Source organism: Melopsittacus undulatus, chromosome 14 (genome assembly GCF_012275295.1).
Source record: "Melopsittacus undulatus isolate bMelUnd1 chromosome 14, bMelUnd1.mat.Z, whole genome shotgun sequence".
NCBI classification, from domain to species: domain Eukaryota; kingdom Metazoa; phylum Chordata; class Aves; order Psittaciformes; family Psittaculidae; genus Melopsittacus; species Melopsittacus undulatus.
In genome coordinates this window covers 6,670,998-6,739,956 of record NC_047540.1, presented here as the reverse complement: position 1 = coordinate 6,739,956, position 68,959 = coordinate 6,670,998, and the positions used below count along the sequence as shown (strand labels likewise).

Here is a 68,959-nt window from a genome sequence, read left to right as displayed (position 1 = left end):
AAACTCATTCATCACGTGAAAGCTCTGAGAGCCTTACATGAAATGTGACATAAGAAAGTCAGTGGCTCATGGCCAGAGGTTGTACTTTACCTTTTGGTGTGTCCTTTGGTTGAATATTGTTAAGTGATATTCCACAGCACCAAATTTGCTACAGACTTCCTCTACGGTTAGCTGGCGCTCATCCTCGTCTCTCAGTGGAGTGTAGGGGGGCTGGATAAGGAACTTTATGGAGCGTACATAAGGAATATACTCCACTGCTGGTGCCCCAATAACAGCTAGAGAAGATAGAACAGGCAGCTGAAGTTAAAGCTGATATGTTACCAGATCATCTTGTGTGCATCTTAGACACCTCCTTGAGCTCACTGCCCATACCAGCCTCCCTTCCTAGCCAGCAGGGAGTCCTGCACTACCGAAAGGAGAGGAGATGCTGTTCTGACCATCAGCAAGACTTGGAATGTGCCCCTCCCAAGCAGGATAACAGTTGTCGGCAGTGGTACGTACTCTCTTTCCTGGGTTCAAATCTTTCTGAGCGTACCCAGTTGGAGGAGCAGTGGTTCTGGGCAGTGGCCCTCACCCTGGCATAGTAGTGCTCGGTGAAGTTTTCTGTTTCACGAGTGAGATTGCAGAAGGGCTGTGTGATGCTCTGGCACTCGGGCTTGTTCAGCCAGGATTTTTCTCCATACCTTAGGACAAACAAAGCTGTTGGTCAGTTTTGTACAACAGAAGCAATCCATCCCTCCTCTAGAATGACCCAAACAGGCTGTTTTGCCAACTCTTAGTGGTTCTTAGATTCATTATTGCAATCAGCAAGTGGCAGGGGATGGGCAGGCAAAGGAGCAGGGGAACATCCCCTGAACTTCAGCCTGTTCTGGCTGCTGGCTTGTGCGTGGCCATCACCTCGAGGAAGTGCAGCTTGTTGCAAGGTATGTATGCACGGGAGTGTCCTGCGAGTCAGTGGCTCTGGGGCTCTCTGCCTGTCTCTGACACTGGATGCTCATATGTGGATTTGCTGCAGGGTCTGCAGACTGCCCCAAAGGACAAGGCTATTGCGTAGCACTGGTCTGGTTTCTCTTAATTTTAGGGACTGAACCCGAGGAAGACATTTGCTATCACTGTATTTACAGGAAATGACAGGAGAGAGAGAAGGAAGTTGCTGAAGGCAAAGAACAGCTCAGAAATGGAGTTGGCAACCCAAGATGTGAAACTATTTGCTTAACTGGGCACCATCTACCAGTATAAATAACCCTATCTTGTACTGAGTTCTTGTCTGAGAAGAACCATTTCCATAACAGTAAAACACATGGCAGGAACAGCGAAATCTGCTTTTCTTTCTCAGCCCTTCTCTCTCTGAGAACAGTGTCCCCAGGAACAGCAGCACTTCAGAGCAAAGCAAACTTCACATACTGCTTATATTGGACATCAAATGTGGTGCCAGGGGGAATATCTGCTTCCGTTTCCCATGTCAGGATGTTCTCAAAGTTTGTAGAAGAAAATGCTACACGTTTCAGACATGATGACCTCTCTGTAGTCACAGTGCCTACGGAGCAAAGAAACTAGTGTTAAAATGCATATTGTGGCATCTCAGCCCTCAGCTGAATGTGGGCCTGCTGCTGCTCAGCCTCTTAGCCAGCAGAAGAACCAGGCACAGCACCTCCAGTTTGGTAAAGGTGGGCTGCAGAGCAGAAGCTTGAACAGGACAGGACTTGAGACCCTGCACACAGCACTGTAGATACCTTGCAGATTGTTGAATCGTCACAGAGAAATGGAAGTTAGGAATTGTTACAGAACCGCAAAACCTCTGGAGTCAGAAAGAGAATCCTTGAGTCCCTTATCAGCTTTCTTTTAAAGCGATTAAAGAGCTGGAAACAACAGTAACCTGTTTTCAGGGCCAGATTCATGTCTGTGAATGTCTCTGCTTTTTGCCCATACTCAAGGGAGTAACATGTTGTGATGAGTCTCACGTCACTGAAGAGGTGACTGCCACTGACCTCCAGTGCTCCGTGTTTGCTTGGATGGAGCCTGCCTGCACACAGTGATATGCTAAGACCCAACGCTTGGACTCTGATCTGGGTGTGCTGGCGTGAAGGCAAACAACTCGCTGAGCTCCCAGCACATGGAGCCCTGTGCCTCTTCCCTACGGAGGATGGGCCCTGGCTCTGGTAAGCAGAGATGTCGCTTCCCCCTGACAAACACACCCCTGCTCTGTGCTGCCTCTCTAGAGCAGAATACCCCACCATCCACCTGCAGCAAACTGGCTCTGAGCAGGCACTGCAGACAAGTGTCCTGGAGAATTATGGCTCTCTCCTGTCAGGAGAATGCACAGTGCAGAAGTGTCTCAAGGCTCATTCTCAAGACCATCTAACACGCAGAGTAACCTTCAGAATCGTTAGCTGTTTAAATTCTAATTGCAGATGCATCTTCAAAGGGAAATACTTTAGACATTACTCAGCTCTTGGTTTGCAGTATCAATAAGCACCTTGAACACGCCTGGGCTTCAGCCTGCCCTGGCTGAAGACAAGCAGTACCATTGTGGTGCTGGTAAATGGACACTCTGAATCAGTGAGTCCCCCCGTGTAAAAGTGGTGTGGTAAGTAAGTAAAAGCAGCACCATTTTACATGGGAGAACTGAGGACCTGAATGGGGGTGACTTGGACAAGATCACATGGAGCAGTTGTAGTAGAGCAGGGACTAAAGCTCATCAGTTCCTGGACCCTCACTCCAAGCATTCCCTCCAGCTGCCTCTCTAAAGGTGGAGAGAATTAGGCAGAGCAGCATAAACCCAGTTCTCAGTCCTGTGTCTGGCATTTGGGAAGGGAAGCAACACTGAAATTGATTGCAGTCTGCTCTGGCTTTTGTCCTGAGCTCATCTGCAGTTCAGCCCTTGCCACTGCTCATGGAAGACAGCACAGGATTCCTGGCAAGGCTGAAATGCAGCAGTCCGTCCAAAGGAGGTGGATTTCCCTGTCTGAGCTCCATGAAAACTGAGTCACCAGTGCCCTCATTGTTTTCCCACATTTATTCATACTAAAACACAGTTATGCAAAGCAGTTAACACAAGTACAGTCAAGTGTGGGCAGGGAAAACCCGGGATGTTCCCCAGCGTTAAAGTCCCTCTGGTTTAGAAGTTTTGGAAGGCGCCTTCCCTCCAGTGCAAGATCACCAGCACAAGAGCAGATGATGGTAAGGTTTCGTGCTGTAAAGGTGGCATTTGAAAACATAACATGTTTATATCTGATTCACCTGGGGTCAGTTTGCCGCATGTGGGGTAGGATTAAACGGCTTTTAGGGATACGTTGTTTGTATCTCTTTTGGAATTTGGCCTGTTCATTTGTGTCTCTGCTTAAGACTCATGGGGACTGATCCAAACCTCCCCAGGTCAGTGAATATCCTTTACTCCTGCAGCATTTGGGTTGTAACATCAGTGGCAAATGCTTTGAAGTTAAGGAATCTTTTCTTCTCCCTATTAAACCTTGGAACACGGAGCACACCACCAGTACCTTGAAGATATTAAAAGGAGAGGAAGACAGAAGAGAGCTTTTCAGGCAACAGCTTGTTCTCCAGGTCTTGTTTCAGGAAGCACTACTGGGCTACTTCCCATGCTACAGGATCAAACTGAAACAACCACCATCAGTGACAGAAAAGAGAAGTCAGGACTTACCGACCACTGAAAGTGCAGCTAAGACGATCAGGAACTTCTTCATGAATAGCTGTGTGAGCTGGGCTGGGGAGCAGGAGCTGATCCTGTGTGCAGGTGAATCACCTTTTACAGGAGCTGCTCCTGTGAGGCTGTGCTGGATTTGTTGCTCAGTAACAGGCTGCGGAGCTGTCCTGCCTGCACGCACACCTGAGATCACCAGCTACAGATAGATCTGTGCGCATGTGTGAGAGCCAGCCCAGAGTGACAAGGGGAGCAGCTCTCCCTCCTGGGCGCACACACCTCTCCGTACAAAGGTGCACAGGCCAGAGGCTCAGAAAATCCCCAGTTGTTGAAAGAGAGCCAAGTGCCATTCTGCTGATAGCTTCCTGCCCCAGCGCCCTCACGGAAGTTTCTCAGGTTTGGGGCTTGCTTTTCTGAGCAGGTAACTTCGACTCACAAAACTCCAGAAGCTCAGCCTTAGTGCTGTGCTCCTCTTGGTTGTAAACTGCTGGGAGCAAACCCCTGTTTACTTAAGAAACACCCTCCAATAACTTCCTAGAAGGAAGGTCAGAGGACCACTGGCTTTAAACTCTCCCATTGTCCTCGTCACTCTCCTCAAGCCCGGAGGTTCCCTCACTTGGCATGGGAAAATGTCACCTTCCTGCAGGAAGAGCCCGTTCTGTCCGTGGCTTTTCTCAGAGGCCAGTGTAGATCTACAGTCCATTCTTATGGCTGCTTACAAGACAAAGCTCCACTGAGTGTCATGAATGCTATATGATAAGAACCGGAGGGTTGTATAAAATCTAAACAAGAGATGCCATTCCTTTTCCATAGCAGGCTTAGTTTTACAGGTGATACGTTAAATTTTCAGGCTTTTCTCAGAAGAGGGAGAGATGTTTCCTTCTTTGGTGAGAAGTGGAAGCTCACTGCCTGTCCCCAGATCTGGATCTGGAACCACCAGATGTGTGTAACCTCCGAACAGCTGCTTCTGCTTCCCGGGATGGCTGAAGGGGAGAAAGCCTCACATGTGCAGCCTGCATTTGAGGCTTGGGAAACTCCTGTCACCACTGCTTCTCCATTTTTATGGTATAGCTGTTCTTGTGCCACAAACTGGGTTACCTCCTCCCTGGCTTACTTCTCTGGTTTACTCTTACCCCATGGTCATAACTGCTCCCTAAATGGGGAGGTCCTGTCCACAGTCCTCTGTTTTGCCTAGGATTAACTGGCCCACTGCATAAAGATGAGGTTCCACCAAAGCAAATCCAAGTGGATTGTCTTCTGGAGCACTGAGAATGTTCATATTGGGATTGCTTCAGCCCTAGAAGAGCTTTAACAGGAATACCCACCCTAAACCACAGAGGCCAGATGTGCACTGAGCAAATTCTGCTGTCCCTGTTCCAGCCTTATGGCCAAACATGATAGAAATTGCAACCTCTTCTGCTTGACTCTTCATCTCATGGATTTTCTGTCCCTGAAGTTCCCTGCCTGCTACGGGATTAATAGGGCTGCGCTCTTCCAGCCATGCCACTGGTGCATAGCTGTCAGTTTGTCTTTCTCCTCTCACTTGGACAAATGCAGAGGCCTCACAGATTTATTAAACAGGACACATCTACCCACCAGCAGGGCCAACATCTCCTTAGGCACAATGCTTCATCAGGATGTTCCTACTTGCTAAAAGGAGGTCCATTCTTTCCTTCCCTCATGCCACTGCCTCATGCTTCTGCTGTAAAGGAGCCAGGAGAGGGCAGAGGTGCTGTGCACCTGAGACTTCAGTTTGAAGACTGTGACTTAAAACTTTATTTCTGCCCGCCCTTCTCTACTTACTTTTCAAATAGATCAGGATCCACCTCTCTGAATCTTTTGGTACCTGAACATCTCCAAAAGATCCCAGTGAAAGAAGGCATGGAGCAGCAGGATGCAGCTCATCTGGCCCCAGCCTTTCCTGCAGCTCCTTCCTGACAAAACCTGGACAAGACAAAGAGCTGATCCAGGCCCTGTTTGCAGACCTGTGACATGCCAAAATAATTTTGTAGAGGTTGCACAACTTCAGAGCTTCCTGTAACTCAAAGCCTGGAGGTTTTTCCTTGATTGCACAAGATGGGTGGTAACTATGGATGATCTGCATCTTTCTAAAGGAGCTGGAGGGATTGCAGTGCAGGATGTACTCAGGATACTTTGTGGAGGACAACAGATAAGAAAGAAAAGCAAAATTCTAGGTGATAAATCTTTTCTCCCTCCTTCTCTTTTTACTTTACTTCAGGTCCTTCCTTTGTACCTCTCCTTTCCTAACCCCTCCTACCACCCCTGCCTCCCTCTGCTTGTTCTCTGGATTCCCTGAGGATGTCAGCTTCAATACCCACCCTCAGCACCCTTCCCTGATCCAACTCAGAGAATGGCTGTTGTGTGCCCTCCTCTTGCTTTTCTGCCTGTCCTTTTCCTGGAATGAAATGAGAGAGTTTGTTTCTGTGAGATGTGAAATACACTGAAAAGGTTGGTACTGCTCGTGCAGGGGAGGCCTTGCCTCCCCTGTGCCTTTTGCTTGGGAACTTCTGACCAGATTCTTTGCTCAGAGAGCTGCTCACAGTCCTGGGTTTCCAGGGACCCAGTGATCTGGCCAAGAAGCTCCTGGGATTCCACTTCCATTAGGAAGCCCATAATGGGGTCCTGATTTGAAGTGGAATGTTTTTCAGGTGAGATGCCCTCACCCTCTGTAGTTCTGGGCAACAGAAAACCACACACACATGGAGTTATGTACCAAAATATTATTGCCTCTGCCTCAAGCAGCTCAGCCTTTCCACACGGCAGGGGAATTCCACCTTCGGTAAGGGTGTTGGTGTAAACCCCACATAAATAAACACACACACACACACACACACACACACACGTGTGTATGCTGCTCACTGTGACTTCACTCTCTTGAAACAGAGAGCACCCTGGGGAGCTGTCAGTGCGTGCTGCACCGCTGGCGGGTTCAGAGCCATCACACCTTACCACGGCTGAGCGGTACAGAGGGATGGTGAACATCACTCGTGACCTAGCACCAAAAAGAGCCCTTTTGTCTCCCTAAAGCCATATGCCTCGATAGGCCAGACATAAGTAGAAACTGGGTGAATAAATACAAAAAGCACCTCTGTCTGTCCTTGCTCTCCTTTGGGTATCCCTGCCTGGATACCTGAAGCTCTCCAGCATCTGCCTTACCACAGAGCTGCTGGCACTCTAGCTCCTTCCCATGTAGTGTGTGTGCTCGTAGCCTTTGAATTTAGACTTGTGATCGTATTTTTCCTCCATATTTGAAGTTTCAGATGCATCCCTGAGCACTGTGGGTGTGGGGGGTGTCCCCTCCATAAAGCTCTCGCTGTCACAGTCACTTGCAATGCCTTCATCTTCTGCCACCTGTAGTGTCTGGAGGGAAAGGAGCAGCTCCATGCTGGGATCCACACTGAGCCAGGAGATCTCCCCAAGCTGGGCCTGCAGATCAGCTGCTGGTTGCTGGTAACACCCAGGGGAATGATGACCCTGCCTGTGCAGGCAGTGCTCACTGCCTGGGAGGCTGAAACAAGTGCTCTTCATCAGTGTTTGCAGAGGAACCATTCCCAGGCATTCATCCCTGGCTGTATCCTGCTGTCCCTGTTTGCTGGGACGTGGGAATCTCGCATCAGTGAGTGATATTCTTCCCAAAGAGGAGCTGTGAGAAAGGGACACCCTCTCATTCCCTTGGGATCCTGAGGTGTCCACCTCATTCTTTCTTATTGGAAAGAAAGAGAAACCCAAGGTACTTAGGTCAAGCAGAGATTCATTGTCCATGGAAAGGCCTCTAGATCTGGAGTCCAAGCTGGATTCCTCCTGAGCTGTTCTGGATGCTTGACAGCTGAGATGTCTGTTTGGAAACTGCATTTCAGTGTATGGGGTGAAAGTACTGCTGTCTTCTTCCTCCTCCTCTTTCTCCAGTGATGATGATGATGATGATGAGAGGAAAGAAGCCACCCATGGTAGGTTGTTTCTTGCTAAAGTGTTGTTTGTCTTCCTTTGTGATCTTGGCTTCTCGGTGCAGATTGGACAGTCCCTGAGGATTTCCTCTTTACTAAGCTCACAGTGGAAGGCTGCTCCAGCAGCTTTTAACTGAGAGAAATCCTGCCAGGGAAAAGAAACAAGACACATGGATAGTGAGTTACTGATGCCTCTCACAGAAAAGTTTGGATGGAGGAAAGCTTTCTTACAATGGGACTAATGAACACAAACTGGGAAGTGCAGAACTCCCAGTTGCCCTCTGACAATCAGTGAGACCTGGAGTCAGGAGGGGACCTGCCAGTTGGGCCATACCAGAGCATGAGGCATCTTCTTTCCCTTAACGTCTTGTGTCAACAAGCAGGTGATGAACGCACTTGTCAGAAAGATGGGGAGGACAAACACAGGGATCATGACAGAAAATGGGAACTTCCATTCCACTGCTGAAAAAGAGAAAAATGACGTCCTGCTGATGGTGTATTTTATAGTAACAGTGGGCTCTATCCTCAGCTTTGCTTTCCAAAATCTCAGTGATTTTGTCTTTCCAAAATCTCAATGATTTTTAGGCTCAAGGTCCGTGTTCTACAGATGCAGAAGGGGGAAAACAGAGTTGTCTAAGATGAAATTTAAGTGAGAGTCACAGCCACAAAGGAATGTTGATCCCACCTTACTTGGCACAGTGAAAAATGAGGCTTTATTCACATATATTTCAGGATAAATTTGAGTTTTCCTGAGATTTCAGTGTAAGCCTCACTCAAGGGCAATATTTCGGGATTATCAGAAGATATTTCAGGGTTTGATTACTTTAATGCAAATGTTTCTACCGAAAGCAGGATTTTTACACTAGAAGCTGTGGTCAGTCAGCTGCACAGGAAACCCATTTTTTTTCTGCTGAAAGGCTAATTTGGGTGGAAATCTTTGCCTTCAATGTGCCATTTGATGTCTCACCACCTCCTGTCCTCAGCAGGGCCGTACCTTTGTGGTTCAGCAGCACACACACTGGTCGGGAGAATTCACTGTGCTTGAAGCCGATGTTCTGGAAGGAAGATCTGGCACTTAAGCAGTAGTTGCCTCTAAGGGCAGTGGCATCAATGCTCACTGTGTGCTTCCTAAAGATGCCTTCATACAGCTTCTGCTCAGAAACACAAAAACCAGAGGCTTGGATAATTGATTCTTTCATCATTTGGGTGGTGGTTTTCTACCTTTTAATCCCTCACCATGTGTGTGGCTCAGTGGTTGGAAAGTGCATGGAGAGGCACTTATAACTTGATTGCTGTTTGTAGCAAGCATCTCCCTAGGGCATAGGGATTCCAGGGTGGGATTTCCAGCTGGTGCTGGGCTGTTCTGCCATGGCATGCTGTTAGTGGTACCCAAACTCTGCTATTGCCCTGTTATACTGACTGTAGTGTGACCTCCACATCACATCTTCCTGACAAAAACAGGAACTACCAATAAAATAAGGATGCTCACACACATCTGCTTTTCTCTGGCTTTGGTTTCATTTTGTTTTGGCCATTTCATTTTCTTCAGTCCCTCCCTGCCCAGAAATGTGAAGCTGTTTCAGTTCAAGCTGGGCATCATTGCTCTCTTTCATCTACGTGCAACTTTTACTGACCTTGTCATCGGATCCAGCTTCCCAGAGGTTCAGGTCATACATCCAAGGGATGCTCTCCACACAGGTGGCCAAAGGGAAGGAGGCATTCACATGGATTTTGTTCTCCTTGACATTCACGTGTAGTGCCGGGGGAGCCAGTTCCACTGTAATGGAGTGACCAGATGTAAGAAGAGTGTTTGCTTGTGCCCTGCTTCACAGAAGTAACACTTTGCCGTGACAGATCTGCATTTCTTACTCCTATCTTGTGACAGACATGAACAATGGAGGAAGGCAAGGGAATACCTCTGTTTTATCTAACATATCCCCTCTGCTCTGAAGAGCTGGAAGCCTCTTTGTTCACCTGGGGCACTGATGAACAAGTCCTGCCACTTGCTACAAGACTGATTTTCAAATGATCCTGGCTTGTTGTCTGTGCTTACTCAAATCTCTGCTATTCCTAAGGCAGCTTGTTACTGTTTCTGTGGTGTGGGATCTCCTCATCTGCTCACACCAGCACCGGTTTTGGGATCCAACTTCATCCAGGCTGTAGCCTGGCAGACACTCACCATCCAAATAATATTCCTTGAACTGTGATTCTGCCCATGGTGACTGCAGTTGTCCAGAAACAGCTTTTACTCGAGCCCGGACTTTAACAAACAAGCTTGGCAGCACACAGGTCAGATTGCAAGAGGTTCTGTGAGTATTTTTGCAATGAGGAACCTTCATCCATTTGCCCAGGCGTTCCTGGCTAAAGGAAGAGAGAAGCATACCATAATATTAGACATGTTGGTTTGTTGTAGAGCAAGAGAAAGGAGAGGGTTGGAGGATGGGTGCCAAATCTCGCTCACAGCTTGGAGCACTTTCCAGATGGGTAAGGATTGGGTTTAGTGAAAGGATGCAGCCAGGTCAGTGGTCATCACGACAGGGATAATCCACATGTGAGGTGTTGGCTGGTGCTGTGCCTGCCCTCGGACAGCCTCTGTAAGCACTTACCTTTCATACCGCACAGTGTATGTCACGTTGGGTGGAGAGCCCTCCTCTGGAGCCCAGCTTAAAATCATGTCAAAATCCTTGGACAGCAGCGTAACGTTTTGAGGAGGGGGGAGTTGACCAAGACCTGAACGAAAGGGAGAATTACATGAAGGATTTATAATATCCTTGGGGATGGGAACTATCACCTGGGTTGGACCAAGGGGGTTTCACAGTTCATTCATGACTGGAAGTTGTGGGAACAGGTATGTGTTTCATGTAGTCCCATCTTCCTCATCTCTTCTCAGACATCTGCAGCTCAACAGCTTTTAGAATTAGCGTCCATGTTTGTGTGAACCATCCTGCTCTGTCATTTGGATTGGCTTCCCCAGTGTCTCCCTGGATTTCACTGTGAGCTGTTTTCAACCCCCAGGTGTCAACCTGCCTCCCAGCCCCAGGTGAGGCAGACACAGGGGCTCTGCTCCTTCAATCCCAGTTCCTTGAAGGCAGATCCTACCCTGAACACCTGGGATGCAGCATTGCACACTTCCCACTTGGGCTTCCCTAGCAGCTTTTGTTTCCAGTAGATCATAGAACCATAGAATGGTTTGGGTTGGAAAGGACCTTATGATCATCCAGTTCCAACCACCTGCCATGGACAGGGACACCTCACACTAGACCATATTGCTCAAGGCTCTGTCCATCCTGGCCTTGAACACTGCCAGGGATGGAGCATTTACCACTTCTCTGGACAGCCTGTGCCAGCACCTCAGCACCCTCACAGTAAAGATCAGTACATACGTCGCTCACCTTCAAAAGACACATTCCATAGACAGATATTAAATTGCTGTTTCTTCACAGTGGAATATTTCACTTTATGTGAATCATTCCCATTTGAGCTGTTTAAAGTTTACCTGTAAGTGTCTTCCCTCCCATGAGCAGAGCCCCAGAGCACAGAGCAGTGACCATAACAGTGGTGGCTGTACTGTACCTCTCGCCTGGCACAGGAGGCACAGTGCCAGCAGCATTCCGACTCCCCAGGTGGACATGCCGAAGTAGAACTTTCCCACTTGTAATAGATTTCCTTTCTTGCTACGTTTTCATCATGTTGTTTCCTGTATCAAGTTGTATGGGTTACGGAGGAGCAGCGGTGAATGCAGTGCACAGGCATGGGCATCCTCACTTCCTGGTCCAGCCCAGAGGCAGCACCCCACCGGAACCGGGAGAGGAGTGATGTGAGACGTGGGAGTGCTGTCGGTGAGAGCGAAACGTAAAGATCGGAGCACTACGCCCTCCAGTGTACCCAGACAACCCTGGTCACAAAGTTGCGTGTAGAAGGAGCACTTGCAATAGCGTGAGCCTTATCTAGTGAGGCACCTCATTAGAAAATGGACCTTTGGAATGTACCTGTGCGGCTGTGAAATATTAATACAAATCAAATAAGGTTTTACTGCATGAGGTATCTAATAATAGCCTGGCAGTAATAAAAGCAATCATCCATCAGTAGCATGCGAGATTATCATAGTATTGTGTTTACAAGAGATCAAGGATTTTCTCTTCATTTATGTTACCAGGTTAAGAATGTTTCTCAGGAGTTAGGGAATTACTTTACTTTACAGATGGAGAAGTGAAGTGCATGGGGACAGGGATCTGCGCCTAAAGTGTGGGCAAAAGAAAGGACTTGGGTCCTTCTGAGAAACCCTGGGGCTCTGTGAGTGCTGGTGCTGCAATTCCTTTATCCCTTGTTCGTCACTCATCAGTTATTAGCCATGAACCCCAAAACCCCAGCCAAGAACAGGACTGGTAACCAAGACTGTAGCAACACATGGATTGTTCTTGGTCCCTGTGTAGCCTCATTGGTGAGCATGTTGGCTGCTGGCCTTGGCATTGGCAGCTGTGAAACCTGGAGGTGATTGTGGGTGCAGCACATGGTACCTTCAGCTCCCGAGCTCTCCTGGGGCAAAGCTCAGTTTTGAAGTTGGCAGGGTGTGTTACAGTCTGACTGACGTCCTGGGGTACCGGTTGTGTCTGCCCTGAGCACAGGGAGAGGACAAACAGCCTTGTGGGCTCTTTGGTTGGCACATCGGCTCCTGCTGTGCCCCTCACAGTCACCTCTGGGCCTGTGCCAATAGGAAAGGGAATGGGAGAGTGACACAAGGTCACACCAGCACAGGGAAAAGGGGTGTCTTCCCAAGACAGAGCAAATGGCCCTTTGCTGCACTGGTGAATGTCAGGTTCTGGGTACTGAGTGGCAGGAGAGGTGATGGAGCTGGGTCGTGCTGGCAAAAGCTGGAATCTATCACAGTGGTATCAGACGAGCATGGTGTGACTCAATGGGAGAAGACATGGTGACAAATTTCTTCAGTCACAGCTTTCTCTCCAAATTTCACTTTCGTCTTACCATAGGCACCTGTGCCCAGCACATTTCTTGCTCCTGGGGTGGTTTGCTGCCTCTCTTTCATTTCTGTGAAGTTTCTCGTTCTCATGCAAATAGAACTAATAATTCCTTGTGAAGAAAAACCAGTGCTGAGGGTCTGAGGGCTGTAGGTCTGTTCCCTTCAGCATCCAAACTGCAGAGCTGGTGCCAGCACAGGGCTCTTCACACTTCCTGAACCAAGCAGGAAGCAAGCCAAGGGCAGACCTCATGGGGTCAATCTCACCGTCACTGTTGTTTCCTGTGGAACATCTGCCCTGAAATCTGGGCTGCACCGGCGTCTGTGCCAAAACTCCTCTGCTTGAGCCTGACCAAGGACCTGCCCGGGACACTCGAGTGTCGGGGGAGAGGCCACGAGGTGTCGCTGCCTGTCAGACAAAGCACGGGTTCCTCCAGCGATGGGATCCTGCTTAAACCTTGGCAAGCGCCATCCCAGCTCCTGCGCTCTCTGCATCGCCTCCTGCCCTCCTGGGCAGTGCTTCTGCCTGCGGGAGCGCTTCCAGCGGCATCCTCCCATGGCAGGCATAGCGTTCCTGCTGTACGCACCGTCTGCTCTGCAGCCCGAGCAGCGCGGGTGCGCAGCGGTCATTGCGTGTGATGGGCTGGGAGCGGGGCTGCCCCCGGGCGTGGATGCTCGGTGCTGCAGAGGGCTGGGCTCGGGGTCACTGCCCACCGCTGCCGCTGTGCCCGTGTGCTCCCCCTCTTTTACTCCTATGCAGCATGAATGCTTTGGGATGGGTTTGTCACATGGTTAGTGCGGTGCCTCATCTGTGGGTCCATCTGCCACAGTAGCGATGCACCTGGGGAACTCTCGACTTCCCACCTCTCCCCACGCGAGGGGTGATTCAGCCTGTCCTGAGGCAGACTGACTGACACCTTCCTTTCTCGAGGAGGGGCCTGCAGGAAATAGAGTCTTCCTCTTGGGAGGAAGGCACAGTTTGGGCTGGGGTGTGATTTTATGAAACCTTTGGAGGCAATAGGCAGCACCAGGTGTTGTCATCCCAGCTCCTTCCTTCTGCTCTCACCCACCCAGGCAGTTGCTCTGCAGATCTGTGTATGATGCATCCGGTGAGCCTTGGGGAGTAACTGATCCCACCGAGAACAAACCCACACATAAACCAATTGACCAGAGCATCCCTGCTGTGAATAGCACATTCCCCGTGTGCTTACACTGAGATCAGCACCAGGTTGTGTGAGGGGCTGGCTGAGTGTTTCCAGTTTCTTAAAACATGAAGCCACCTATTTTTGATTCTCTCTGAGATGTTGAGAGCTTTTTTATTCCTGAACAAGATGATGCAGTTGGATGAGGTTTCTATTGAAACAGGGGAAAGTTTCAGCTCAGCATGTTCTGGGAAGAACATTTTCAGTTCCTGTAGGACAAAGCTCATTCTCCTCCAGTGGCTCTCACAACTCTGTGCGGGTGGGATTGCTCAGCCTAAGGGAATGGGAATGCTGCAGGCAGGCACAGGAGGTGGCACTTGTCACGGACATTCTGGAAACTGAAAGTCTTTGGGAATGAGAGTGACATCTCCCAGTAGTTCTTACTGGATGATGGGAGAAACTTCTGAAAGGAACGTGATCCAGGTTGATGGTGCTCAGAAACCAGCCTGGCATCCAGGCCACTGAGTGTTTGGGCTTGGGGGAAGTTATTTTGGAAGGTTTAGGGAAGAAAGTGTGGGGAAAGGATGGGATGAGCCAAGACCAAAATGCTGTTTGGAATGAAGAGGCTAAAAGAGCTGCAGAGCTGGGTACCAGAGATGGTAAAATAAAATGCAGCAGTGTCCCCTTGACCCAGACAGGCACCTGGGCAGCCTGTCACCGGGAGGAGGAGAAGAGAATGGGCCTGATTTGTTTTTAAAACCGAGTCTGAAAAGACTTAACATGAAAAGCAAAAACAAACCCAGAAAATGTTCCCCATACAAGTGCTGTGAATCATTTTGTATCCTTTATTTTCTCTTCTGGGCAGGGTTTTTAAAGGAACTTGGACTTTGCCTGTACACAGCCACTGTAGCTGACACAGTTCTGATACAGGGGTTATGATTTGGGGGAGATATGCACAGGCTGCTCCTGATGGTAAGGAGTATGCAGCAATCCCGTACAGATGCTGTGCCCCATAGGTGGTTGTACCTGTGGCATGGTTTCATTAGATCATCATCCTCTAGCAGGTGTTAGGGGTGGTCAGACAAGGCTTGAGGAGCTGCCCAAGGAGAGCACAGCATTTCCCAGCCCTTTCAGACCTGCACAAGCAGCGTGTAGCACCAGGGAAAGGAAAGGACTCTCCTCCTCTGTGAGCCTCATTACTGTTAATATGGCATGCTGGTACCTAGAGGGGACAACCTTCCCCTTATCTCCTCCCCTATAGCAGTGATGCAGCCCATCCTGCACCATCCCTTGCTGCTTTAGTGCGAATCTGCAGAGATTTGGGGTTTTCCTCAGCAAGAGAAACCCCGGCTGAGCGAGACTCAAACCCAGCACACAGGGAATGAAATCCTTCCTGCCAGCAGGTTTCACTTCCCTCACAGCAAGTGCATGAGGAGAGGAATCTCCTATGGGATGTGCATGGGATGTGGGGAGGGCCTAACCCTTCTGCAGGTCACTCCAGCCGCAGCGCGGAGCTGACAACATTTTTCCCTTCCCTGTGACCTGTTTGTGTGCAGCTCTGCGTGCTCACACAGACCTCAGCTGAAGTCCAAACTGCAGCCAAGTGGGCATGGCCGGGATCCCCCTGAGCCATGGGGCAGGTGTGTGGGGTGGTTCTTCTGATCAACTGGTGGGCTCATTCCCATTGCCCGCTGCTTCTCTGGCTCTTCCTGACGCCTGTCCCTTCCCCTGCACGGTGCCTTGTATTCATGCTGAAAGCAGTTAGGAGCTTGCCTGGACATGCCGGAACGGCGAAACTGCGGAGCACACGGAGTAAAACATGTGCTAGCCCACAAGGTGCAGATACAACAACACGGGAATGTCCTGGGGGCACCGTGCCTCCCGAAACCCCCGGCTCTCACCGATCAGCGTGGGAAAAGCAGTGGGGACCCTGCATGTTCCGACAGAGAGAGCCACTCGATTCTATAACCTGTCTGTAGGACTCCCTGAGCCAAACTGTGCTCTCGGGGCTCATCCCCCAGGCTTCAGACTGTATCCCTCTTCCTTACTATGGGCCACGGTGTCACCCTGCCCTGGCTCAGGACGGCGGGATGCCGGTACACCGGCCCTGGCTGCGAAACTCCGCTGCATGGCAGAAGGATGCAGGGATCTCTATACACCACTTACAAGCAGGGAATAAAGTCTGTCTTGTGTGGATTTCACCCAATGGTATTGAGTATACCTGCTGGGAGGAGGAGAACAGCACAGGGAAGCCATGTGTGTTCTGTATCTGGGATTCTAACAGTGTCAGGAGAAGGTGGGGTGTCTGCGGCAGCGGGTGTGCAGGCACAGCCAGAGGTGGATTTCCTTGGCCAGGCTGCACCAAGCGATTCCCCCACAGCCACCCATGGCAGCAGGTTCCTGGTGGGCTGGGTTGTGGCTGTTTGAATGTTTGTGATGTTTTGCATCACAACATTTGGATGCCAAAGCTCTACAGTGCTGTAAAAGTTAATTAGCCAGATAACTAATTAAAGACTTCTCCCTTTTATTGTTGCCAGCTTGCAATTCAGAAAGGGGCTTGTGTCGAAGTAAATCCAGCAACACACCCCAGTGAAAGAAGTGATAAACCATTCAGGATCCAGTTAACCATTCCAGGGACTGGTGTGGGAAAATCCCATCCCTGTCTGGGGGGAAGGAAGGTCCCAGTGCCACCAGTAGCACCAGCACAGCTCACCCAGCTTTGGCTGCCTCTCGAGAGGGGCTCCTGCTGTGGAGGGGAGGGTCACAGCCTGGCACTGAGTGTGGGGGACAGGGTTTGTAGGTGCCAGGGGGAACCTGGTGCTCGCTATGGTGTTGGCAGAGTCCCCATCAGGGTGATGTGGCCTTGGGGACCTGGTTTGATCTCCCTGGAAAAGGAATTTACCAGCGTTTGTAGGGCTCTGAGCTGTGGGGGGATGCACGGGAGGCTGGGACACAGCCTGCTGAAACAAGCTCTCCTGTGCTCAGGGAGAGTCCCTGTCTGTCAATAGGTCTCACTGGAAGGGAGAAAGATCTCCCTGGACATGCAGACATTGGTGGTCTCCAAGGGGACCACTTTTCTGTGGGTCCCTGCATAGGAGATCTGTAACATTAAAGCTCTAACTCATCAGCAGAACATGTCCTCATTGACGTGCACCAGCAGGGCCAGGGGTGTCGGTGCCATCCCCTCGCCGCAGCAGCATCCTGGGGTCCTTGTGGCTCTCGGGAATCCTCAAGCAGAGGCAGAGTTGCGGTTCGGGCTCTGTGGCTCTGGTCCCAGCCAGCAGCTGTGCTGCACCGCGGTGGCAGCAGGCCCAGCGCTCCCACCCGGGCTCGGGAGAAGGGCCCATGCTGCACGTGCTGGCTGCGCTCTGGCTCCCGGCTCTTGTGCAATCCCAGTTGAGGGTTTGGAATTCCACCGAGCTGCCCGGCTCTCCCTCCCCACTGAAAAAGAGGGGACTTGAGCAATTCCAGGCAATGTCCCGGGCTGGGGAGCTCACACTGGGGGGTGATGCTGGTCTCACCCAGCAACCTGCAGGGCTAAGGCTTGTGGGTTTGATGCCATGGGTGCTGAGCTCAGGCCCCTGGCACTCATTTGCCCCAGATGAGGATCTGGCCACAGTCCCGATACTGGGAGCATGTGCTTCCCACCCCCGCTGCTATCAGGCCCAGCCCTCAGATGACAAGAATTTAATTTAAAGGCTCAATCTCTTGTCTAAACAGCTCCCTCCCTCCCCCTCTCTGATGAGAGGAAAAGCTTCGGAGAGGCATCCAGGCGAGTGGGAAAGCTTTGGAGAGAGCTGTCTCTTGCCCTTTAGCCATCCAGAGAGGAAGAGCTCATCTGAATGAAATGAGGATCAATCAGAGAGAGGCATGGGAAAAGCTGGGAAAAGGAGCCTCCAGTGATGTATATTCATGGGGGGGAAAACCTCCCCCAGACATGCAGGAGCTTTGATGAAAACCCTCCCAGCTGTACTGTGCCTTTGAAGTGACACAGCAGAAGTGTATTCGTGATTGCCCAAGAGATAGAGGCAGATGAGTTCTCAATCAGCTGAATCCTTATATTTAGGGTAGACTTTAAAGCTTACTTTATATAACTCCTTCCAAAATTAATGAGAATCATCTGCACAGCACCCCATCGCTCTGCCCTGCTCCCTCCCCACCCCAGATAACCTGCAAAGCCAGACTCAGGCTCCCAGAGGAGCAGGGGATGAAGTGGCCTCAGTGTTTCACGCTGCACAGGGGAGCTGGGAAGAGTCCTGAGCCATCAGCAGGAAATAAAAGGCTGATGGTTAGGGCTTTTTTTTACCAAAAAGGAGGTTTCTGAGGTGTCCCCACATGGCTTGTGACAAAGTGTTGTAGCATTTGATCAGTAGTGTGCGTCCTACCTAGCATTTGCCTCTATCTGCTCCCTGATCTAAGCTTTTAAAAGCCAAGTGTAAACCCTGAGCTTGGGTTCTTAAGCTGAGCAGTGTCAGAGCTGTTTTCACCTCGGAGGGCCTTGGTAGGCAGAGGGTGGGAGGGATGAACCCTGACATCACAGTGTCCAGTATGGCATCCAGATCAGCTTCCTGGGCTGGGAGCAGCTGCTCTTGATGGAGCTGAACCCAAAGCCATGAGAGCTGCTGGAGGCTTTCTCACTGCTGGAAGGTGTCTCCATCCATAACCACAGGGGAAAGGTCCGTTCTTGCCGAAAGGTGATTCAGAAATGCAAGTTCTGGCCTTTGCTTCCCTGAGCTGGGCAAAGGGCTGGAAGTCCCTCCTGGGAAGAACCTCAGGGAGCCCCTGGTCACCCAAACCCAGCTCACTTCTCCCTTCTCAGCGGGTGGCTCCCGTGCACTCCATGGGCATGGGCAGTGCAATCGGCCCAATCATGTCTGATGAACACACTTCAAGGTGTGTTGGCAGCTCCAGGTGATCAAAGCCTCTCTTGTGCTGCCGTGGCACTGCCAGGGTGTTCTCTTTTAAGTCTATCAGATAAGTCAGTAGTCACTTTTGATGGTGTAAGAGACCAAGTGGGGAATGGTCAGAACAAGACATTGCTCAAGAGCTCAGGGAGCTGAGAGCACGGCATTGCCAAGGCTCAGAGGGGACTTGCACAGATTTGTGGTTCTTTTGGTGCCAGGGTGCCCTGGTTTCACTTCCCTCAGTGATTTTACAAGTGTGCAGCCCAACGGGGAGTGTAAAGTGTCATGGATTTGAAATGGGAGTCCTTAATCCCTGCGAATCACCCTGAAAACTCTTCTGATGACCTGGCACGGAGATAAGCCTCCACCCAAGATGGGTCTTCCCAGGCTCTTGTTATGTCTCTTTGGTGCTAATGGCAGTTGGGCACATGCACCCAGCAATGAGGAAATGTCCTCACCAGATGCCTTTGTGCTCCCAGGAATGTGTTTGCATTAAAAATACACATTTCTTACACAGATTATTCTGTGCAGGATGGTGCAGGCTGGCTCGGGTGTTTAACTACCAGGTGAGGCAGGTGTGGGAGCACAGAATCTTCCCAGCCGGGCTGGAGGAGAACCAGTACAGCATTAGCTTGGTCCCGTGGAGCCCTGCTGTGGTTATGACAGAGCAGAGGAAGTGTACTGGGAGTGAAACGGGGCTGCTTCTGAACTGGAGCATCTGCAGGAGAGCTCCTTGCCATTTTACTGACCTGCCTGATGTTATTACCATCCATAAACTCAAATTGATTTCTTTGGATTTGCACCATGTGGAGTCTCAGCATCGGTCTGAGGTGACTCCATCAGACCTCCAGTGGTTTTCATAGCCTTCAGCTACTTGGGCAAGGGGTGAGGAAGCAAGGAGCGGAGGAGGCTGCTGGCATGGCTGTTAGGAAATACCTTAAAACAGCAAATCTGCCTTCTCCATGAAAGCAAAAGGCCGGCTCCCCGGGCCTCTGTGGGCAGTGGGGAGAGCAGAGCAGTAGCTGGGGAGGAGTCTTGCTCAGCCTGTTTGTAGGTGTGCATGAGCTGTTGTTTGCATCCTTCAGGAATGGAAGTCATAGTTCCTGGATCCTTCGGGCAAGCAGGGGTTTCCTGGACCCGTCCTTTATGAACTGCCTGTGTCCCAGCTGGCTCAAGTGGTGTATCAGTACATGGGGACCATCCCTGCCTCGTGCTCCTGGTTCTGAGCCATGGCAGCTGGCATTAAGCGGTGGCTTCACCCAGCTGTGGGATGACAGCATGGAAAATGAGGAAAAGGAAAGGAGCCCTAGCCCCTGAAGCAGTTTTCTCCTCCACTTTCCCACCTGAAATCCTGAGACCCCAGCCTGCAGAGGCTGTTCCTGCAGCAGGACACAGCTTTTCAACATAGGTCCCTGGGGATCTTGTAGCAGATGGGACAAACCCTCTGCCCTTGCTACGATAGCTCTCCCTTGGTGATGGACACTGCTCGGGAAGCCCTGTCTTCCCCTCATAGCAAATCCCTGTTGGAGATCTCTCTCTTGGGAAGGACAGAGGCTTTGCTCCGTGGGGTGCTCATGCATGTGAAGATCTTTAGAGAGGCGTGTGATGCCTTCCTTCCCCTTCCATGAGCCAACACAAATGTCACGTCTTGAGAAAACGCAGTGAAATCCAATGTGTCACCTCTCCTGCCACGGGGTTTTAAAGGGGCCTCAGGTTTTTAGTGCATGGGTGAAGCTTTAACCTTCCTTAAAGGAGCTAAGGGGGGAAGCCAGGACCTGGTGCTTTCATTACTTTTTGGGGGGGGTTGTACACACAGAGGTGACGCTGGATTCTCTGCCCTGAGAGCAGCTCAGCCCAGAGGCAGAACTGTGGCAGTTTAAACCTGCTGATGTTTGTTCACGCTCTCCAGACCGAGTTACATGACAGGAGAGTCATTGCTAACATCCCGGTGGGTTGGCCAGGCAAATAAGAGGTATTTCAACCCCAGGACAACTTTGTCCTGTGCCAAGTGAAGGATAAACTTTGGAAGACCCTTTTCTGTGTTAGATGATGGCAAAGCCCAGCAGCATTGATGGGAAGCACAGGAGCAGAGATGGCCGGCATGCCAAGGCCTCATGGTTTGAGGTGCTGAGTGTTACTGAAGGGGTTCACAGCAAGCACACACTGGACAGGGAGCTCTGCCCACTGCATTTGCTCAGCAGGGATTGAAATCCTCTTCAGCCGTGGTTCTTCTGGCTTTCTTTAGGCTCAGAGAGGCAACCCCTGTCCCTATGGGGCAGAGAGTGGTGGTGAACCTCTGCCTGGGTGGACACAGCCACATCCTTGCGCCTGGGCCGTGCCCTTGCGTCACCAGAGATCCCATTCCCTATCTTCAGTCCACACCCTCTTCATCCCATTTAGTTCTGTCCATATCCAGCCACAATTTGGCCAGCAGACACCCTTCCTCACCTCTGCTCCCCTGTTGAACACCAGGCTGGAGTGAGAGGCTCAGGGCCTCCCACTGTCCCTGCCCGTGGAGAGTTTGCCAACCCGCACCTTTCTGCCGTGAAATCCCTCCATGCATAGCCCTTGGTAAGCATCCTTGAGAAGAGATGCTCATCACTGCTCTGCTGCAGCTTCCCCAGCTGGAGCTCTGAGGAGATGCCATGCTGGAGCAGGAGCTCAGGGTGGTGGATATAGCTCACAGTGGGCTCTTGTTGTGAAAGAGGGGTTTAGCAGGCAAACCTGTAGTGATGAAATGAAGCCTGCCTCAGATCTAACCGAGGAGGATGGTAGAGGCAGTTACTGTAATTACTGCTCATGATATGAACATTTCCCCATACGTTCCATATAAACCTCTTTTATTCCCTGTACAAGCAATGAAGAATTAGCAGCTTCCACCATTGCCTCTGCGTTCAATCATGCTCCTCAGGCCTGAGATCATCTCTCTGAGGAGCTCTGGGATCTCTAGGGCGTCAAGGGCCATGCAACAAAAGCCCATCAAAACTGCAAGTGGATTCATTAAGATCAGGAGGGACGAGTTACCTGCAGGGCAGAACTGTTCCCAGGGGACCTTTTCATGAGCTTTGCATTGCTGGTGTAATTTTCTAGGGTGTCGTTTCCCATTATTTCCCATATAAGCTGGTTCAGGCTTGGTTGTGGTGCCACTGATGTAAGGCACATACCGTGGGGCTCTGTGGGGCTCAGGGGATCTGCCCCTGGCACCTTCCTCCCACCCGCCTCTGTTGTGGCCATTGCTGAGTCCTGTGTGAGCCACATCCCAGCCTTGCAGAGGAACCAGGCACATGCCTGTGACAGCAGCACATGTGGTCCCCAGCATCAGCTTTCCTCCAGCCAAGGCTGGAGCTGTCACACAATGCACTTGTTCAGTGTAGCGGAGGTGTGGTGGTGGCTTACATCCCAGTTCAGACCACCAAAGCCCAGCCCTCCATTCCTCTGATGCATTACCGCTGACAGCAGTAATTTCTAGTGACAGACACAGAAATGTCCTTAGGGAAAATACAATAGTGATGGAAGTTTCCTGTGGGAAAAAGCTTTTTGCTTCTTTTTTCTTTTCTTTGTTTTTTTTTTTTTTTAAGTGCTTTCACCTTTTCTGGTTTTTGTCTTTAGGGGCAGTTTCTTCGCAGGCGTTCAAAGCTCTTGATCCCATTGGTATCACCACAGTTTGAGGTCAGCCCCAGTCTTATGAGGACTAATCAGTTTCTTTTAGGATCAAACCTGAAAATTTGGCTGAGCTTCCCAGTTGTGCTGGATTTAATCCACCAGCTGTGGTCTGTGGGTGCTGCAATCATGGGTCAGACCACACCTCTGTGTGAAACACTGCCTTTTGCATAGCAACTGATACTGTGAGTTAAGCTGGGTTGCACAATCTAGACTCTAATCTTGACTGGAGAGATAGATAGCATCAGTTCTGAGTCAGAACTATGTTTTCCCCGTATCTTAGAGCCAGGATATTTTTGCACAGCAAATGGCACACATTTACATGTATGTAAATGGGTTTGCTGCTGCTCCCACCACCCGGGTGCATGCGGGGTCGAGTGAGTCTCCCACTACCTGCCAGCAGTCAGAGCACAGCCTGGATGGGACCCACTCGGGACCTGGAGGTCTGAGCACAGTGGGAGGATTGCAGCAAACAGAGGGACAGAGGGGAGGAGACTCGCAGGGCAGGAGGAAGGTTACAACAGCGAGAGACAAGATGCACCTATTGTCCTAAAGCGTTGACTGGGGTCACAGTCCCCAGCCAAGTGATTTCATTAAGAAAACATTGCAGGGTGATAACATTTCCCTGCTGCCATGGTGTGTGCATTGTGCATGTGTCAGGGCACGGAAGTGACTAAGTGAATGACTGCCCACAGCTCAGGCTGCACTTACATTGACCAGTTCAAGTCATTGTGGACCTCATCTGGCCATACCTGGAGCCAACAAAACATGATGATGTTTCAGCCTGGAGGTCCATCAGCCTTATGGACATCACACAGGCTTGTGCTGACAAGCAAAAACCTGGCACAAATACAAGGTGCTTTTCTTCTCAGGTTCTCTCATCAATTGCCATGAATTTGTTAAACCCAAGGACAATTTTCTTGGCCTGAACATAGCTTGGAATGTGTTGCTTTTAGTCAGATCTAGATGTGGAAGCACCCTAAAGCATCTGTTTTCAGCTTAGCAGCTGGTCTATAAAGATAACCCCTCTCCCTGCTCATCTTTGCCTTCCTTAAGCACACTATGAAACCCTGGTTCCACGGGGTTTGATGTCACCTCATGTCCTTACCTCCAAATAAACAAGTGCAGTGAAGGACTGATGCTAATCACTGCATGGGAGGGAGGAAAAGAGAGTTTTCCTCAAAGTCCTGTGGAAACTCTTTAGCAGAGACCCCAAGTTTGGGGATAATGCTGCAATCCCCTGGCTTGCTTCCCAGCTGTGAGGTGGGCTCTGAGCTAGTGGGGGAGATGGAAGGACCGAGGCCGCTGATCAGGGAGTACAACAGTTACTTTAACGGTGACAACTAAGTGCTGGGATTTTGATGAGGCCCAAGTGTATTCATTAGACATTGATGGTTATTACAATTAATAACACACTGAAATTAATTACTGGGAAGAAGTGTCATGTCCATGTTGGTCCACCCGTGTGCATGACATGGAGACACCTTCCGTGGCACTTTCTTCTCTTGCCATTTGTGCTGTTCTCCGGGATGGACCAGGGCTTCCAGTTACTTATTAGAGTGACAGTTTAATGTATTATCTGATGCAATTCATTCCCCTCTGCAGCCCCATCTCCAAGCAACAAAACAGAAGAAAATAACTGCTCAACAACCCCTTAAAACACCCGGAGTAAAGGCAGAGGCACTCTGAACTAGCCCGACAGGAATGATGACCCACAGAGCAAAGGGCTGGGGGCCCTGGGGGAAATCTGCCAAGCTCTGCTCCTGTGAACCACGGGTCCCTGTACCTGGGTGCCTGTGGAGTTGCTGCAAGTGTCACGATCTGAAGGGGCTCTTGTGCCCCTTTGCTCGGCTCTGAGTCCTGATGTCTGGGGCTTAAGCCACTTGTTTTAGGGGTGCTGGGAGTGACCTTACCAAGTGGCTCTGAGCCAGCTTAGGTCTGAGAATAGGTTTTCCTGGAAGCTCAGGTTTGCAGTGCTTTGGCACTGCTCAGACCATGGCTCTGAGAAGCAGATTCCATGTGGTACCCTCAGCGAGCACACGTTTGGATGCACACACATCTGCCTGAGAGCTCCTAAAAATGAGACTCCATTGAGACATCCTGTTCACTTGAAGCAGGCAGGAAAACTGAGGCAGAGGGACTTACCCCATGGGTAAATGGTGATGGCTGAAGCTCTAGGCTAGAAGGAGGTTACTGCAGGGCTTCTTGCAGAACCATTCTGAGGCTCAATCTTTTCCGTAATAAACAGTGTCCACTAATGAAATCTGTTGACTGTCATCCAGACTTTATCATCAACAGCAGGGGAGGGTTGGGATGTTCTGCAGAGGGAGCACTGGGACCTTCAGACCGGAGCAGTACAAAACAAGACATTCAAAGTACCAAATGCAAGTTCATGCGCTCAGGGATTAGTAACTACTTAATCAGCTATAAAAAGGGAATGCTTAATTTGGAGATGACAAAAGAAGAGAAGGACCTGGGTGTGCTGAGGGATCAGAGCAGATCTGTGAGCTATGGGGATGAGGCAGAATTAAAAGAAGCTACATGTGATGTTGGGATGTATGTTGGGAGAGAGCACTCCCCCGGGGCTAGAGAGGGGCTGGAAACCACATCTGCAGGTGCAGGAGATGGCCACAGTGGTTGGTGGGAGTTTAAAATGGGTTGCACAGACAACTTATTTGGTGGCCAGCACCACAACCTTGGGTAGGCTGCTCCAGCTCAGAGCCCAAACACAATGGCTGGGCCTGTCTTGTGTGTTCATCTCTGGTCCTTGGAGCACATCCTTTGTGATTCCTTAGGACCCCACGGCTGGATTCTCACACCCAATGTACCTTTTCTTTCCTGGCAGCATTGCTTCCTGACTCGCTGTTGGATGTCGTTACCAAATCAAGCCAGCAGCTTGTCCAGAGCAGTGTCTTTCTTTTTTTACCATCACCAGGCTATGCCTATGGGTGGTGAAACTCCTACAGAATGCACTCAGCTGCTTGAGCAATGCTCTGAATGGGAGGACAAATTCCTCCCTTGGCCCTAGAGGCCACCAGCTCATGCCCTGGAGCAGGAGGGCTCATTACCCCTGCTTTTTCCCTTGGGTTATATGACTGCCAGTGTTATTTACAGTCATAAAAGTTTCCAACTCAACTTTGAAACCAGTCGACATTGTTTGTCTCAGCTGCCTTCCTGCGGCTGCACATTCCTCTGTTCTGCTCTGCACTGGACATGGCTCATAGAACCATAGAATCACAGAATGGTTTGGGTTGGAAAGGACCTTCAGATCATCCAGTTCCAACACCTGCCATGGGCAGGGACACCTCACACTAAACCAGGTCACCCAAGGCTTCATCCAACCTGGCCTTGAACACTGCCAGGGATGGAGCATTCACAACTTCCCTGGGCAACCCATTCCAGTGCCTCAGCACCCTGACAGTAACAAACTTCTTCCTTAGATCCAGTCTAAACCTCCCCTGTTTAAGTTTGAACCCGTTACCCCTTGTCCTGTCACTACAGTAAACAGGCTCTTTCCTTCTACGAGCCTGCATGTGCTGCCCTTTAATGTCACTGGAACCTGCTTGTTCCACAGGGTCTGGCTGAGGGTGCTCAGCACCCCGCAGGGTCCCTGCAGCTCCGCTGGTGACACAGGGCCTGGGCAGCTCCAGCTGGTGACAGCTGGACAGGGATCACCCAGCTCCAGAGGCTGGCTTTGGGGCTGGTTTATCTGATGCCTTTCCACTTTCCCCCTTTTTTCTCCCTTCCCCTCTGCTGGCAATAGCAGTGGGGGCCTGGCTGCCTTTGTTTTACTGGCAGAGAGTCGTTCTGTTAGAATAGAAGCACCTACTCTTCAAACCCAGAGTCTGTCAGTGATGCGGATCTAGTATCAGCCAAAGAGGAGGCATGGAAGCACGTGAGGACCAGTGAATTCAGCAGCCCAGGGCTCCCATCACCCTGCAACAAGCTAAGGTATCTTACACTCCAGGGTAGGCAACTCACAGAGCCCAAGAGCTACAGTTTGAGGGCTGCAGGTGCTGTTCCCCTGCTCAGGAATGGCAGCACAGGCACCATGGGAGGTGTTACAAACAGGCCTCATGTCTGTGGAAAAAAAGCATTTCTGCTCCTCCTGCACCTGAGGCTTTACTTCGTACTGCTCCCCAAGGACATGCTCTATATACTTCAGGAGCAGTCTGTGATGACTGCTGGTGCTAAGGGGCTTTACACCAGGCAGAGAATTGGCCTTTTTGTCTTCAGTGCCACAAGCACAAACAGAAGTACCCAGCTATGATGTTTTTACTTTCATCAGGACTCTACAGATGTGAAGATCCTTTGCAGAGATAACTTGGAACATGTAAATAAATCCATCCTTGTCTCCCGAGATCCCCACTCAGCCGGTGCGTGCTGTAAACTCCGGCACCTCCAGCTCCCTCATTTCCATGCTCTATAGGGAAGGGCAGCAGGGTGGTACCAGGCTGCAGCTGCCTGCCCCACAAACTGCCTCTGAGATCAACAAATCCCGTCACCCCCCGAGGTGCTGGAGGCTTTAATCTAAAGCTCCATGGAGATGCTCCATGCAATTAGCTCCTATGCTTACTACTCCCTCTCACTCCATTCTTACCCCAAAGCTCTCTAGATAAAAGGGAAGAGTTTTAAAGCTCAAAGCTTTTTCTGTGGCAGTTTCCTGCTCTGGTTTACCCAGCCTCTCCCTGCTCCTTTCTCCCTGGCTCTGAGAATCTCCCAGGTTTGTTTGTGGTTTTTCTTTTTGACAGGAATTCCCTTATTAGGATTGTCTGTAATCCCATCTCCTACACATCCCTGTGTCATCCTGGGCACTTTGCTCTGGTTTTGCACACCTTTCTGCATCCCAGAGGTTATCTTTCCCTCCCACTTGGTGGCTACTTCTGTGTTCATTGCAAAACTGGATGGAGGTCTTCGAAGAGGAGAGATTGTAACTGATTCCCAGTTGCCCTGGCTCCAAAGAGAGGCAGCAACTTAGCAGAAAGAAGATTTCAGGAGGGATTTTTCCTAGTCCCAACCAGGAGCTGAACACAAGGTGATAGGAACCAGTGGTGCTTGCTGTTATCTTGGCTCTGCTGCTCTCTTGCGCTGTGTTCTTGGGCAGCTTTGAGTCTGTTTTCCCAGTTATCAATAAACTCAAATGGGTTGGTGGATCTCCTAAGGATGGTGTAAGCTTTTATTAGATGATCCCTGTGGAGCACTTCCAGGACACAGCTAACTGCTGTTGTCCAGAGGAAAAACACACTGGAGTAATCCTGGCTCTTCCCAAGCAGCTGAGCAAAGGGTATGAGATGTGCTGGAGAAGTACTACAGGAATGGGGATCCTTTTCAACCACAGGCTCCAAGGGGATTTCATGACTTCTCATGGGTCTGCAGACAGTAACTGGGAAAAGGAAACTTATTGTCAGTTGGTTTAAACTGGTTCTATACAGAGGAATGGAAAATGTATAAAGATTCACATCCAAAAACTGAGGAAAACAACAAATGGCTAAAAATGGGTCAACACCAGGGTGGATGAAGTCAACAAAGAATTGCTCAGGCTTTCATGTGAGTTCCTTTGTGACTGTACACCTGTGGGTATTCCAGGGATGGGTCAGCTCCCAAGAATAATCCTGGAACTAGTGAATTTTAAGGAGCTCTGATTTTAATTCATATAGTTTAGTTTCTGTGGTTTACATCAAAAGGCATCAAAATGCTGGGAAAACCTCCGGAGCAGCCACACCTCAGTTTTGAGAAGGGCAGTTCATTCACACCTACTCCACTGCGCTGCCTTTCAAGCCCTAGTAATTGTTTTAATAAGCAAAGCAGTTTTCTTTCTAGAGCATTCTGTTCCTTCAGCTGCTTCTCCCCATGTGCCATGAGCTTGTCCTTGGTTTTGCTCTGTCTGACTCCCTTTATTGTGTTTGAGATAGGTAAGAGGAAGAGATTTCTTGGTGTCCAAGTAATTCTGTGCCTGGCATGTCCTTGGCGGCATTCCCTGCTCTCAGCTCTCCAGGTCCTATAGCCCTAAATGGGGAAGGCAGCTTGAAAACAGGGAATTGGCTGGCTCATCCCTGGTCTGCACGCACAACCTGGCATTGTGATGTGCAAATGCAGCTTCTGGTTAGGTGCATTTATTTAATTTCTCTTTAAATATTCAGTCACAGAATCCCAGCCTGGTTTGTGTTGGAAGGGACCTTAAAGCTCCTCCAGCTCCAACCCCTGCCACGGGCAGGGACCCCTTCCACTGGAGCAGCTGCTCCAAGCCCCTGTGTCCAACCTGGCCTTGAGCACTGCCAGGGATGGGGCAGCCACAGCTCCTCCGGGCACCCTGTGCCAGCGCCTCAGCACCCTCATAGTAAAGAATTCCTTCCTAATGGGTTATCTAAATATCCTCTCTTTCAGTTTAAAACCATTCCCCCTTGTCCTGTCACTCCATGCTTGTTTCTTTAGCCTCTTTCACTTGCTGTGCATTAGATCCAATCCAGTTAAATTGGTGCTGTAGCCTCAATGAAAACTAGCGTAAGGCAGAGAAGAATTGGGTTTATTGTCTGTATGATGGTTGTCAACAGAGAAAAAGTTGCTATATGCTGTGCTGGGAGAATTGACTTTACTGCATATTTGGGATATTTCCCATTCTAAGTATAGGAAACACTTGACCAAAGTCAACAGCAGTGCAGGCAGCATGCACTTCTCTCTGGGTGCCACCATTCCAGCTGCCTTGTGCTGACGGAGTGAATTCCAGACAGAGCTTGGAGAAGGGATGATTAATTTCCAGCAGTTCCAAAGAGGAAATTATACTCGTTAAATCAATCTGGGCGAATTTCAGCTCTTGCATAAAAGCCACCCTAATTGCATTGGTGAAGTCAGGATGAGCTGCAGCACCGTGTGCAGGAAGTTCACACACGCCTGGTGCTATCATTACCGGTTGCAAAAGAGCCAGAGATGTTTACTCACCTGGCCAATAACATGTTTGTGTTCCCTCTATTTTCTTTTTGTTTTGACCTTATTTAATTGCTGTGGGAGGGGGGCAAATACACAAATACACAAATACATGGCCTCTGATGAGGGGAGGATGCACTGAGTGAACCCTTGGCTGGGTCTTGCACCATGGCAGCACAAGCAGAGCTTGGAGAAGGCTTCAGAGAGGAGTCTTCTAGTGCCTAAAGGGGAGGCAAGAAAGCTGGAGAGGGGCTTTGGACAAAGGCCTGTAGGGACAGGCCAAGGGGAATGGAGACTGAGCTGAGCTCTTAGGCAGAAGCTGTTCCCTGTGAGGGTGCTGAGGCACTGGCACAGGGTGCCCAGAGAAGCTGTGGCTGCCCCATCCCTGGCAGTGCTCAAGGCCAGGTTGGACACAGGGGCTTGGAGCAGCTGCTCCAGTGGAAGGGGTCCCTGCCCGTGGCAGGGGTTGGAGCTGGAGGAGCTTTAAGGTCCTTTCCAACACAAACCATGGCAGGGGGATTGGAACTAGATGATCTTAAGGTCCTTTCCAACCCTAACTATTCTATGATTCTATGAGATTCCCTTGCACCGAACCCACCCTTTCCCAGGAAGCGGGCTTAGTGAGACATCTAATTCATTACTTGTTCAGGGTGATTTACTGACATGAAATTAATGTAAGTTAAATTCACCAGGAGCCTGTGGAGAAGGAAAGCAGCTCAGGAATGAGGCAGCCAAGTGTTCTGTGGCTCTGTGACTCAGGCTGCGTAGGGAAGGGGAGGGATGGCCACTGCTCCATTGCAGAGGCTTGTTGGGGATAGTGGAGCTGCCTCAGGTTGATTTTTGGTGCCTGATTCAGCCTCTCCTGCTTTGGGCATAGGCTGGGTGAAGATTTTTCCACCAGCCTTCTCTTGGTTTTGCCTCCCTGTCACAAAATAGCAATTCCCAGGAAGGGGCTGGGGTCCTTGTGTCTGTGTATGGTTGTGTGTGGTCCCTGTCTCTTTATGGGACTTGGATAAACACCGATTGCTTTGTTATTTGCTGAATAGGAAAGTTAGCCCCAAATTAGCACTAATGTCAGGTCATTTAACCCTTTTGGGAGGTCTTTTGAAAAATCATAATAGAGCCATGGAGGAGTCAGGTCAAACCAGGCTCTGAGCTGAGGGTTTGGGCCAGATTGACAAAGGGCACCATTGTCCCACTGGACAGGGTCAAACATGTAAATACCCTGAGACCAGCCAGAAACTTTCCTCCTGCTGGGCTGATAATTCCCAAACCAGGTGCTGCTCCCAAACCCCCATGCAGTGCCTACAACCTCCCCATATTATTCCTGCAGGGTTTTGGGCCAGGAGAATGAAAAGTGAATTGGAGCTGGGATGAGCGTCAGCATCTCTCAGTGCAGTGTATTCATTGACATAATTGTTGCTGGGTCCGGGCAGCTCTTCCTGCAATTTCATTGTCCAGCCCTTGAAACAGGAGCTCATCTTTAATTGCCACTGAAAATAACTGTGTGTGGTTTGTCTGGGACGTGCAGCAGCCTGTGAGAGGGTGGAAGGAAGCTCTTAGAGGTGTGATACAGACATGGGTGTCCTCCTGCTCAGGCAGCCATGGGCTGGGCATGGGCAGACATCTCCATCAGTGGGAGCAGCAGTGTCTGCCGATGGAGGGCTCTGTGGTGGGGTGTGTGTACAGGAGTGCTTGCTTTCAAGCTGTGATGGCCTGTGGGACTGAGCAAACCATCAGGGAGCCATAAACCTCTTGTAGTTGGGGACCTGTATTTGCAAGATTTATTAGAGCTGTTGGTCAGGCCACAAAGGTGGGGCTGTGGTGGAAGAGCCTGGTGTCCACAGAGCCATGGGTGCTCCTGGTGTGTGCAGGGTGAGGCAATGGAGGAGTGTGGACTGGGCTGTTCTGGGGGGAGCCTGGTACAGGCCATGGGGGTGATGGATACAGGGTGATGGAGGGAAGCTGTTTGCAGAGTGAGCACAGTGAAAGTTCCCCTATCATTTATGTCCACTTGAAGGCCACAAGGCTGGAGAGGAGCTGTGGCCACTCTTTCCTGGGGAAAACCTGCCCCTAGTTCCCTGACTGCCAGTGAGTGCTGGCTCTCCAATTCCAGCCTTCCCAGGAGGATTCCCCACGTTGTTGTTGAGAAATACCTTCCTGCCAGGTAGTCGGCAGGACCGGAAGCTCCGGATACCTTCCATCTGGGAAGGCAATCAGACAAAATGCCAAGCCCAGGGGGCAAAATTTCAGTCTTGGTGCCAGTCTTGCTTATTACATATCTGGGTTCTGCAGCCTGGTAAACTTTCATCATGTAATTTATTTGCTTCTCAACATCCCTGCAGTTATTAAAGGCAAGGTGCTCACCCAGGCTTTCTCTAATGGAACATCTGCCTTTCGGCGCAGCTTTGGATTGTTCGTTTTACAGCTTGACCTCAGGCAACAAATGGCCAGAATTCAATCCGGGTGCTGTTAGCCAGGGGAGCTGCCTGGGGTCTCCAGGACACGGGAGATCACAGGGAGGAAGGATCTGATATGGCAGGGATGGGCTCTGCAGCAATGTCAGCCAAGTGTCACGCTCGGGTCAAGGGGGAGTGTTTCCCAACCCCTTTGCTGCATGCTGCCAGGCAATGCCAGCCTGCACAGGGCAGCTTTCCCTTGTGAGGAAGAAGAGAACACTCCACGATCCGGAATCTCCCTTGGGAAGGCTCATGTCTGCAGTCAGGGTTCAGTGCTGGCTCTGGCAGCCGGCTGGGCTCCCCAGAGATCATCTCCTGCAGTGGGGTTAAGTGGCTGGGTGCAAGAGCTCTTTAGGAGTGTTGGGTATGGTCTTCCTGCTCCTTCCAAAGCGTAGTTGGGAGTGATGAAGTTGTCTGGTGCAGTTAGTCCCGTCAGCTGGAATTTAAAGGCAAGTGTGGATCCAAGACAAGGAGTGAGCCTACCCCTGCCTAACTTCTGAGCACCTTGAAGGGCAGGAACACCATTGGAGGGGCAGTTAGGCCAGACAGGAGCCTTATGGCTCGTTTGTCTGACCTTTTATTCAAGAATGGATAAACCAGGTTTAAGTTCCTAAACCAAGGCTTCCTCCAACCATCTGGCATCCTTCATCTGAGCGCAGCCTTCGGCTTTGCCTCTCCACTGAGCTCGGAATCTGGCTGCTTCTGGGCTCAGACCAGATCTTTCTAGTTCATCCTGAAAGGATTTCATTCTAGCTGAGTTCACAGCTGCACGGGCAGTGAGTAATGCTGGAGCTCCTGTAGAGCTGCAGGAAAAGGCCTCGCTGTCAGGGTTATAAATCCTTCAGGTTCAGATGAAATTGTAGCTTCCTTTTTGTGCCTCTTTAGCACTCATCTGTGCTTGGGTTTTGGCCACATGTCCCAGTTCCGGCTCCGGCAGAGACACGGTGCACGCTGGTGCAGTGCAGTCTGTTTGATCTCGGTTCAAAGCTGGGCAGAATGCATGGCTATAAGTCACATCCCCAGCAGTGGTTTGCGTGGGAGCCCACACTCAGGTAGGCAAATTTTTCTAAGACTTGCATAAAATTACCTGCGCCACGGTCACGGCTGCAAATCCCATGGGAGCCCCAGGGTGGAACTTGGCCTCCTGCTCGCCATTCCAGAGCCTTGGAGACACACAATGGCACCAGAACCACCTTGAATCACAGAATCCCAGAATAGTTTGGGTTGGAAGGGACCTTAAAGCTCATCCAGTTCCAACCCCTGCCACGGGCAGGGACACCTTCCACTGGAGCAGCTGGCTCCAAGCTCCTGTGTCCAACCTGGCCTACAATGAGTTACTTTGATGAGCTGGCTTGTAAGAAATCAGGCTGCAATATCCTGACATTCCTTGATGAAGAATTACACTCTTACAGACTGAATGTGAATGCTGTGCTGTGCAGAGCCAGCAGATAATCAGGACCTACCCTTCTTGAGGGGCCTGCTGAGCCCTTGGAGCCCAGGACTTGTGGGGAAAACAGGAAAGCAGAAGCTTAGAAGGATGGCTGCTTCTCAGGTCTTGTAGTAGGAGATGATTGATTTAACAAAGCAAAATAAAGGGTTTGTTTTGTAACAGGCATGTGCTTCTTGCAGGAGGCATTTTCCAAGGGGGAGGAAAATCCCCAAGCCCTGCAGGGCCCGCAGCCCTTAGGTGCTGAGTGCCACTCAAGATGATCTTGGTGCATCTCCCTATGTGTCTCCATGGGATAAGTGGTACCTTGCAGTGAACTCTCTGTTAATCCCCCACCAACAAGCAGTCCCCAGGAAGGGAGTCCCAGCCCTACAGTGGCTGAGGAAAGTGAATTTATCTGCTGGATCTGCAGTGCAGGAAGGTTCCAGGATCCATACATGTGACCCATACATGTGACCCAGATGCTGGGCAATCCAGACACAATCACATCAGTTCTTACAAGGATCGGTTTGGTTCGTTATCTGGGCAGGTGATGCACTCATATGGTTTGGATTAGGTTTCATTGAAGATGGCAAGATTTTTCACTGTAGATGTTGGACTGTGGCCTGACCAGGGAAGGTGAGCAGCATGAGTGAGTCACAATTAAGTGGGCCTTTATTTGGTGTCAAATCTGATAGACAAGTGCCAGCTGGGGAGCAAGGAGAGCTTGCCCACTACCGGAGGGTGGAGCAGATGGGTATCGTTTCTCTCCTAGACCTCAGAGCCATGGGGAGGATGTTTGGGAGAGACTCTGATGGTGGAGATTCAGGGCTCCTCCAAGCCACCATGTGCCTGCTCATAGCCCTGGCACAGGGAGCTCGGAGCAGAGCCCTGGGCCTGTTGGAGGAGATACTTGAAGGGAAATCCCTTTGCCTGGACAGAGCTGAGAGCTGGAGCTCAGAGCAGCAGCTCCTCAGCACTGTCTCCCTGCACGATGGGACACAGAGGCCTTGGGCAGGAGATTCCAGTCTGCTGGTGGAGATGAGATTCAGTTCCCACAGTGGATGCCCCAAGCCCCTGCCCAGCCTTGCTGCTTCCCCCTCCCGCTGCCTTTGCCTTTTCATTTGAATGTGCCGGGAGCAGAAGGTGTCTCCAAAGCAGGGCTGGGATCTAAGCACAGAATCCCAACTCCAGGGACAATTTTAGAGTCAAATCAAGACTGGGGAGCCAACTTCTTCCTCTGCTCTAGAAATGAGCAGGTCCAACAGCTGCCTTCTCAAGCTGCTGTGGGAAAGTTGGCTCCTGCCAAACAGCTGAGCCCATTCTCGCCTCCCCAAACACCCCTGTAGCAGGATCCTATCATGGTTCAGGTGGGCAGTGGCAGGGATAGAGCAGAAGTGAGAAAAAATTGACATCTGCAGGGTGCTTTGATGATTCCAGTGGTGAACAACCTCAGCACCAAGCTGTCGAGAGGCCTGGTCCTGCCAAAACAGGGCTGGCTTAGAACCCACAAGCCAGGTCCCTGGTAGATGGGACTGGCTCTAAAATTGCCTCACTTTGCAGGGTGTGTGAGGGAGGTATTTTCCTCTGTGTCTCCATTCCCCAGCCTTTGGAAACTGGGTTCTGAGGCATTTTGCAACAATCATGAAGAACAGAGGTTCTTATGTAAAGAAAACTTTCACATGATGGCGTGATTGCAGGAAGTCAGGCTTTAGCAAGGCACCAAAATAAGCTAATAACAGTGAGTATCAGCAGATTTGTGATGAAACCATGCAGGCTGGCAAACCAGAGGTGTTATGAGTTCCAGATGTTGTGCACAGATAAATACCTCTGGCCTGAAACAGCCACAAAAACTACACTGTCACGTAAAGATGGCTTCCAGGGCTCTCTGAGCAGATTCATTACAATCCACCAGGACAGACTGGTTCTTATTCCTATTCCCTTTTGTGTTTGCTACTTGGGAATTTACTGAATTAAATCCCGTTTCTGTGCCATACTTAGATTCAAATCAGAACTGGCATCTCTGCAACTGGGAGCAGACACCAGGATCCGAGCACGCCTCGTGCTTCAGCTGGAGTCTGAATCCGAGCCCAGTCTCTGCTGCTGGGATCCAGCCCGCTGGCTGATATGGGTAATTCATTCTGAGCAGCTTGGGACGCCTCTGCCCATGCCATTTCCATATCTCTGCTCAAGAAGGGCTGAGTGGAGTCAAGTGAGGTACCTGAGACCAAACTCATCGCTGCTGCAGCATCACAGGCTGACATCAGATAACTTCCTGGGGGAGGCAGCTTTGATCAGGCTGCAGCACTGGGGGAAGTGGTTGGGAGCAATCCCTGATGCTTTGCATCTGGGCCATTTTACAAACTGTTTGCATGGTTAAAACCAAGTTTCTCCTGGTGAGGAACCGCAGCACTGCGGTAACTGCGGGCTCAGCCCAGCGCTTGTCCTTGTGCTGCTGCTGGTGTTACCAGCAGCACCTCCTGCCCCGGTGACCACTGCAGGGATTCAGCTCCGCGGGTTTTGCAGGAAGAAAACTTGCTTTTGTGGTTTGAGTTGCAGGTGTGAGACAGGCGATGGGAGGGAAGTCTGTGAGCTGGGGATGGCTGAAGAGCTGCAGCATGTGCTGCTCACTGCAGGGTGCTGGGGTTAGAAGACAGAGTTCACTTGGAGCAATCTGAAATCCCTTTTACAGAGGATCCAGCTTCCCCTGACTCCTTCCTGTACATATTTGTGGCTGAATATCAGAGGAAGCCTGGGCAGCAGATTTGGCTGGAAAGAAAATCCTTGTGACCTCTGCAGGCTAAACCGGCAGGTCCGTTCCCGCTGTGGGGTTCCTGTGGCTGGGTTTGGATTGACAGCTGTCAGCTAAAGGCATGTGCTGGAGGTCAGCCCCAGAGTGTGAGCACTGGATAAGCTCAGGTCGGGGCAGGCAGAGAGAAAGTGAAGCTGCTTCTCCCCAGAGAGAAGCTGGTGGAGGTGGTGGGTCATGTTTGTTTGCAATGGGGTGGCTGCCCCGCAGACTGGCGGTGGGTCAGTTCAAAACCCCTCACCCTGTAAAAGCTAGTAGAACTAGATAAAGACAGTGGGAATTTTCCTATAGCCCCCTGGGCTACAACAGATAAGAACAAACTGGCCTGGCTCTATTGAAGCCATTCAAGCATTGGACTGAGCTGGTTTTGGTGGTACCAGAATCAGGCAGAGCCCAGCAGCTCCCCAGACTCCAGCAGACAGGAGACTTCACCAAACCAGCAACCATCAGCTGGGGCAGGGGCAGTGAGGGCTTTATCTGCTTCCCTCGCTTCAAGGCCAGATCCTTTTCCTTGTTATTGCTGTGACAATGGTGCTACAGAGCCAGCTGTAGCCTCTGTTGTGCTGTGTGCTGTACAAACAGTGTGGAAGGGCAGTCCTGCCGCGCTAAGACTTGCAGCCCAAGTTAGTTCCAGATGAGCTTTTTTGTTCTGCCTTCCCAAGGAAAAGGCTCTGGAGGCAGAGGGAGTTGCACTGGGAAAGCGTCAGGCCTGGGTATCAAAGCTTTCCACAGACATCTATGACACAAGCTCTGATTTTGGCTGGAAGAGCCCCTGCAGCAGCTGCATCTCCCTTTGGAGCACAGCTCGCTGCAACCTGCTGCAGGCTGCTTCCTCTTACTGCCTATTAATTGTTGGAAGTGTTTTAATAACCTTTGGCCAAAGAGAGCTGAAATTCCTGGCACATCACAGGATGGCTGGAAAGGATGTTTGACAGCTGTCAGTGGGAAAAGCTGTGTATCCTAAAGGGATTAAATCCTTGCTTTGAAGTTTCTTACAGGTTATATAGTAAAGAAGCCAGACTGGGAGCAGGGAGTGTGAAATGACTTATCCCAGGTCACACTGCACAGGGCTGGTGGAGGGAGCAGCAGGACCATGAGGGTGGCACAGTGACAGGCCTGCACTGCACCTTGGGCAGCTCTCCCCAACACAGACCCGTCTGCTCCCAACAAGGTGTCCAAGGCTTGAGGACCTGGTGAGGGACATTGTCTTCAGCCATGGAGCTGCTGATCTCTCGCTAGCAAAATGCAGGCGATCACAGTCAGTCCCTTGATGTTTGAAGAGGGTTTAACAATCCAAACACAAGAGCAGCCCTGTTGCCTTAGAGAGGGTGTAGCTGTGAGCAAAATTTGGCCTTCCCTTTTAGACTCTGCAGTTTGCCTTGACTGCTACATGCTTTATTTTTAGAGCATCATAAAGGGCTTTTGTTCCAAGGTATATTTAACAGGGGAGTGGAGGGGAAGTGGGAGGGGTTTGTGCACAGAGAATGTATCTCTTGGTCTCTTTCTTCTAACCCACCCCCTCACCAGATACTCTTGGAGGGTGGAGTATAAATGAAAAAAGAAAAAAAGAAGAGAAAATAATAATTAAAACCCCTGAAATCCCATTCAAAGGGATTGTCTGGGCGTCCCGGCCTGGAGGCCTCCCCGGCGCCATGGAGCATCCATGAGCACAAAAGAGACAGAAGTACCCAGGAGAATGGGAGAGGCCAAGCCAAGGAGCTGCTGGAGGCCCCGTGATGCCTGGCAGTGCCACTGTCCCTGTCCCTGCTTCCCACATCTGCCTGGACCAGGGTGTGTGTGCTGGGGTTGGCCAGACCCTCCCTTGATGGGAATAAACTGGCTCAGGGAAGACTGTGAGGGACCAGCTATAGGGAGTCAGTGACATCCTCATCTGGCTTTGGGAGGTGTCCAAGGGACCAGACTCCAGCTGGTGGTGCCATGAAGCAGACAGACCTGTGGACAGGCCCCACGGCACTGACACAAAGGGGCTGCTCTCTGCTGGGAGCATTTTGCCAAGGTGCTGTAGTTCCTGGAGGCTGGAGGTGCTCAGTGGGCAGGTGCATGGCACCGGCCATAGGAAATAAACCTGGATGTGAGAACAAGCTTCTCACCTGGCAGTTTCCCATTCCACCATGGCACTAAGATCCTCAAATAAGAAAACGAGGTCCTGGGTCAATGGCAGCAAATCTGAGCATAACTTAAAGCCAGAGTCAGGGCTGTCCTTTCGGAGTGCCAGTGAATTTGTTCGAGGATAACCTGTATTTCTGTCCTTTCTGCCAGTGCTTCCCAGCTTCCCGAGGGACCTCGTGGCTTCCCAGGTGGACTCCAGGCACACTGAGGCAGGACCAGGAGTGCAGACAGTGGCACCAAGAGCACGGTGAGCCCAGACCAGCCCTGGCTGTCCCCATTTCCACCCAAGCTGGAACATGCGCAGGTTAACAGGGGTGGACTTAAACCCCAAAGGTGGAAACAAAGCTGTGCCATCAGCATGCTGGTGACAGAGCGTAGCTCCAGGCAGATGAAGGGTCTCCTGTCCCCTGTCAGGGAGCAGCAGATAGCACCATTGCTGCTACCCTGCAAAAGGCCAAGTCTGCAAACCCGAATGTTTCCATCCTGAGGAGGATTTGGCCTGGCCATGGTGGCACTGAGTTTGTTCCAGTTTGTTGCTGGAATCTGGTGAGTCTCACTGAAAGGCTTGAAGAATCTTGGAAATATCCTCAAGGAATGTTGCTGCTCTTTGCACTACCCAGCGTCAGTGAAATAGCCTTTGCCTGGATCTGGCTGCAGGACAAGTACCAGGTCTGTGACTCAGGTCATCATAAAGTGGGCATGGTTTCCTTAATTTAGAGATAGAATCAGGATATTGATCAGCTAATGTCAGCACTGCATGAGGTTTGTGCTTCCCTTGGCTGGATGAGATATATGTGTTCCTCCTTCTTCCTGCCTGGTGTCTGCTGTGGCATCAGTTCTGATCATCAGCCCTCATCCAGCTGGCTTTCAGGTATTGCTGTACTCTGGTGTGCAAGGTCTGGCAGCGGGTGCTCAACAGGGATCTCCAATGGAGTTTGTTTGCATTGCTCCAAACCTTTGGTTTTCATTCCCAGAAATCACACTTTGTCCAGTCTCTAGGTTCCTAATATGCAGGAGTTTGCAGAGCAGAGCTGAGGGCAATAGCTGCTGCCTGGGTCAGGCTCAACCCAACCGGTCCTCATCAGCCAGTGCAGATACACCATGGTCATTCCTGGTCCTGCACCCAGAGCTGGCCATGCCAGAAGGCACAGAGATGTGTTTGAAGGGTGTCATGCCCACAATAGCACGCTCTGTCTGCACTGCTGCCTGTATAGACATGCCTCACACCTGCCTGAGTGGGCACTTCTCACCAGGTCAGCAGAGCTGAACTCTGCAGTGTGGAGGAAGAGCTCAGCACCTTCCTCCATTCACCTGCTGGTGCAGGGCACCCAGCGGGACTGATTCAGTGAGTGAGGCAGTGATGGGGGGTGAGAATGAGTGGTGGAAGCCTTTCTGCTTCCCTTTGTTTTAAGGCTTGTACCAACTTGTCTCATAAAATCCTCTCCTGCCTTCCAAATCCAGTCAACATGAGTCACCCGCTGAGCCCATCCTTTGCCTCCTCATTGCAACACGGATGACAGAAACCATCCAACAAGAGCGCTTGAATCTGTGATGAGTTTTGTCCTGTTGCATAAATCTTTTCCCCGTTTACAGGTGAGTTGCTACAGTGCTATTGCCTGGGTGGTATCCCTGCAGCCAGCTCCCCAGTGGCATGTGTCTGAGCTTCCTGCTTGCACCCTGTGCATGCTGCAGCAACGCTCCTGCCTGCGCTGCAGATGCAGGACAGGGCTGTGAGCGCTGCGGGAAGGGGTTATCCCATAGGTCTCTGCCTTACAGTGAAGTGCAGAGATTCCCTGAGCTGGGGTATTTGTTGCATGTCTCAGCATCTGAAGTTGGGGGGAGGTTAAAGTTGCTTTCTAAAAGCAGGGGGGGTGGTGGTGGAGGGACACCCAAACCCACACCTGCAGAGCCCTTCTGCAGCGAGCAGCTAAGAGAGGATGAGAAAAGGGAAGAGAGGGTTAGCCTGTCAGTACAAATACCGTTGTGGAATGAGAGGAAGCAAAGAGGCTTTTCTTCTTCCCTAATTTATTCCTTTACAAGTATGTATGCATTTTTGTCTGTATATTTATACATAAAGAAACAGCAGAGGACATTAACCCCCAGATCCGTACAAATGACAGCTCTTTGGCATTGCAGTAGATGGAACACGTCCACCAAACTGAAACTAATTATCCCAGAGATGAATACCTGATTCCACTCCTTTATCCTATCTTTCCCCCCCGGGGCCTTTCCCTCCTCCCCACCCACCTCCCTCCGGTCGGGCGCAGGGTGACGGCGCAGGGTGACGCTGCACCTGCCTGGGTGTACCTGTCCCAGGCACCTGTACCAACAGCCAATCCTGGCTGCACCAAACCTGCGCACCGCGCCGCATAACCGGTCCCGCGGAGCGGCGATGCCTGTGCAGGGCAGGTGCTAGCGGGGAGCAGTGCTCACATCTCACTGCCTGCCGAACCCGGGACGCGGGGAGGATGTCCAATGAACTGGAGTAAGTAGAGCTCCTTCTCTGTTTACCCACTCCCCTCGCAAGGCTGGGTGCTCGCCTGAGCTGCTCCGAGCACTGCGGCTCTGGGTGCATCAGAGCCCGGCTGTCTGCAGGGAAAAGCACTTGTTCCCTCTGCTCCCCGTGCCCCTGCTCGCAGGAGCCACTTCGCAGGGCCTAAAGAGGTTGGATTTTTTTTCTTTTTTTACATTTTTTGATCATGATTTTTTAAATCATGATCCTGATTTTTTTTTTCCCCTCCCAGACTAAGACTTGACACAGGGAGTTTCTGCCTGGAGGTGAGGCTGTGCTGCCTCCAGCCAGCAACATCCAACACATGCTACAGAGCTGCAGTAATTCATGGCAGGGGGGGATTTTGGTTGTGTTCTTTTCTTATTTTTCCCCCATTTTTTCTTTTTTCTTTCTTTTTTTCCCTTTTTTTTTTCCTTCCCCTTAGAAAACACCTTCCAAATTATTTACCAGTTTCTGGGTGTTTTGGGGGGTGAGGGTTGTTGTGTGCTGGTGTTCTTTGTTCATGTTGTTTGGTTGTAGTGTCACAGGTGTTTTGGTTTAAGTAAATGGATCACTTTATGATCCTATCAATAATTATAATTGATTTTTCTATTTTTTAAGAAAAAGCACGCAGCACTTGCTGACCCTCTGGAGCTCTTGCTTCTGATCTTGGGACCTCCACAATTGTTTGGACTTTGGCCACTGCTGGGATGCATCCCCATAGCACATCACACCTCACCCCTCTGGGGTAAACCCCGACACATGTCATATTGCAGTGACATGATGGGGGGGACCTGGGGAATCCTGACCAGTGCTCGGGAATGCTGCTGTCAGTCCCGTCTCATAAAGCTCAATAGGTGTGTAAATAACCCTGGTGGAGTACTTGTGTGTAGTAGAATTTACCATCCCTGTCCATGTCCAAACATCTGTGTGCAGATGCAGTGCTTCGGAAGGTGCATTTGGAAAGCAAACACGTGCCAGAGGTGCTATGACAGCTGCTCTCTTAATAATTAACAACCCTGAGGAGGTGCAGCACCAGTTATTGCTGTGTGTAAATACTGGGATCGATCTGCTGGGATCCACTCTGAAGCACTGAGGGAGATTTTTGCTTTCTGGACTCTGGGTAATTTAGGGGTGATGCTATTTAAATGTGTACATCGGGCTGTGTGCTTTGCTTCAGACGTTTCAGTATGTGTGTCCACAGTGCTGCAGCGTTAGATTGATGTATTGCTAATTATGGGCTGGGGCATTGTGTTACCAGATGAATTACATGGTTGCTTGACTCCTCTTTTGCTAACGGGCTGTTAACCCCCGTGCCTTTTGCATGGGAAAGGGGGAGTTGATGGGAGCAGCATCCATCCCTTTTGTGATTCAGAGCTCAGCCCTTGCCCTGTCCTGGGGACACATCTGGGGGGTGTCACATCTGGTTGGGGGTCTGTGTTTGGTCACCCGGGAGGTAAAGGGCTCTTGGCAGCCTTTTCCTGTGGATGGAACCTGAGGACAGGCTTGCAGAGCTCTGGAAATGTCACCATGGCTGGAAATGTCACCGTAGCTCCCCATCCCTCCCTGGGAAGCGCAGGGAGGTGGGTGCAGGATCTCAGGGCTGCTGGGGCCACCCCTGGGGTCCTCGAGTGCACCGTGAGCTCGAGCACCCCAGCGAACAGTGGGGAGCAGTGATAGGGAGTAAGGAAGCCAGGAGCTTGGTAGTACCAGAGTTACAGCTGAAACATCCAGACTTGGGGTACTGTGAGGGGAAGAGGTGTCACAGAGGAGGGGACACCTTGTGAGGAGCTGCTAAAGCCCCACAGTGAGCAGTGGGGCTGCTGCAGTGGCTGTTAATCACCCAGGCCAGAGTCATCAGGGTGTAGCTTTGTAGACATCAGAGGAAGGAAAAGGCTCTTAGGGGATCTGATAAGGGCAGTGGTGCTCTCTGTGTGTCTGGCACATCTGTGGTGCTTTACACAACCCCCAGGACAAGCTGAGCACTGGGAGAAAGGATCTGTGCAGTGTCCATGGGCCTGGTTCTGAGGGAGCTGTGATATCCTCATGGATTGATGCTGCCACCCAGAACATCTGGGAGAACAATCCCATCTCTCCCTTTGCCACTTTAATTTCACTAAAAGGACTGGGAAGAGCCTAGCGTGGCATGAGAGAAGGAGGTGTTTTGCCTATTATAAAATATTCTAACTGATCATTTCCATAGTCTTCTAAATTGAACTTCTGTCTAACTCTGCAGTGCGTGGGCTTGAAAGAGTTAACCAGGAGTTACTCCCAGTTGTGGTTTTGTGGTCGAAACCATGATCGCCAGAAGCAAATTTTTGTCATGCATAAGGTGTGTTATTAAAACTTGAGTTATGCTCCTGGTGAATGAAAAGTTAAAGCCCTTTTATAAAACGCTGGCAGTGAAGCACACGGGGGATCACCTTGCTGCAGCAAGTGGCTTTCAGCGGAGACGGGGCTTAAGTTAAGTAAAGAGAAAGAGAGATTCTGTAAATTAAAGAAACAACAACCCCACAACTGCTGTGCAGTGCGCAACAAAGGAGTAAGAGCCCTCTGAATAAACTCCAGACTCAAAGCAGAGGTAAATCAACATTTACACAGTATGGCTGCTTTGATGCTTTGCGTCGCGTTTTCAGCTGACGGGTACATGGGGATGGTTCTAGAGCAGTTTGTGGATAGGCAGTTGCGCTGAGGAGGATCTGCTCCTGCTTTGCTCTGCCAGTGTTTCAGTTGCTGATCTCTTCAGGTCTTCATCCACAAATGCACTTGCACTTGTGCTGCACCTGCAGCGCCTCAGTTCAGCTGATTGGCAGTGAGACAGCTCCTGATCCGCACCTCGAATCCTGGAGCAGGGAGAGCTTGGGGAAGGAAAAGGCAATGGCTGAAGAACGTGTTCATCAGCAGCACTGGCTGTGTGGCACATGGTTGTATGCGGGCTGGGGCTCTGTTGCTCACACCGGAGTTCCAAAGGCTCCAGTGGGGTGGCTTGGTTTTTGTTGCTCCTTTATGTGTAGGTTGTTCTGGCTGGTAGCCGTGGCTGTGGTGTGGGTGAGGGTAGCTCTGATGCACAACCAGGCCTTGGCAACCAGCATTTAGAGGAAAAGAGCTGATCCAAAGGACTTGGGTCCCGGGTGGCAGCTGCCTCCTGTGTCACGTTTTTGTTTCTGCTCGTGTTTCTGTCTCTGCTGTCTGAGCTGTAACGTGTGCTCTCCAGACACCCCTGGCTGGATGGGGTAGCACCTGGAATGGGCTGAATTGTGTTTGTTTGGCAAAAGCAGTGCTTGAAACGCATTATGCCCGTTTTTCATTAAACAGCACACAAAAGGCTAGCCTGCCCTGGGGAACAAGTGTTCACAGGGTACCCAGAACACCTCAGAGTCTGCAGAGAATCACAGGATGGTTTGGGGTGGAAGGGACATTAAAGATCATCAAGTTCCAACCCCTGCTATAGGCAGGGACGTTACAGGGAGTTGTCAGTCAAGTGTGCTATAGGACGTGTGGGCAGCTGAGGCCTGACCTGCACAGTGCCACTGGATGGAAAGCAAAGGGAAGCCAGCGGAGCCCCTCACCAGGCCTGCACTGCTGCTGGAGGAGGTGCCTGGGAGGAGGCGTGAGGCTCCTGTCGAGTGTCCTGCCCTGCACACGCTTCCTGTGTCCTCTTGGGCAGCTCATGGGAGGATTCACCTCGCCCGTTGCAGCCGGGTCAAACCCAGGTGCCAGCGCTGGGCAGGGACGGAACTTGCGTGATAGGAAGGGATCAGCACATCCCAGCCTCAGCCGGGAGCTCTGCACCATCTCCTGGCACTCAGAGCAGGTAGGAAGCCTGAGGCTCAGCTCCTGTGAGGTTAATCCTAATCTCTGCTCTTGCTGCTTCCTTAAACGTGCGCTGAAATTCACACAGGAATATGTCACATCCTTTATTTGTTATTGCAGGATCCTGCTATAGGATGTGGTGAGGGAGCTACAGGAACTTGGGTATAACTGGGCTCTGTTCTCAGTCAGGCCTCTGGGCCCTGCTACAGCACAAATAGCCCATAAGAATTGATTACTAGATTGGAGCCAGATTACCTGAAGAAAAACCAAAACAACTTTGCACACACACACAGAGTCACAGAATCATAGAATAGTTTGGGTTGGAAAGGACCTTCAGATCACCCAGTTCCAACCCCTGCCATGGGCAGGGACACCTCACACTAAACCAGGTCACCCAGGGCTTCATCCAACCTGGCCTTGAACACTGCCAGGGATGGAGCATTCACAACTTCCCTGGGCAACCCATTCCAGTGCCTCAGCACCCTCACAGTAAAGAATTTCTTCCTTAGATCCAGTCTAAACTTCCCCTGTTTCAGTCTGAACCCATCACCCCTTGTCCTGTCACTGCAGTCCCTGATGCAGAGCCCCTCTCCAGCATCCTTGTAGTTCCGTTCAGACACTGGAAGCTGCTCTGAGGTCTCCACGCAGCTTCTCTTGTCCAGGCTGAACAGCCCCAACTTTCTCAGCCTGGCTCCATGCAGGAGCTGCTCATACCACAGCCGTCCTTGGTTGTCTACGATGAAACTGAGCAGAGCTCACACTGGTGTTGTGGAAGTGCTGCTCAGGTTGGGGCACTGCCCAAGGCCTGGGTTTTGTGTCCTCCTGTTGGATTCAGGTCACCCTGACGCTCAGGACACTCAGAGCTGCGGTGCCTGACATCACACAGTGATGTCTGAGCAGCTCCCTGCTGTCATTTGTTTTGTTAGGCAGGGAGGGCACTAGTGCAGGGATCCTGTGTGAAATGGCGCCGTGTGGGTGGCTGCCTCAGGACGATGTTATCGGGAATGACGCGGTGCCGACCGGTGCTCCCCGAGCATCACTCAGCACCGAGGTGGCTCATGGAGCCCCTCAGGGGACAGGGGCAGGAACCAGCCAGTGCTGGCGCAGAGGTTCAGGTCTGTTTCTGTTCTCATCTTCACTGAGCAGCCCTGGAGAAGCCATTTTAATGCCAATCCCAGGCCTTGGTTTCTTTCCATAGCTTCAGAAGCAGGGAGCTCAGCTGGTGTGAAAATGGGAGAATGCTGAGTGCGGCCCTTGGTGTGCTCGTGTCTCATGTGTGTGCCATACAAGCCACATGCTTCCAGGAGCAGAGGCTTGAGCACTGTCTTTGTGGGTGGAACGGGGCTGAGGGGTGATGAGGACAGGTCCTGCTGTAGTGCTGAGTTAACAAACTGTGCTACCCCGAGCTGATGGTGCTGCGGAAATGCCCCTAAAGAAATCCAGCAAGAGAGGCCACGTTGTGATCCAGCTGCCAGAGCAAACACTGCAGCACTGCAGGCAGGGCACGTTCATGAGATCTGTGGTCTCCTAGGCCCGGGATACCTGGGGATGGAGGCTGTGTTGTGCTGGGCATCCAGGCCATGTTCCCCAGCATTAGCCTGTGTGTTTGTTACACTTCTTTGCGGGTTTTTGCCTGGTTCTATCTGAGCTGTGCCAGCCTGTGGCAGGGCACTGACTGATGGCTGTCCTGTCCCATTGGCCTCAGATGGGCTTGTTTGTTAAACTGGCAAAGACAGGGTAAAATCAGAATTTCATTGGGAAGTTGGGGTTAGTAGAGGCCACTCTGGGATGCTGCTGCCTCTTGGCGAGGGCCCTGGTTTACAGGCTAAAGCCTGAATCCCAAAAGCAATCATGGTAGCTGCTGCTCTTCAGCAGCATCACTCTCTGGGTTTAGTGTTGAGCCTTCCTCCTGTCACTGGTGAGAGCTCACCAGGGAGGTGAGCGCAGAGCACAAAGCCAGGGCTGATGCAACCCGCAGGAGCTCCTGGGGCAGCTCCAATGTCCTGGGCTGGGGTCTCTGTTCTGTGGCTTCGAATTCCTGCTGCTGTTGCCGTGGATTCCCTGCTCCTTTGATAAGGTGCTGTTTCCCTGAAGCCACCAGCATCCGCATGGCTGATGTGTTGGTTGTAGCCTTCATCAGTCATAGGGGAGAGAACAAAGAGCAACACAAAGGTTCGGGGCTGGCCAAACCACCCACTGAAACCCAGCAAAGGCCCGAGGAGCAGCACGTGTCTCCTGCCTGGCCGGTCTCCCCACCATGACCCTCCTGTTTCAGCACAGCCCCGAGTGTTTGCTCATAAGCAGGAGGCCCATGTTGTGGCAGATGAATAGGGCAAACAGAGATTGGGTGGGATGGATGGGGAAGGGGCTGGTATCACCCAGTGTCAGATTCTAAACTGTTTGGAAACAAACAGGCTGCTCCCTTCCCAAACCCATGCAATGCTGTGCCCGAGGCCCCGAGGAGGCAGGGGTGAGTCTCTGCTCATGTCCGTGTTTCACTCATCCATCCTTGCTCTGCACCAGGTGACAGCCTGCAAAAGGGATGTGTGTTTTGCCAAACAGAGCACACAGTTTGCAGTGGACCACCATGGCATAGCCCCATGGAAGGGGCATCACAGGGAGCAATGGATAGTTTGGATCTGGACTTGGATGTCTTGCTGGAGTAGCCTGAAGTGTCGCTGTCCTAATCTTCCAGTCCCTCCTTTCTGCTGGAGTCTGCTGCTGCCTAACAAGAGTACCACAGGGCAAGATGTCAAGTTCAGGGCATGGTGTATGACTTCAGGACAGTGCCCTCCTGCAGTGTGCCAGGCTGAGGGCAGGGCAGGTTTTCCGTTGTGCTCTCCTGCAGGGACAGTTCAGCAGAGGCGTGGGGCAGCACTGAGGTGGTGATGTCTGCAAGCAGTGCAGCAGAGCTACCCAGCGAAGGCAGAAACCACACGTGAAGATGAAATGCAGACTCCTAGGACACTTCCCACACTTGTATCTTCAGGAACTGGACTCAGCTACCAGTGGTTGAGGTCTCAAGGACCCCCAACCTCCCTCTGCCTCTGGAGTGCATGCAGGTGATAAAAGGCTGGAGCACTTGTGCCTACAGTGGTGGTGCCACAACAAGGTGATGAAGGAAGGAGGCAAATGGAGCCATACAACAGGGAGTGCTTCAGCTGAAGGCTTGGCTGAGGGAGACTGAAGCTCCAAAGCATTTTTCCTTGTAATATATGTGCTTTTTTAAGCTCCTGAACACTTTGTTGCTACACCTGTCCATGGTGTGTTTATCTGTGTTGATTACGAGCGATAGGAGCTGAGTCTCACCCTGAGAGTGAGCTCTGTTGCTGCCTATTCTTCCTAGAGCAGATGGGAGTGAGGATGGGTGAGGATTCCTGCCCGGACAGGACTGAACAGCCCATCGCCAAGTCGACAGCAGTGAAACGTGAGTCACGCCGAGTGCTCACCTCCGAGACAGCAGCAGCAGCACTGAAGGGGAGGGAGGGCTGTGTGAGAAACACCGCAGACAACGAAACTCCAACAGTACCTGGTGCAACTCCTGCACGGGGTGAAACTGGTGGTCGAGCATCACCCTGACATGCGAGGGAGAGTAGGAGCAAACCCAGTGTCTCTGTTATACCAGTGCGTGGTGGAGCTTGCGGTGCCAGAACTGGAATGTGGGAGCAGCTCTGTCCATACCTGAGCTCTGGTGCCCATCGGGAATCTGGTGCCTCTGGCCATTATTTGAGCTGCTCTCTGCTTCTCTCCTGTGCAGTTCAGGGAATGCTACATGGAAGCAACATATCCTTCAATAAGAAGGTGACAGGACAGCAGGGGCCACACTTGATGGCCTCATCTGTGCTGCTCTGGGGGAGACTGTGGTTCATTATAGGGCTGCTGTTCTGCCCAGCCTGACCCAGGAGCATCCCTAAGCTATCCATGTGCATTCCCTGCTGGAGATGGGGCAGCGAGAGATCGGTGCCTGTGAAGGAGTTAAGCTGCCTTGGGTTGCCAGGGAGGAGGGACCAGCATCCTTCACCCCATCCCAGGTCCACCTCCACACCCACCCAGCTTCCAGTCCAGGAGCTGATCTGAGCACCTGGCTCTTCACCCTGACAGCTCACACCAAAAGGGGCTGGTGGTATCTGTTGTGGTGAGCAATAACGGGGAGTTTCACAGATGCCAGATTCCTTTCAAGAGGAATTATTGTTCTCCCAATGAGTCAGTTAAAAGTCTATCACAGGATTTACTACAAACACATGGAGAGTAGCTTAATGGCAACAACATATTCCATATAAAAGTGCCATTAAAATGTAGCATATATCATTCATCACCTGAAGTCCTGCAGATTTTCTTGGCATTTGCATAAAAACAATTCAGCAGTTGAAAATGTTCTGCTCTTGGCAACTTTGGGGATTTAAAGAATCTTATTAGAATTGTTTTAAAGTACTTCTGCTCATAACACACACTGCCCTTCTGAGAGGTTTCTATGTCGATGAAAAAGTCATTTTTGTCCAGAGTTGTTCTTTATGATGAATAGTGGGAGCTGTTGTGGTGACACCCAATACACATGGCTGGAGGATGGGTCAGGAGCACGGTCCCTGATTCATCCTCCCCTCTGAGCAGTGAACCTGCAGCACGAAGCACTCAGGGAATGTGCTTCTGAGCTGGCTGCCAGTAGGATTTGCTGTGGGAAAAGGAAAGATGACCAGTGTTTGGGTAATCAAGTGTCTTAGTTTATTAACATAAGATGGAGAGACCTGGAGAAAGTGCCAGCAGAGGGGCCAGGCAGGGCATTATTTTGGTTTGTTGCTTCTCAGCTCAGGTAGTCCCATGGACCTCACCTTTGTCAGGAATTTTTGAGTGGAAGGGAGGGTGTTGTGATCTGTCTCTCTGCTTCCCTTCTAAGGAAAATCATATACAAATGATTGAAAACAAAAAGCTACAGCAAAGAAAAATGATGGGGTTTGGTTTCTGGGTAGGTCAAGTTCTCCACGGACTGAATGATCATTTCTATCTGTGGCCTGCACTGCTCTTTAGCTCCAAATTCAAGGAAAAATCTTGCAGTTTCCTGATCAGGTTGCATTCCTGTTGCTGACCAGCATGGTCAGTACCTTGCACCTTGATGGTGCGTGACCCAGCAGGCTGGTAGTGTGCTCCTGCTGAGGAAAGAGCCCTTGCAGATGATGTTGTGGTGTTTTGTGTCCCTGGGGCCAGAGGAGGGAAGCAGAGGAGCATCTGCCCTTCTGCATGGCCCCACCAGGAGACTCCAATCTTATTTTGTACATAGCTACAGGCAAAGAATTGGTAATCCCAAAGACTCTGGGAGTTAAGAACCAGGAAAGAATACCTTCTCCATTCCAGCAGTGCCTTTAGGAAGTCCTTCGTGTGTGCAGCTGGATATTGCTGTGGAAAATTAGTGTCCTTCATTCTTCTGTCTGGCTCAGTTTTAGATCTGTGCGTCTGATGAAGAATGACACCATGAACTTCCAGAAATTCCCCTACACCAATGAAGATGAAGCCTGGAAAACTTACCTGGAGAACCCCTTGACTGCAGCCACCAAAGCTATGATGAGGGTGAATGGGGATGATGACAGCGTGGCTGCTCTGAGCTTCCTCTATGACTACTACATGGTACGTTCCCATGGGGCTGGGTGTCCTGGGGGGGAGTTTGTCCCAGAGGGGAAGTGTGAAGCTAACTACCTGCTCAGACACCTTAGGGGAGGCCCATCTAGTGAGCCTTCTGTGGTGTTTTTGTAGTGGTTCTCCTAACACCCCCAGGTAGAGAGGACCACTGTTATCCCCAGTGCACAGATGGTAAACTGAGGCACAAAACACCATAATACTGCAGAGGGAACCCAGGTGTCATGAGTCAGGCAGGGTTTATTTACCAGCAGCTTTCATACAAGGAACAGCAGTACTCTGAGAGCCATGGAGCTGGACTAGCTCTGTGCCTTGCAGACCCTCACATCTGTGTTTTTCCAGTGCTGCTGTAGGATGGAGCTTCAAGAAATGTGGATATGATTTAGCCCTGATTGAAACCAATGGGACTGAAGCTCCCATTCACTGGGGTGCTTTTGAAAGTCCCTCCCAGAATGAGATGGTGTGTCTTGCCTAAGGTTACCTTGGGAGTCCATAGCAGCAGCCCAGCAGGAGAGCCCAGGTCTCCTGTGCCCTCCCCCAGGTGTTCATTGTTCACCCAGCTCTGAGACATCACCTGCTACACAGACAAGGCTGATTTTGCCATTAATAAAACTAACAGTAAACAACCTCTTTGTTCTGCCTTGTTCTAGGTCCCAAAGGAGAAGAGGATTCTTCCGTCTGGTATGATGGGACGCAATGAACTAGGAAAGAGGTGAGCTTCACTTTCTGCTCTCTATAGCTGTCTCATTCTCCTGCAGCTGCTTGCATGTGTGATGGGTCTCTTAGCTTGCATAAAATAGACATCAAAGCACGGTGTTATTACCACCAACAGTGTAGGTTATTAACCCTGAGACATATATTAAAATTCTTTAGGCCAGATCCCAAGCAGGTATAAATTGAGCTATACCCATTTGCACAACTGAGGATCTGTGTAGCTGTGTTAGAGGAGATGATCTGCAGCAGCTGAAGAATTTGTCTTAATTTCCTACTTTGTGATAGTGGGAAAGGGGATGATGATTGAACACTGGCAGCAAGAAGGGAATGACCAAGTCCTCTTCCATTCCCTGGGTTGACAAGGGTTTCTGTACCACTTGCTTCCAATCTCCCAGGATTCTCTTTCAGTGACTCCCATTTGTCCTTTGAGGTTTCCAGATAATTAGCTCCTATATTAATGGCTCGTTTGCTGCTGTGATTTCAGTTCCCCTTCCTGATGCTGCATACTTTGGCAAACTTTTCTGGTTGTCTGTTCTTAACTACCTGGCAAGAATAAGCCTCTTGAGTGATACTTCATTCCTTCTTCAGAAGTAAGCTGAGTTAAGGTGTTTTCTCTCTGCAAGGCCACTGCAGTCTGAGCACTGCTGTGGGGTTTGTTAACTGTGGAAATTGCAGTCTATACCTGAAGGTGAAGCTGTAGGTGGGAGCTGCTCCTTCAGCTTTCCTTCCCTTGGGGGTGGCTCATGCTGCCAGAAGGTGGTGGCTAATATGGGGGGTGGTTTGTTGTCTGAGCATGGTTTACAGGGGCAGTAAAGCATCCTTTCCCAGCTCAGCTGGGGCTGCAGAGCCAGCAGGGTCACAGAGTCACTGCTGCAGAAGGGACTGGTTCCGGGGATGCTGCACAAAGGGATGGTTTCCATGGGTGAGAGGAGTGTGGTTTTGTACGTGACTTTATTGACTTTTATCACTGGACTTGGTCTTTTCTGCTCTGAAGTCTGGGCTGAACACCTCACTTCAGTACTGCAGGTCTCTCAGTTTTTCACTGATCTCATGTTCTCTGGGAGTTTTGCTTCCTAAACTTCTGGAGTTTGTGAATTGAGGCCTATAAAGATAAAAATGGAAAGACCACACAGCTGATATGTTCCTTATCATCCCTGCTGCTCTGAATTTTCAATCGCCTAAATAAAGAAATAATGGATGTAGGCCCTGGATCTGGAGCCTCAAACCACATCTAAACTGTGTTCTCTGATTCCCTATGATCATCCCATATCTGCTGAGCACCTCTGGCTCTTGCTGATTGCACTGAGAGGTGTGCAGGTGGGTGGAGATCACCCATGGGCCTGTCAGATCTCCCATCTCAAGCAGATGTACACAACTGACTCAGGGTCAGCTGGCAGCCAAGCTATGCAGTTTGTTTCCCAGCAGCACATCAAGGCACTTGCATCTCACTGTGACAACTTGCTGGGGTTGTCCACGCTCTGCCCTGGTCTGAGACAGGACCCTTTCTCCACCAGGCACTGCCACGGAATGGAGTATGATGCAGAGATCGCATCCTTCGATGGCTCAGCCCATCTCATGAAGCTCTTGTCTGAAAACGTTTCCATGACCCAAGAATATTGTGAACCACAGAAGAAGAATGGCCTAAGTCTTGAAGGCGTCCCTCCTCCTCACAAGCCAGCCATGATTCCACCAGGCACTAGCAAGCTGGATGCCACCCCGGACAACTACTTGGTTCCTCCAGGGGATGTATACGACAACAGCTCACTGAACTCCCTGTTTGAGACCATCCCCATAGCCCCACCACAGCAGAGGTGGCAGCCAGACAGCACTTTCAAAGAGGATCCCCAGGAGGTCAGAGCTCGTAGTGGGGTGCATGCTGGCAGCACAGCCCACGTGGGTGCTGCAGGACACTGCCTCTAGTTCGGGTTTTGCTCGTGCTGGAGTCAGTGGGAGCTTTGCTTTTGCATTAGAAGCTTGATGCTGTTCCCATTGAATTGCTGGGGGGGTTACATTGATTTTGGAAGTAGGGTAATGAAATGAGGGTCCATTTTTAATTATCTGTGGTCTCTGTTGTAATGTCCAGGAGAAGGTGGATGAACAAAGCAATGGAAGATTCTAATTTTGACTGTTTTGTTTCCTCTTGTCTACAGTCGCTACTCTTCAGTGATATCCTCAAACCCCAGCCAGAGCCTCCCTGCTCTGAGAGTTACACTGCGGATGGTGTTAAAAGGTAACTGCCAATCTGTGATTGGTAACTGTCTGTGAGCTTCCAGTGCACTTGGCTGTGTCCCTTTCCTGGGAAAGACTCCATCCCTTTCCTTGCCTTAGTGCCAGTCTTGACAGTGACCCTTGTGAATGTACGGATCTCATGCTTTTGCAGAGACAACTTGTGTCCCTGGATGTCTTAGGAGCAAGCTGCTGTTCCATGACTTCTTAGACACAAAGTCTGTGTGTCTAAGTGATGGATTTTAGTGTTTGTCCTATGAAACAGGGGTTAGGGTTTGTAATGTTTTGCTGGAAGGGAGTCAAACTCTATTTTAAATTCAAGTTACTAGTTGCAGTTGTGCCAGTTCATGTTTTTAGCTTGCGAGCTACGTGGTTCAGCTGTTGGGCAAACTGGTGTAAATCCAGTGCTGGCTGTGGCCACATCCCATCAGCACCCTGATCTGCATCAGGGGAGATGTGGCACTGAGCTCTTCCATGTGTGGGTTGGCTGCGCATTGCAGCCACTTCCAGGGAGCTCTGCTTGGTTCCCATGCTACAGCTACATCCAGCGGACTGCACCACCTTTCCCCAACTTACTTGGAATGGGGTAAATGACAGAGGAAATGCAGATGACAGTTGAGGAGGGTGATAAGCAGCTTCCTTCTAAACTAAGGTTTAAGTTCTCACTTTGAGTTCAGCACTGCTAATCAAACTTTATTTTGGAAGATGCTTCTGCCCCTCATTCCTAAAACATGAGACGTTTCTTCCTCCTTTCCATCCCTGTCTCAGCAGAGCTTTCCTGCTCCAGATACCGCAGCAAACCTCTGAGCAGGGAACATTGTTCCACCTCCCACTTTTTATTTGCCTCCTGAGTCAGCTGACAGTGTGACTCAGCTGTCAGACGTGGGGATTTTCACACAGCCAGCAGCTCCAGAAGCTCTGGTTGCTGTTTACTTGTGCACTGAGGTTCTTGGGCTCTCCTGGCTCTAGATAAGAGGCGCTGCCAAGCCATCTTCAGAGATGGCATCACAGGGGAGGTGGAGCAGGAAAGAGATGGGTTGGTGATTAAACAGGGTAAGATGATCTTCAGCTCTGGAGGACTTGAAGGGTCCTTGTGAAGGCGTGTGTGCAGGTGATGGCTTGCACGGATTCCTCATAGAAGAAAATAGCTTGAGCTACATCCTCATGATTTGGATGCTCGTAGGTGCTGGTGAATGCCCAAGAGCAGAGCTTCTTGAAAATCAGACTCTTCCTTTAAATTTGCTTGTCAACAGTGTCACCTCCCCCTGCGTGCTACTGCAGATCATTCCTATAGACATTAAAGATGCTGCCCACCAGACTGAGAGTTCAACAACCTGGGCCTTGAAGTCCATTTTTAAGGACCTGGATAAACAATTGTCATGCAGGTCCTCCCACTTCTACAGGACCCATTAGGACACAGTCTTCTTGGGTCAGCCATTTATGGGTGGGAGTTTGGAGATGGGAAACTTGAGTTTAGGATGTTGTCAGAGTCTCATCACAGGTACCTATTTTTGATTGGTTTGGTTTAGGCTTTTGATTGTGCAAGGGTTCTGTAGCCATCCACAGAAAAATACTGGTTACAATGTACAGGGCTATTTTTAAGCCAAAACCAAAGGCTAAAATGAGGTTATTGAAGAACTGCTGCTCCCTGGGGTGTTGGAGAGGATCAGTATGTGCTGTGCTGGGAGGTGCTCGTGGTGTAGGGGTGTGTGAGATGGGGAACAGGGCAGAGACTCTGCTTTTGGAGTGAAACAGCAGCGTGTGCTTATTCATCATTCTCTTTTTGTTCCATACAAGTGACTTTGAATACACTCTGGGGTCACCCAAAGCCATTCACATCAAATCCGGGGACTCTCCCATGGCCTACCTCAACAAAGGACAGTTCTACCCCATCACGCTCCGGACAGCTGGAGACAGCAAATGTTTACACTTGTCCTCAAATAAAGTGAAGGTAAAAGACAAGCTGACAATTTTGCTGACACATGCTGTAATCAGACATCCAGCAATTGTACTGCCCTGGGAAAAGAGCTGAAGAAGAAGAGTAATGGCTTTGTGGCTCATGTTGGCTTAAAGCAATGAATGGGATGGATTCGCTCATAGCAAGCTAATCCTCTGATGCAGAGCAACAGCCTTCATGTTCCCTGGCAGTTGGAACCTTTCACAGTAAGGTCAGGGATGCACAAAAGGGCTCCCTAGCTGATGGCTGGCTGGGGGCCCTGGTGGGAGGGTGTCTGAGCTCAGAGGTTCCCCATCTTGCTCCAGTCATGTGTGGCCAGGCCTTAGAGCCACCACTGAGCCTAAGATGAGCTCGAGTTCCCCACAAAGAAACGTGGTCCAGCCCTGAGCAATTCTTAGGGATCTCCTCACTGTGTTACAGAGTGTGGTGATGATTGTTTTTGACAACGAAAAGATCCCGACAGAGCAGCTCAAGTTCTGGAAGCATTGGCATTCCCGACAGCCCACGGCCAAGCAGAGAGTCATTGACGTCGGTATGAGAGGGGCTGTCTGGGTAGGGTTGGTAACTGAGCACCATTTTACTACCTTTCCCATACACAATAACACAGCTGAAGCTCCAAAACCTGGTGTGGTAGAAGTCAGAGGAGCAGGCTGATCTGCTGGCCTCAAGTCCTTTCTGGCTGAGGAGCTCTTGCAGGTTTAAGATGGTGTTTGCCAAGTGTAGGGAAATGCATCAGGCGCCCAAAATCCAGCAAAGAAGAGCCTCAGTCAGAGAGACAGACACTGCTGAGCAGTTCTGGCTCCTATGGACGTGACTTGTGGCCTCTTGGAGTCCAGGAATCTGAGTTAGAAAAGGTTTTTTGTACTGCTTGTCCCTCTCCGCTGCCACCACCCAGGCTTTACAGCATGTCATGCCTGTCAGAGGTTTTGTCCATCCAGCTGAGCACCTCATGCCTCAGAGGAGACACACGGTTGTTTGAGTTTAAAAGCAATCTGCATTGACTTTGCATAACATCCCTGCTCAAACAGCAGTCACCAGCCAATACCTGTGAGTCATTTCTGGCCTACCCCTCATGTATGCACGCTGAGGTGTACTCAGGGGTATCAAGGATGGCTTCATTATATTACAAGGCTTCTTTTAGCTTTGGAGTGAGCGAGAGGCAGGCTTTGGGGCAGTGGAAGGCCTAGGGAATGGAACCAGTTTTACAGCCAGAATATAAACTGCTTCTCCATTGCATTTCAGCTGACTGTAAAGAAAACTTCAACACTGTGCAGAACATCGAGGAGTTAGCCTACAATGCACTGTCCTTCGTGTGGAACATCCACGAGGAAGCAAAGGTACAAACTGCTTGTGGAAGGGATATGGGAAGCCTTGGTCCTCAGCAATGCTGTAGCCTCCTTCCTGAGCCCCAACACTCCCTCCCCTTTTCTCAGCTGACAGACAGAGTTTCATATCCAAACAGTGCCATTCCAGTGGCCCCAGGTAGTGTTTGTCTACCAGGCCAGTGGGGAAGCACACTGTGCTTCTCTGTGTGTTTAAGCATTGCCATTAGCTAATAAACACGCTGGGTACACCTGAGACTGGCTCAGAGATGTTGTTTTAGTGCTGATGGATAAGTATGAAGAAAGCCTTTTGCAGCAGGCAGCGTAGATCAGGGCTCTACTCACAGGTAGGTGAAGTCTATTTAAATAAACCACAGCTTAGGGAACAAAGACCCTCCTTTCAAGGCATCATTTTGATGCAGAAATGACTGACCACCCTTCTGTGGCTTGTGTGGACAGGAGCCAGGCAGGTCACAAGATCCCTTTGACCTTAAAATCTGTAAATATAAACATCTTTCCAGCTCTTCTTTCTCTCTGTATCTCTTCAGAGTCTCTCATTAATACCTCGTACCTAGTGTAGATTGAAAGGAGCATATCAAAAAAGATGAACTATCTAAGATAAAAAGAAAAGCATAAATGCCCCATCTCTCTGAAGCTGGCAGCTTGGGAAAACTCTGCTTTGCTTTGGGATCTCAGTAAGCCCTTCTTTTAGCCCAAAGGTGACCTCGGTCTTTTACAACCCAAGAGGTTAACAAATGTCTTCAAGGCAAAGTTGTCAGAAATGGAAATATGTCAGGTATGTGGCAAGCCTGCAGGGGCACCTCAGCAAAACTGGATTTAACTCTTAGCAGAAACTCTGTACATGAACTGGCCTGGGGCAGGGAAAGGTGAGACTTGAGGGAGCTGCAACGCTGGGAGCAGGCAGAAGGGGCTGGTGTTTGGGTCGTCTGGGGCACCTCTTGCTTCTCTTTCCAATTAAACTTCACACCCCAGTGAAGTGATTTTCTTTTCTAGGTACAGGTACTGCCTAGATCTGACATTAGGTTTCAGGGCTGAAATCCTCTGGCAGGGCCCTGCTGAGGGAGCTGTGGGAGCTTCTCCAGCTGCAAATCTGTCCCCAGAGTCAAGGGGAGATTTCAGGGGCACACAAAAGAGTGGGTAATTTGGCGACACAATGAAGATTGTATCTGTGCTCATCTTGCCTTCAGGAGTTTGCACTGCGGGTAACTCCAGCCTAGTGATAAAGGAGACCAGTGTGAGAAGAGTATTTATGTAGGCAGCAGCAATGATGTGTAATTGCTGAAGCTGTAGTCTGGCCCTCTCCCTCCCTCCTTCAATCCCTCTTTCCCTCCAGGCCATTCTTGTCTGAGGGTCCCTTGTTCAGATCAGAAATATCTGCAAGGACATCCCCAGGCAGACTCTGCATCTGGTTTGACACCTGCCTGAGCTGTGGGAGTGTGAATAGAGATGGGAGCTGCAGTGGGTGTGGGAAGCTGTGGCTAGGAAGGGCTGGTGGTTGTGCTCAGGTGGGACCTCCTGCCTAATGTTGGGAGGGTTGGAAGGAGGTCTTGGTCTGCTTTTGTTCCTACCCACTGCTCTCATTGCTGTAGGAGAATGATGTTTTCAGCACCAAAAAGCTGTATCAATCTGTGTTCCTGTTTGCAGGTATTTATTGGGGTGAATTGCCTGAGCACTGACTTCTCCTCCCAGAAGGGAGTGAAAGGTGTCCCTCTCAACCTCCAAATAGACACTTACGACTACGGCAATGGAAGCAGCCAGCTGGTGCACCGCGCTGTCTGCCAGATCAAGATATTCTGTGATAAGGTAGAGCACTGCTTCCCACCAGGGTGGCCAAGAGGAATTTTAAACTGGTGACCGGTGGCTCCAAGATGAAAAAACCCAGAGCAGTTGTGAGAGCCTCGAACAGCCCAGAGCTCAGGGCTGAGGAGCAGAGACAGTGCCTCCCCTCCCCTGGGTGAGACAGGGCAGTGGGAACGTGTCTGCACTGCTGAGGCCCTCACGGAACAGGCAGCAGAAAGTTTCCCTGTGTCAGACCTATATGGGATCATGCCTCATAATAAACTCTATTTTTGACAGGTTTTTAAATAGCAGAGAGTCTCCTTAGGGGTTCTTCCCCAGCCTCAGATACCTTCCCATGGAAAAACTGCTCACAGCTGGTTTTGTCTGACATGAGCAGTGTTGAGTGAAGTGCTGACCTCCCAGAGATGGTCACTAAACCCCCTCTTGCCAATGGAAGAACTGTCAATGCCCTCATTTTTTGCTGTATTTTCCCCACAGGGAGCAGAGAGGAAAATGCGGGATGATGAAAGGAAACAGTTCAGAAGGAAAGGAAAATGCTTGGACTCCAATAACAACGGTCAGTGCTAGTGCTTGTTACCCAAGCCCAAGTGTGTTGAAATCCATGTAGTCTGTTAACTTCCAGGAGATCTGGCCCTGGGTATCTCCAAGCCTGATGAAATCAGCACCATTCAGAACCAGCTTGTCAGTCCAGTCCTTCCCTGGTCCTCCTACAGGGACTCTCAAAGCCCTTTATTAATACTAACAAACCTTCCTGAATTGCCCTGGGGCCTCGGCAGGGAGCAGAGCATTCCCATAGGGAGCAGCCTCAGACAAGCCCTGGAGACCCAGTTCTGCAGAGTCCCATCTTTTCGCTAACATATCTCTTGGGAGACCTTGGGCAGGAGCTTCCATGCCCCTGAAGCTGCCATCTGAACTGAGATGTACTGTGCTTCCCATTGCAGGTCTGAAAGGCTGCTTGCTCTCCGGCTTCAGAGGGAATGAGATCACGTTCCTGAGGCCAGAGACTGACCTTGAAACCCAGCCAGTGCTGTTCATCCCCAACGTCCATTTCTCAAACCCACAGAGGTGCGGCACGGTGAGTCCCTCCCAAAACCAACCCCGCTGTGGCCCTCATCTGTCGCCCCCATCACTCCCAAGTGATCAGGCCCCCAGACATGACTCGTGGTATGTAAAAAAACAAAACCAAACCGCAGTTCTCCTGTGGGAATGGGGTGAACTTGAAGGTGTAGCTGTCAGCAGTGGCCTGCGTAGTCATGCGCCAGTGATGGGCAAGATTACCCTTCCAGGTTCCTTTCAGTCAGATCTTCCTGTGGTTTACAGGCATCCTGTGCAGCTTCCACGGAGGACTGCAGGGGTAGCGAAAATAAAACTACAGAGAAATGGGACCGTATCAGTCCCTGCGTGCATGGGACATCTCCCACTTGTCCTCTGCCCTTCTCTAGCCCCTTGAGTCTAAGGAAACCTAGACCCAGTGTCCTTCAGAGCTCATCAGGATTCCCTCAGGAAACAAGTGACTTGGTTTGTCAAACGGGGAAAAGCCACCTGTGACAACACTGCAGTGCCTTCCTGCAGCATCGGCATCCAACCCAGGCACTAAGAGAATCTGCTCGGGTTTCATTTAGTCTGAGAAACCATACAGATGTTTGGGTTTAATGGCATAGGAAGATGATCGACTGGGAGGAGGGAAATTGTGTGTGAGATGTGCATGTGCTGCCTTCCCCAGCTTCACTGGCACCCAGTGATACTGTGTAAACTGATCAATGTTCCTTTGCTTTCAAGGTGCTCCCTCCTGCTGTTCCCAACTCCACAAACAGGTAAGGATGCAGCAGTTTGTGCTTCCCTCTGTCAGCTGGTGTTCCTCTGGCTGTGTCGTGGTGGTTTGGTACCCACAGGCAGTACCTATCTATGGGTGCACAAATAACACAGCACGGTGCCTCCCCAGTGACATTTAGTGTCAAAATATGTGTTAAGCATTGGCCTAGAATGGACTCAAGGGATGCAGAAGCATAGATAGGCTCCTTTCCCTACCAGTGAGCCACTCCAGCACGAGTCTGGTCCACAACTGTCCTGCTGTTCTTGTTGAGACAATGTGAAAGAGGGGAAAAAAGATCACAGAACTATTGCTGAAGGGTTCAAGTAACCAGCAGCAGATCCTGCTCTAAAATAAACTGGAATGGAGTAGAAATCACACTTGTAATGTGTCTGGAGTGGGGAGAACCAGTGTTTGCCCAAGGCTTGATCCACTGCCTGGTGATAGCAATGGAGTAACAATGCCAAGAAGGTGCAAAAGGCTTTTGTCTGTGCTGTGATTGCAGAGCTGCTGCCTGCACACACTGATCTCCTCATGTGTGCTGTGCAGGAAGGTGCAACTCTGCTGGAGACCCTGCTGCTGTAATTACAAGCCCAGTGTTTAATTGCTGGAGGTTTGCTGGTTGTTCCATCAGAAGTTTGTTGCTGTGTTCCCTGCTCCTGTTCTCTCCTTTTGAGAGCGTTGTGTTCCTTTTGCTCAGGCTGCCCCTGAAGCGGAGCGGTGCCTCGTTCACAGAAGAGTTTGACCCAGTTCCTCCAAAGCAAACCAAGGAAGAAGATCCTCAGAGAGGTAACCCTTGGGATGGGAACTTCTTGGATGTAGAGTCCCATTGATTCAAGTAACCTCGGATCTTGAATTGCACGAGGTCCCATCACGCTGTGAACATGCTCTAAGAGTCCTGGGTCAGTGCTGTGCTTTATCTCTTTCAGTCTTGTTGTACGTGCGGAGGGAGTCAGAGGAGGTGTTTGATGCTCTCATGTTGAAGACACCGGATCTCCAGGGCCTCAGAACAGCTGTAAGTGTTCTCAAGAACTGTGGCACGTGAATGCCATGTGAATAACACTGCAGGTTAAAGGGCAGTGGCACTGGGTGGGCAGGAAGATGTAGGATGTGAGACTGCTCCTATCTGAAACTTAAACAGCAGAGGTTTAGATTGGATCTAAGGAAGAAATTCTTTACTGTGAGGGTGCTGAGGCACTGGAATGGGTTGCCCAGGGAAGTTGTGAATGCTCCATCCCTGGCAGTGTTCAAGGCCAGGCTGGACAGAGCCTTGGGTGACCTGGTTTAGTGTGAGGTGTCCCTGCCCGTGGCAGGGGGGTTGGAACTGGATGATCTTAAGGTCCTTTCCCACCCTGACTATTCTATGATTCTGTCTTTCTGCTGAGAATGGAAATGGAAATTGTGAGTAGCAGGTGAATTCTCCTGCCAGGTCCTGGCATGGGCTGTGTGTTGTTAGTGCTGCAGCAGGGAAGAGCACACCTTATGGCAAGAAGTTTAGTTCATATCGTAATAAAAGTCTCCTCTCGTGACAACACATTTATATTTTCCATCGTCAAACAGCCTCTCCATCCTCAGGGCTGTAGATGTGCAGTCCAAAGCCAGTTCTGGCCTCCTGCTGGAATTCCCTGTGTCATGTTTGAGGAGAACACAGACATATTTCTGTGATGATTATCAGCAGCATCTGCCATAAACAAAGAGTGAACCTCCCAGATCTGGGCGGGCTTGATGGCTGCACTTCAAGCTCTGTTGGTTTTACACACTTTTAAACATAGAGTCTGAAAAGTGTCAGCACAGAGGAGCCTTTGCCATCTTCTCCCTCCCCCATCCCTCACCACAGACTCAAAACCTCTGCAGAGGCTTGTGAGAAGGCTACAAAGCTGCTGCACCCAAAGCCCATAGGGGAAGTGCTCAGGAGAGCTCTGCGGGGCAGCTGAACCTCAGCAGAACCTGCAGGCTGGTGCCTCCCCAGCAGACACAGTCACACACGTCCTGTGCACACCTTGGGTTGCAGCATCGAGCCCCAGACAGGCTGGACAGTGAGAGAAGGAAGGTGAAGGTCATTGCCCAAGGTGCCTGGCCTGTCAGGAGACCCAAGGCCAGGCTGCAGCCACCCCTCTGCTCGGTGCAGGACCCAGGCTGGGGTTGTCCTGTTCAGATCATTGCTTTGGTCTGTCTTGAGCAGGAGGGGGGATCTTTTGGTACTGAACACCCGGGGCTCAGGGTTATCTTTGGGTTTCATCATGGGGATTTCACTTTACAAGTACAAAGAATTGCTGTGTTTTCCCTCCCAGATTTCAGAAAAATACGGGCTTCCTGAGGAAAGCATTTATAAGGTCTACAAAAAATGCAAAAGAGGGTAAGTTCACCTCTCCTCTGCTTTTACCTGTGCCTCTAAACCCACTCTCTGGTACCCTGCCATAGGCTGACACAGCATTTTAACAAGATAATAAAAAGTGAAGCCATGTGAGTCTGTGCTATTTGGAGCATATAAAACTTGGATCTTTCTGGGCTTTAAAGATTTGGGATAATGCTTGTTTGTATTATATTTATTTGGAGTGTAAAGTCTCCCAAGGGAAGGAAGTTGGATGAAGGAGTGTTTGGGTAGTTTAATGGGTGATCCTTTGTGTCTCAGTCTGAAAGCCCGAGGTTATGGAGAACTTATCTGACTGCCATCAGAGGTACAAATGTTTGCTTCTCCAGACCAAGAGCCTAAATGTCCCTGGCTCAGAAAGAGACTGAAGGGGCTGCATAGCACCATGAGCAGCCTGCATCTGCTCCTGGCTTTGCCAACCCACCCCAGACCAGGAGGTCAGCAGGAAACCTTACACTCCCTTTGGAGGTGAGGGGATCCATTGGGTCCAATTGAGCCTTCTGGGCACTGCTGGCTTTTGTGCAGCCCCAGTACAGAAGTGCAGGTCCCACTGGAGATGCTGGTCAGGTGCTGCTGGGAGACCTGCAGAGCTCTGCAGGGGGTTCAGGTGAGGTTTGCAGTAATGTGGAATGACTTCCCAAGTGATTTCAGTGTGATGTTTGTCAGTGACTGATCCATGGGGATCTCCCACATGGATGAGTTTGGTGCTGGTTTGCATGAGCTGAGGCCCAGCTGCTGCACATCCATGGAGGGCAGGGGTCTCCATGTGGAGCCAAGAGCTACTTTCAGAAATGTTTTCTGGAGCATTGTGTGCAGTTCTGGTGTCCTCAGCATAAAAAGGACATGGAACTGTTAGAACAAGTCCAGAGGAGGGCCATGAGGATGCTCAGGGGCTGGAGCAGCTCCTGTATGGAGCCAGGCTGAGAAAGTTGGGGCTGTTCAGCCTGGACAAGAGAAGCTGCTCAGAGCAGCTTCCAATATCTGAAGGGGGCCTATAGGGATGCTGGGCAGAGACTCTTCATTAGGGACTGTAGTGACAGGACAAGAGGTAATGGGTTAAAACTTAAACAGGGGAAGTTTAGATTGGATCTAAGGAAGCAATTCTTTACTGTGAGGGTGCTGAGGCACTGGAATGGGCTGCCCAGGGAGGTTGTGAATGCTCCATCCCTGGCAGTGTTCAAGGCCAGGTTGGACAGAGCCTTGGGTGCCATGGTTTAGTGTGAGGTGTCCCTGCCCATGGCAGGGGGGTTGGAACTGGATGGTCTGAAGGTCCTTTCCCACCCTGACTATTCTATGATTCTGTTATTCTGTGACTAAGAACTCCCCCTGTGTTGTCCCCATCCCTGGCAGTGAGTTCCCCCTTCAGCTGATGGAAGGGGAATGACTCCCAAGGTTATTCCCATAAAGCTAAACCCAGAACCCTTCTTGCAGAGCGAGTGAGATGCAATCAGCTCTGCAGGCAGCGGTGATGCCTGGGAGATGAACTCATTGTTATTGCTGGCCCTGGCCTAGAGTTTGGGCATGGGGAAGGACAGGCAGGAGCGGGGCTGCTGCCAGCGCCCCACAGGGGGACAGAGCAGGAACTGAGCCCCTGGGAGCTGAGGGCAACTCCAAAGCTCTGCTTCTGCATTTGCTTTCCAGTGACAGTGGGATGAGAACATCCTAAAGCTCTTTGGGTGGGATCTTCACCCACATTTGGTGTCACCACAACTTGACCCTCTTGGGACTTGGCCTGTTCGCTGCAGGGGAAGTGGAGCTAAAGTCAGGCTTGGAGGCAGCTGCATGGTGGGAGGGGAGAGAAGGTGGTTTCTGCTCCGTGCTGTGATGTGGTGTCAATGAACTGGGAAGCAACAAGCCCCTCGCCTCTAAATCCACAGCTGAGCAACCCTTTGAGGAGGGTTTTTAGATATGGTCATAAGGGGATGGGTGAGCCATAGTGAGGCATCTGGATTGGTCAGGAGGCTCCTCTGCCTGTTTCTGCAGTCAGGCCCTTGGTGCAGGCAGGTGCTGCTCACCCACTGGCCCCAGAAATGGAGCTTTACCCCCAAAGAGCAAGAGCAGCACTGGCGGCCTCATGGAAGGGTTTGTCCCACACTGCTACAGCCAGAGCCTGAGCACTGGGGTGGTCAGGTTATTGCAGCTTCGGGATGGAGCCAGGCCTCAGGTGTGCCAGCTGTGGTGGTGGCTCCTGATGTAGCCACCGCAGACAGCAGCTCCGGCTTGGGCTGGGTTCACTGAACCAGCATCCGTGCGGCAGGAGAGATCCAAGCCCTGATGAGTTTGCAGGTGGACCAGGAAATGGCACCACATCAAGGGAGAGGCCAGCGGCACCTCACTGTGCTTTGGGTTTGTTCGCTGCTTGATCTGATAGGTAGTGAGTGGTGTTTCATAATGACTGGGAGGGAAATCCGGCAGATCCCCATCCCTTACCCGGAGGAATCAAAGAAAAGAAAAGGCAACACTTGGAAATGAGGCTAAAAACTAATCCATTGGCACCTGGTTTACTGAGAGCTGGATCTGAGTGGTGGCCCCAGTCACCGCTGCAGTGTGGGGACACAGGAGCTGCTCCAGTCGGGTGCTGGCAGGGTCAGGCACTGTTTCCTGCTCCCCCAAATATCATTTTCCTTCCAGTGATTTCATCCCATTGCTCCACCCTGAACAATCCTCCCCTGGTAAGTGCAGCTGAGGGTCAGGTCTGCATCTGTGGTAAATCCATGGGGTACTGCTGGGCTTAGAGTGGTGGGGACTGATGCTCAGCCCTGGGCCGTCCCGGCACAGTGAGCTCACCGGGGTGAACTTCATCTCCGGGTGACTCAGGAGCAGTAATGAGAGATTTGGTATCTCGGTGAGGTCTGGTCTAGAAATACAAAGCAGGACCCATGCTGCCCATCAGCACCCTCGGACCTTTTGTGGTTGAGAAACCAGATGGAAGCTCTGCACCCAGAGCTGCCTCTGGCTGCCTGCACCCATCACTGCTGGCTCTGACACCCCCAGCTCGGGCACCGCTGGCTCCCTGGGGGTGCCTGACTCCCGGGATCCATGGCTTGGCCCCGGCCCTGATCGGCTTCAGTGCCAGGAGGGTGATGGCTCAGCCCCTGCCCTGGCTGGGCTGCGCTCCCCCAGCCGCACTCTGGTTGTGCCCCATGCAGTGGCAGCACCGCCACAGGTACCCTGGGGACATAGCACCCATGAGAGCAATGGGGCATCAGGACACAGCTCCCACCCGGAGGAAACAAGGGCTGTGTTTGCGCTGGGTGCTCCGCCTGCTCCTTCTCTTGCCTTTAATCTTGGCTCGAGCATTGCACAATTGATGCTATTGCCCCGTTAATGACCCCGCCTGGAAGCTCGAGGGGATGCGCTTCCTGCACACAAATTCCTTCTCCTTGTTCCTTCCAAATTGCTATAAAATTCCCATCTGATTTGTGGGAACATGGGGGGGGGGGGGGGGGGGGGGGGGAATGTGGAGCTGCCCCGTCACTCCCTGCAGTACTGAGGGGGCTTCCCTGGCACAGAACCGCAGCCCCAGGTTGAAATCAGCTCCGGGAATGTTTCCTTCTCTCCAAGTCTCCATGGAACTGATTCCAGGTTGGAGCTTCCAGTTCACTCCCTGCCATAATCCACAGTAATTTGCCCCTGGAGCAGACACTGGGCCCAGGCGTGTCCAGGTGGAATTGTGGAAAGCTCCACGGGAGGCTCCTGTCGTGCTGGGGCTTCAGTGCATTCCCAATGGCTGAGCCCCTCTGATGGGGTGGATGTGGCAGCGCCTTGTCCCTGCCGGGGCTGTGGCTCCCCGCAGCCTGCACAAGGAGCAGCTGTGGAACGGGACGGGCGTCAGGAGCAGGGCAGGAAAGGGAATTTGCAATGGGAATTCTCTGTGGAGATGTTTGGGAGCAGGTCTGCCATGCCCTGAGGCTCTGCAGGGTCAGCATTTGCCATCCGTGGCTGGGGACCCCAAGTGTCCACCCCTCCTGAGCAAGGTGCTCTGCAAACCTTTCCTTGTATTGTGTCTGACCCAGCCCTTCTCCCTTTCGCACAGGATCCTAGTGAACATGGACAATAACATTATCCAGCACTACAGCAACCACATGGCCTTTCTCCTGGACATGGTGGAAGCAGAGAACAAGTTCCAGGTCATCCTCAAGGAGCTCTGAAGAGCCGCAGGCAGCACTTCCTGGGACTTCTCTCCAAACCAGCAAGTTTGACCCCACAGAACCTGCCCAGGGCCTCCACCTGGGGCCTCCACTTGAAGCGCAGCCTCCGGGAGGGCAGCGGCTGCTCGGGAGCTGTCCCCCTGTGAGCACGGAACCCCGCTCTGCCGAGGCCCTCATTATTGTCATTGGTTTTTGTTCTATTCCATTGGATTCCCTCCTGGCGATGGGCCCGGCCCCTTCCGCAGCGGGACTGGCACCAAGGTGGCTGCCAGAGCCCGGGACTGCTCTGCTCGCTGCCAGCCTTGCCCTGGGCCGGATCCATCCCGAGGCTTTGGCTTTACCCCAAAGCGCCGACACCTCCGGGTGCTCCCCGTGGGGCCCAGCCTGGCTCCGGGCTGGAGGCTTTGCTGTTGAAGGGACGCTGCCTGCGCCCACGCCGGGCCCCAGATGTAAATACACCAAGGCCTCCACAGCCCCTGTTCGTACATTTCTGACCTACGGCTCCTTTTGTATTTGAGAGATGTGTAAATGCATTGTTTTGTACTGGACGGAACGGTGACACAGAGCATTTCAAACACGGGCTGCTTCACATTGCTCCGTGACCTCCTTTTGTAACTGTGTTCTTGCCTTCGTTGTTTTGGATATTCCGTAGTAATAAAGGTTCATAGGCGGAAGGTTGAGCGGGTGTCAGGACACCAGCCGGGGCTGGAGGGGCTGAAGAAGCTCCTCACACCTGGCCCTGCTCAGCCACCAGCCCCTTGCCCCTGCTGCCAGCACCGCAGCTGCTTCCCCTTGGGAACAAAGGTACCAAGGGCAGCCCCGTGTTACCCATTTTTAATCCTCTGAGCAGTGAAAACCGGGGCCTTTCTTGCCCCCTGCCCTTCAGCTGTGTCAGATGGGCCTGAGTCCCACCAGGGGCAGTGAGAGCAGCTCTGCTCCTGCTGGGATGGGGGTTTTGAAACAATGAAGTGCTTCAGGCTGGTGAATTTGGGATTACTCAAGTGTTATTGCAATGAGGAGAGCCTCTCAAATGAAGCTTAAGCTTGAAAGCTTCTCAACCTTTGTTGGTCTCTCCGAGCACTCTGCACCCCTTCATATCATGAACTCCTTCTTCAGCAGGGACTGTTAGTTCTGCAAAGCCAGGTCGACAGCCCTGCTATAGCTGAATGTCAGCTCCAGTTAAAGATAGGCACACCAGGAATCCCCAGCGCTGGGTGCTGATGTCTGACATCTACAGCATCGGGCGGTGCAGGAGCTCTGCTCCACAGCAGCACTTGGTGCCGGGCAGCAGCACCTGCAGAGGGTGAACCCATCCTGCTTGAGCGTGGGGACCAGCTCTCAGGTGAGAAGGGAGGTTTCCTGCTGCCTGTGAGAGGGAGGGCATGGGGCTGGGGATCCAGGGGCAGCACCGAGTCCTCCACAATGCTGGAGAGGCTGGAACATGAGGAACCAGCACAAACAGAGCTGTGGGTGCCCTGATGCCTTGCTCCAGGTTTCTGAGCAGTGGTGGTGCCCTCCCTGGAGAGCTGCTCCTGGGGCGGCCATGCTGTGGGGTGCTTTGTGTGTGCAATGATGTGGGCTCTGAAATGATGTGCAATGATGTATTGCTCTGAAGTCTGATCCTGGGGTTAATTTCCTACCCGTGTGAGCACAGCGCTGGTTCTCTTCCCACTCACACTGCTCTTAGTAGGATTACTCCTAATTTGCACAGCAAAAACCTTGTGTTGTAGCTTAAGGTTCCCAGCGGAACAGGGATGGATTTGGCTGGGTTCACAGGCTCTGTTCCACACTGGGTGCTCTGGCTGGAGCTGTGTCTGCACGGCTTCCCCCTGCTATGGGCTGGCGGCAGGGAACCAATGCTGCTCCTGTGTGGGTTCTGGGTAACCCCAACGTTGTCGGTTTAAAGCAGGGTCATGCTGTGTGCAGGGAAATGCCCCTCCAGCCCCACCGAGGGTGCTGATGGGCTCAGCATCACCCGTCCCAGCAAGGGCGGTTGCGTAAGGCAAAGCTGCAGCAATGGGACAGCATTCTTGGGTCTTTGCCCGGAGCCCCCCAGCTCCTTTTGAAGATGGGAGCGATGGAGGTGATGGAGCTGGGAGTGAGCAAAGGTCGTGGGAAAGAATGAACCTGCTGGTGCTGAGCAAACGGGAGCAGCGTCCTCTGGAGCTGGGGCTGCTCTGGACGAGGCAGCAGCCGGTTTGTGCTGACTCGAGCCAGAGGAGCTCCAGGTGACTGCGCTGTGGGGTGGTGCCCATAGACTCATCTCCTGTGGAGGCTCTGCACGTGTTGGCTCCTGATGCCAGAGGGGGAGCCAAGCACCCACCCTCTGAGCAGGATGTGCCCACGCTGCCCATGCCCCGTGTCCCTACCCTGGTAAGAGAGGACTCCCCATGGGGTGGCAGCTCCAGCACCGGTTTGCTCTTTGGTTTATCTGGTGAAAACGCCAAAATGAATTTCTTGCAGTGTTCAGTCTTCAAAACCTCCAAATCCAGATTTCAAGTCCCCTTTGGGTAATGCTCGTGCTCCAATGTACAGCACCGAGCACGGCTGATGAGCTGCTGGGCTCAGTGGGCTGCTCACTGTGAGTTAGTGCGCGCTGTGCAGAGCCC

General features: G+C 51.2%; 3 protein-coding genes across 6 annotated transcripts in view; 1 reads left to right on the top strand and 2 right to left on the bottom strand.

Moving 5' to 3' along the window:
- Positions 1 to 3,880, bottom strand: part of IL22RA1 (interleukin 22 receptor subunit alpha 1) — a 7,085-nt gene extending 3,205 nt beyond the window's left edge. The window contains exons 1-4 of the mRNA XM_005142457.3: positions 3,659 to 3,880; positions 1,405 to 1,537; positions 502 to 683; positions 91 to 275 (exon numbers count right to left, since the gene is read on the bottom strand). Of these exons, the coding sequence (XP_005142514.2) occupies positions 91 to 275; positions 502 to 683; positions 1,405 to 1,537; positions 3,659 to 3,701 (543 nt within the window). The 5' untranslated portion in view covers positions 3,702 to 3,880. The remainder of the gene's footprint in view (positions 1 to 90; positions 276 to 501; positions 684 to 1,404; positions 1,538 to 3,658) is intronic.
- A 2,516-nt stretch (positions 3,881 to 6,396) lies between these two features.
- On the bottom strand, positions 6,397 to 11,406 carry IFNLR1 (interferon lambda receptor 1). The gene is made up of 7 exons (XM_013131064.3): positions 11,197 to 11,406; positions 10,230 to 10,353; positions 9,803 to 9,984; positions 9,258 to 9,400; positions 8,618 to 8,774; positions 7,958 to 8,085; positions 6,397 to 7,768 (listed from the first exon to the last, which is right to left on the bottom strand). The coding sequence occupies exons 1-7, from the start codon at positions 11,252 to 11,254 to the stop codon at positions 6,854 to 6,856; spliced, it is 1,707 nt and encodes a 568-aa protein (XP_012986518.1). The 5' UTR covers positions 11,255 to 11,406; the 3' UTR covers positions 6,397 to 6,853.
- A 28,104-nt stretch (positions 11,407 to 39,510) lies between these two features.
- GRHL3 (grainyhead like transcription factor 3) lies at positions 39,511 to 67,021 on the top strand. Of its 4 annotated transcripts, none has more exons than XM_031043163.2 (16): positions 39,511 to 39,642; positions 49,783 to 49,969; positions 50,629 to 50,690; positions 52,207 to 52,543; positions 52,843 to 52,922; positions 54,716 to 54,869; positions 55,296 to 55,407; positions 56,118 to 56,212; positions 57,863 to 58,021; positions 58,496 to 58,574; positions 58,960 to 59,093; positions 59,798 to 59,832; positions 60,529 to 60,617; positions 60,758 to 60,843; positions 62,120 to 62,184; positions 66,236 to 67,021. In XM_031043163.2, exons 2-16 carry the CDS (start codon positions 49,802 to 49,804, stop codon positions 66,348 to 66,350), a joined length of 1,770 nt encoding a protein of 589 aa, XP_030899023.1. In that variant the 5' UTR covers positions 39,511 to 39,642; positions 49,783 to 49,801; the 3' UTR covers positions 66,351 to 67,021. The 4 variants fall into 4 exon arrangements, with proteins under 4 accessions (XP_030899023.1, XP_005142481.1, XP_030899021.1 ...); XM_005142424.3 differs by lacking the exon at positions 39,511 to 39,642 and adding an exon at positions 40,347 to 40,534; XM_031043161.2 differs by lacking the exon at positions 39,511 to 39,642 and adding an exon at positions 41,379 to 41,397.
- The last annotated feature ends 1,938 nt before the right edge of the window (positions 67,022 to 68,959 follow it).

Coding starts and splice junctions, on each gene's coding strand:
- GRHL3 (XM_005142424.3), top strand. Junction 54,870..55,295: donor TGTCCTCAAATAAAGTGAAG/GTAAAAGACAAG, acceptor ACTGTGTTACAG/AGTGTGGTGATGATTGTTTT. Junction 56,213..57,862: donor ACATCCACGAGGAAGCAAAG/GTACAAACTGCT, acceptor TCCTGTTTGCAG/GTATTTATTGGGGTGAATTG.
- IFNLR1 (XM_013131064.3), bottom strand. CDS start 11,254: ATGTCCACCTGGGGAGTCGGAATGCTGCTGGCACTGTGCCTCCTGTGC. Junction 9,401..9,802: donor CAAGGAATATTATTTGGATG/GTGAGTGTCTGC, acceptor ACTCCATTACAG/TGGAACTGGCTCCCCCGGCA. Junction 8,775..9,257: donor AAGCTGGATCCGATGACAAG/GTCAGTAAAAGT, acceptor GTTTCTGAGCAG/AAGCTGTATGAAGGCATCTT.